Source organism: Alexandromys fortis, unplaced genomic scaffold (genome assembly GCF_014885135.2).
Source record: "Alexandromys fortis isolate MF-2015 unplaced genomic scaffold, M_Fortis_MF-2015_v1.1 scaffold_97, whole genome shotgun sequence".
Classification (NCBI taxonomy): domain Eukaryota; kingdom Metazoa; phylum Chordata; class Mammalia; order Rodentia; family Cricetidae; genus Alexandromys; species Alexandromys fortis.
In genome coordinates, this window is record NW_026067981.1 from 5,468,654 (window position 1) to 5,539,749 (window position 71,096).

The 71,096-nt window shown below is 44.8% G+C and overlaps 2 protein-coding genes and 1 pseudogene across 2 annotated transcripts; 2 read left to right on the forward strand and 1 right to left on the reverse strand.

The window, feature by feature from the left end:
- The first annotated feature begins 10,648 nt into the window (after positions 1-10,648).
- Aldh9a1 (aldehyde dehydrogenase 9 family member A1) lies at positions 10,649-26,625 on the forward strand. Its single transcript, XM_050158322.1, has 11 exons — positions 10,649-10,871; positions 11,799-11,944; positions 13,040-13,169; positions 13,864-13,998; positions 14,988-15,184; positions 15,809-15,949; positions 19,002-19,190; positions 19,409-19,496; positions 21,855-21,996; positions 24,079-24,191; positions 25,814-26,625. The coding sequence occupies exons 1-11, from the start codon at positions 10,691-10,693 to the stop codon at positions 25,906-25,908; spliced, it is 1,557 nt and encodes a 518-aa protein (XP_050014279.1). The 5' UTR covers positions 10,649-10,690; the 3' UTR covers positions 25,909-26,625.
- A 4,588-nt stretch (positions 26,626-31,213) lies between these two features.
- Positions 31,214-52,319, reverse strand: Mgst3 (microsomal glutathione S-transferase 3). The gene is made up of 6 exons (XM_050158336.1): positions 52,193-52,319; positions 37,114-37,237; positions 35,945-36,018; positions 34,503-34,560; positions 32,503-32,575; positions 31,214-31,473 (listed from the first exon to the last, which is right to left on the reverse strand). The coding sequence occupies exons 2-6, from the start codon at positions 37,228-37,230 to the stop codon at positions 31,337-31,339; spliced, it is 459 nt and encodes a 152-aa protein (XP_050014293.1). The 5' UTR covers positions 37,231-37,237; positions 52,193-52,319; the 3' UTR covers positions 31,214-31,336.
- Positions 52,320-58,219: 5,900 nt separating this feature from the next.
- LOC126511298 (shugoshin 1-like) lies at positions 58,220-60,585 on the forward strand (annotated as a pseudogene).
- Positions 60,586-71,096: the final 10,511 nt, after the last annotated feature.

Below are 71,096 nucleotides of genomic sequence, written 5' to 3' on the forward strand. Positions count from 1 at the left end.
TTCTGCCTGCATGTATGCCTGTGGGCCAGAAGAGGGCACCAGATCTCATTACAGATGGTTGTAAACTACCGTGTGGTTGGTTGCTGGTTGCTGGGAATTGAACTCAGGACCTTTGGAAGAGTAGCCAGTGTTCTTAACTACTGAGTCATCTCTCCAGCCCCCAGACCTTTGATTTTATGAGTTAAAATGTTCTTTTCTTAGAAGACACTCCATCTTTACTACTCTTTGGCTGTTTACTAGGAAAGGTTAAACATTTTAACACACACACACACACGTGTATACACACACACACACACACACACACACACACACACACTCCAAGCGCTAACCATCAGAGGTGATGGACATTCATTAGCTTGGCTGTGATGATCCCAGCGCTATGTGTATCAGAACATCCCACACTAAGCCTTAGGAAAAAAACCAATTTAAACAAAAATATTTATGTTTATCTGGGTTCCACATGTGTGTATTGCCCTAGAAGGTAGAAGAGGCTGTCAGACCCCCTGTAACTGGAGTTATAGACAGCTGTGAGCCACCATGCAGGTGATGGGAATTGAACCTGGAGTAGCCAGTGAGTGGTTTTTAACAGCTGGGTCAACTCTCCAGCTCCCCAGAACAATTTAGAGCTACAGGTATAAAAGGGAGAAAGTCTACAACTCTCCAAACTCTCTCCATAAAGCTCCCTTCTTTCTGATACGACTCACAGTCTAGCCACCTTTACCTTTCTGACCTCTTCCTTTTGCTGAACCTTTCTCTCTCTCTTTTTTTTTTTCAGACTGCTCACTCTATTCCCTCCCTACATTGAGTTATCTGCAAATAGTTTTTTCCCCTGTATTTTTTCTGGTTCCTCAAAGCAGAAAAATAAACTAGCCCCAGGTTTCTCCAGTAGTTGGAACCCAAAGTCCGCTGAGGACATGTAGCATCGTGGATCCTAAAGCACCACCCAGTGGCTCTGGTGGGAACTACATGGCGTGGGTTCTCTCAGATCTTCAGACTCCCTCAGCAGCCCCTCGGATGTGCTGAAGACCTAATCACCTGGAGTATTAGGTCTTTGCTAACCCTTTTCTGCCGTAATTTCTGGTCTCTATAATATCCACACACTTGGTCACTCCAATATAAATACCAGCCACTTATCAAGGCCACAATGTAGATACTTTATAAGTCTACTATAGCACACGGCTCCTTACAAATGGTTATCATCTCCTCTTAATACGTGAATGAAGACAGAGGGAAGGGATTACGCATCAAATTAAAATTAATTTGTTAAGGGACAGAATCTAGCTTTTCCTCTTTTTATTACATCATCTAAGTAGTCCTTATCCAATCAATGTTCCCTCCAGTTCACTCCAATAATGAGTTTGCATGAGCTTATCTAACCACCGTCTAAAACTTTGCATTACTGAATACAGAATCTCTGCGAACTGCGCCCCCCCCCCCCCGCCCCACTACAAACCCGCTGTTCTTCCACTGGGAGTCTCTGCAACTTTAATCCTCCTCTATCTTCTCTTTTTCCATTTTCTGCCAACCATAGTAAAGTTAATAATTCTGTAACACATTGAAAAAGGTCTTCTCAGCTGTTGTGAGTGTGCTTCAGGTGTGTTTATATTAAAATCACTTTGCACGCTTATTACTAGTGTAAGAAACCATAAAGGAGGATGTTACTCAGCGGTGGACTGCTTGCCCAGCTTTGACAGGGTTCAGGATTGAATCCCTACTACTGCAGATACAGGAAAAGGGTTTTGTAAATTCTGATTCAAAAAAGACTTCTCAATTACATCATTATAACAAGAATATAGGGGCTGGAGGGATGGTTCAGTGATTACAGGCACTGGCGGCTCTCTCAGAGGACTTAGGTTCAAGTTCCATGTAACAATTGTCTCTAATTTCAATTTCAGGGATCCAGCGCTCTCTTCTGGCCTCTATAGGCACTGCAGCCATGTGGTACACAGACATGCATGCCAGCAAACACCAACACACATTGCGTTAGTCACTGTTCTGTTGCTGTGAAAAGACATTATCACCCAGGCAACTCTTAGAAAGAAAAGTATTTGATTGGGGGCTGACTTACAGTCTCAGAGGCTTAGTCTGTTATCATGGCAGGGAGCACGCGAGAAGTAGGCAGGTGTGCTGGAGAAGTAACTAAAAGTTACACCCTAAACAAAGGGGGAGGAGGGGAGTGGAGAAAGCTGGGCTTGGTATGGGCTTTTTGAAACCTCAAAGCCCCATCACCAGTGGCGGACTTCCTCCAACAAGGCCATTCCTCCTAATCCTTCTCAAATAATGACATCCCATGATGACTAAGCATTCAAATATATGCTTCTATGGGGGCCATTCTTACTCAAATCACCACACACATAAAATAAATGTTGCAGCTAAAGTTTGTAGTCTTTATCGTATGAGTTTTCTGTTGTATTTGCTTCTTCTTCTTTTTTTTTTTTTTTGGTTTTTCGAGACAGGGTTTCTCTGTGGTTTTGGAGCCTGTCCTGGAACTAGCTCTTGTAGACCAGGCTGGTCTCGAACTCACAGAGATCTGCCTGCCTCTGCCTCCCAAGTGCTGGGATTAAAGGCGTGCACCACCACTGCCCGGCTTGTATTTGCTTCTTTTACTCCTATTTCTTTGCAAAAGTTTCCTATTAAGAGTAAGAAAAATTCATATACCAGAAATATTTCCAGGAACAAATATTTTTGTTATCAACAAAGAGTAAAGTTACTCGATCAGATATTAAAATAAAGGAAAAATGTATAAACCAGAATATATAAAGGACTCACCATTCAAAATTTAAGTTTAGCTAGACCCATTGTCTTAGCTAGGATTACTATTGCTCTAATGAAACACCGTAACCAAAGCTAATTGGGGAGGAAAGGGTTTATTTGGCTTATATGTCCACATCACTCTTCATTATCAAAGAAAGTCAGGACAGGAACTCAAATAGGATAGGAACCTGGAGGCAGGAGCTCATGTAGAGGCTAGGGAGGGGTGCTGCTTGCTGTTTTGCTCATCATGGCTTGCCCAGCTTTCTTTCTTGTAGAATCCAGGACCACCAACCCAGGGATGGCCTTATCCACACTGGGCTGAGCCCTCCCCCATCAATCACTAATCAAGAAAAGGCCCCACAGGCTTGCCTGCAGCCTGATCTTATGGAGGCATTTTCTTAATTGAAGTTCCCTCCTCTCTGATAACTATGGCTTGTGTCAAGTTGACATAAAACTATCCAGGACACCTATATTCCTGTAGCCCCAACAAAACTCAATGGTTAGCCAGGTTGGACTTTAGTGGTATCTGTACTTTGGTCTATTGTGGGTTCTCTATCTGGGGTGCAGAGATGTTTGTGCTTTGTCTCCCCTGGAAAAGTTTTGTCGCACAACAGCAGCTACCAGATGACGTCACTACTGAAGTAAGGGAATATAGAAGAAAGAGAAAGACTTCCAAAGACTGAGACTGGAGGCTGAGATAAAGGAAGGACAGTCTTTGGGCAGCAGCTCAGAAAGCAGCTTGAGAGGGTCCAGTAGACATGGAGGTTAAAAGACTCCAAACAAAAACCAACACACCAATTATCTAGTGGCTTTGCGCATGTTGAAATCCTGTTGCTTCACAGAGTGACTCTTACAGGTGTGCATCAGAGCTAGAGGTTTCTAGGCTCTTGTGTCCCAGAGTGAAGACTTGAGTTCCATCCTTGGGACCTACATGATGGAAGAAAGAACTGAAGCCCATAGCTGCTCTCTGACCTCCACACTTGTAACACGGCACATTCACCATGGGATGCCCCTCATTCCAATCCCACACACAGATGTAATAAACAATTTTAAAGGTATTCTGAAAAGTAGAAGAGACCTAGTTTGCTGGGAAAAGAGATACTCAAAGACCCTATATCACGTGATTTCTGATCTTTAAAGTCACCTACGCAGCATCAGCATCTTCCCGATCTCCTGGGCTCTTCTTGTTTTGTTATACGGAGCCCTGGTAGGGACAGATTTCCAGTTTTTCTACTGTCTTCTTTTAACTGTTACTCTTTTTATAAAGATTGTGTATGTGCACATTTGTGTGCAGGTGTGCACACCTATGAACACATGAAGAGGCCAGAAGAAGATACTGGGTGCCTGGTCTATAGAGCAACTTCCAGGACAGCCAGGGCTACATAGAGAAACACTGTCTCAGAAAACAAAAATAAGGAACTCACCAAGGCCAGCTGGCCTGGGTCTGAAAAAGCCTGGGTTAAAACAGGTCTCACTGAACATAGCAGACAATGAGGACTACTGAGACCTCAAGAACAATGGCAATGGGTTTTTGATCCTACTGCACGTATTGGCTTTGTGGGAGCCTAGGCAGTTTGGATGCTCACCTTAAAAGACCTGGATGGAGGAGGGTGGTCCTTGGACTTCCCACAGGGCAGAGAACCCTGATTGCTCTTTGGGCTGACGAGGGAGGGGGACTTGACTGGGGGAGGGGGAGGGAAAGGGGAGGCGGAGGTGGGGGAAGAGACAGAAATCTTTAATAAATTAAAAAAAGAAAAGAAAACAAAAATAATTATAAACTCCAGGAGAAAAAAAATGTGTGCAAGAAAAGGACATGTAATTAAAATAGCCTGGTTGATGGGTGAAGGTCAAGAGGCCAGAGCTATTTAAGAAGGTCAGCTCAGAATTCCCTTGGACTCAACTTTAAAAGGACATGGATGTCTCATGTGCTACATGGATTCGTAGCTCCTGCTTTTTCTTTTGCTCTTTTTGTTTGTTTTTGAGACAGGGTTTTTTTTTTTCTTTTTGTGTAGCCTTGCCTGTCCTGGAACTTGCTTTGTAGACCAGGCTGGCCTCGAACTCAGATATCCACCTGCCTCTGCCTCTGCCTCTTGAGTGCTGGGATTAAAGGCATGGGCCACCACCACCTGGCTATTCTCCTGCTTTTAAGCAACAGCATGAAAGTCAGAGTGATATTTTTATACCTGTCATTTTCAACGCTTGCTATCAGTCAGTGTGCCTCTGTGGCATTCTCAGCTCCTCCTAGAGCTGCACTTTCCTCATCTATAAAACAGCAATAACACTTTCTACCTCCCTTTCTTAGCTTCATGCACCTTTGGCAAATTTAAGACTGGGTAATCTATAAAAAAAAATAAGGTAGTGTACATATATGTTCCCAGCAAAGGAAGCGAAGGTGGTAAGATCTTGAGTATGAGGCTAGCCTGGGTAAGACCCTGTCTTAAACAATAGTAAAATCCAAACCCCAGAAATGTTCTTTCCCACAGTTTCAAAAGCTGGGAAGCCCAGAACTAGTATTCTACTGAATCCTATCTCCAGAAATCAGAGAAAAGAAATGAAAGAACTCCCCCTGCCAAACTCTTTTAGGAAGGTCATCAGCTCATGAGGACAGAGCCCTCCCAACCTAATTTACTCCCCAAAGGCCCCAATTCCCAAGAGAGTCACATTTAGAATTATGTGTCCAGCACGTGATTTTTGAAAAAGCCCTATTAAAAGCATAGCCCTCTTGGTATCACTTTGAGGCATGAGATAGTAAATGCAAAACATAATATAGTTAGTGCAATGTGCTGGTATTAAGGGGGGGGGCTATTAGGAGGTATCTTTATCAAGAGTATGGCTAATTCATGGTTGGGGCTTGTGATTTCATAAGGGAGTAAAGTAAAGCACTATTTACAATAGCCAGATTATAGAACCAGCCTAGAGGCCCACTAACAGATGAACAGACAAAAAGCACATGGGGTGGATACACCATTGTGGCGCCTGCACCCTCTGGAACCGTGATCGGGCAAGGGTCTGGGGAATAAAAAAAGAGAGACATGGATCACTCTTGAAACAACAATGCCAGTTTTGCTGCAGCCAGCGCAGCCTGGATGCCAAGACTGGGGGTGGGGTGGGGAGTGGGGGGTGGGGGGTGCCGGGATTGAGACACTGGAGGCTTCTTTTCAGGTGGAAGAACAGCAATCTACTCCTTCTGTGAAGACCCACTGGCCAGAAAGAACACAAACATCCTTGTCAATTACAGACCACAAGGAAGTTCCGCTGTCCAGGGCGAGTGAGGGCAGCTGGATCACAACAAGTTTTATTGTGTTCCAGGGCAGCTTATATAGGGCTCTACTTGACTAATGGCCACACCCTAGCTCTCGAGATTTTTCAATTGCAAACCTGCCAGAAATCACTCCCCTGGCATCAGGAACTCATGAAGGTCTCATGCCCAGAGCAGCTGCAAGCACAGGAAAACAAGCTGTTTATTCCAGCAGACAAGGGGGTCATAGAAAATTCAGGGTCTGAGGCTCGGCAGTCCCCAACAGCTCCCCGTTTTTTATATAATCAACCTGTCCGGCTAGGGTATCAACAGTGCTAGCCACAGCTACCATCTGGCTGATGGCAATTCCAGCTGCTGCGGTGAGGGTCGCAGCGATGACAACAGCGGCCACTATAGCCGCGGTGATCTGAAGTCTCGGCGGGATGGCTTGGCACCAGCTGATCCACTGGGATAGGTACCAAGCCTGGAACCCGGACAACAGCGGCAGTCATCTCATTAGCCCAAGAGTTGCTTAAATGACATGAAATTTGAGAGCAGTTAAGGGCAGAATCATTCAAGGTATGATTAGTTACAGGCAGCAGCATGAGAAGTCTTATTTTGGCTCTGGTTTAACTGCCAGGTATCCATTCCATTTTGCTGTGCCATTAAACAAGGAAGAATCGTGCACAGCCACGGGTCTGAAAACACAAACTGCCAGACAAGTTCCACACACCAGTAACATTATTGAGTCCCCAATTAATGGGAATGGCTGGCTGTCCAGTAGCCCAATCAATGGAAAGAAAGTACGTCATATGGGACTATTCAGGCCCACGGCATCAGCACCGGTGGATTCCTGACCAGGGCCCATTGTACCTGTTGGCCGGGGCTGATGGTACAAGCCCAACGGCCTCCCCAAGCTGCTCCCTGACCCCACAACCTTCAGTAAACAATCATTTAGGGAATTTGGGCGTAGTTATCTCCAAACTGCTGATTTTTATTGAGCAAAGTAATTTTTGGGGGTGCTCAAGGCAACCTTTTGGAGGGCTTGGTCCATAACATTCCTAGACTACTCAAACCTTAATGTCATGATACATTTATTCTGGTTTTTCGTAGCAGCCCATACAATAAAATGTCTCTTCTGTGTACATTTCATTTTTACGTGGCTTACTTTTCTTTATTCCTATTACTTTTTTCTGTAAACTTACTGTCTCTTTAAAGTCTTTGTTCAATTCTGGTACCCTGTTTTTTTCAGTAGTACCTGCAATTCCTTCATGAGAGAGGACTTGGAAGAATCCGTTCCCATCCTTACAATTCACCCTCACCTTCTCTTTGTTACTTACCTGCTGACCAGTCTTCCGGAGAGTGTCCCTCAGTGTCCCTAGTTCCCCATCCCAGCAGAGTCTCCACCTGTGGCACCTGCACCACCTGAGACTGCAGTCGGGCAAGGGTCTGGGGAGTAAAAAAACCACAGAGACATGGGTCACTCTTGAAGGAAGAATGCCAATTTTATTGTGTTCCAGGGCAGCTTATGTAGGGCTCTACTTGACTAATGGCCAAACCCAGGATTTTTCAGTTGCAAGCCCGCCAGAAACCACTCCCCTGCCATCAGGAACTCATGAAGGTCTCATGCCCAGAGCAGCTGCAAGCACAGGAAAACAAGCTGTTTACTCCGAAAGACAAGGGGTCATAGAAAATTCAGGGTCTGAGTGTCTGCAGTCTGCAACACACCATGGAGTAATAAAGAACAAAATTATTGTCATTTGCAAAGACAAGTGAATGACACTAGAGATCAGCATTTTAAGCGAATAAACCAGACTAAGACAACTGTCACATGTCTTTTTTTTTTTTTTTTTTTCAAGACAGGGGTTCTCTGTGGTTTTGGAGCCTGTCCTGAAACTAGCTCTGCAGACCAGGCTGGTCTCGAACTCACAGAGATCTGCCTGCCTCTGCCTCCCGTGCTGGGATTAAAGGCGTGCGCCACCACTGCCCAGCTGTCACATGTCTTTGATTGTATATCCAATCTAGATTATATATATATGCATATATATATCACATATAAATCATGAAACTACAAGTGGGACTACGGAGGACTGGGGTGGAAGAGGACAGGAACATCAATCATAGGGAAGAATTTGAGCAAAGTATATACTATATATCAATAACAATACCATAACAAAGCCTATCACTTTGTAGAATGCCTATACACATTTTTTTCTGCAAAAAATAGATGCACAAGCCAGGTGGTGGTGATGCATGACTTTAATTCCAGCACTTGGGAGGCAGGTGGATCTCAGTGAGTTCGAGGCCAGCCTCGACTACAAAGCAAGTTCCAGGACAGCCAGGACTGTTACACAGAGAAACCCTGTCTCAAAAAACCAAAAGGAAAAGGAAAAATTAATGAGAACCCCCCCCAGCTCCTTTATGCAATAAAAGAACTTGGCAAGAAGGCAGCAACTTTGGAATAGAGCAGGTACACAGCAAACACTGAATCTGTGGCTGACCTGGGTCTAGAACTGTAAGGAATCGATTTCTGTTTTTTATTACTTAGGAAGCTGAAGGCATTTCCTTATAACACCTAGATAGACGATAAGACAACATGGCTAGGGAGCTTTAGCTATTAAAATTATTTATGGTCATAAAATTATTTATGAAAGTAGTTTAATTTTTTCTTTAAAAAAAACCCCATACTTTTACATTAAGGCATAAACCTGTAATCTGGGAGGTTGCGGCAGGAAAATCATTGAGTTGGATGCCAGCTTGAGCTACAGAGGGAGCATGAGACCTGGATAGTGAAATCCCGTTTCAAAAAACTAAAAATGTATGAGTTAATTACAGCAAAACAAAAAGAAAATAAACAAAAATCCATATATGTGGTTAAGGGCTGGGCCTCTAACTCTGGCACAGCATTTGTCTAATGTGAAGAAGGCCGTGTGGGTGGTTGTACATGTGAGTTATCAACACCAAGAAATAATCACACTTTAATTGTTTTACTACAGTGACCATGAAATTTATTTTTTAAGCAACTGATTTTGAGATACTATAGACATAGAAGTTACACTAAGTATTTGCTTAACTTCTGAAATTTTGTTTTTAGCCAACTATATAATAACACCTATAGATTTAGAATACTAAAGTTCTTCCTGGTTCTAGAATAAACACTGAGATGACCAATTATGGATATATCTAACACAGATAAAGGGAATGAAATAATTCCTGCTTGCTCAGCTAACACATGTTGTAAATGTTTCTGGGAGCTGCCTGCACTATCTAGGTTATTATCAGCTCTAAGATCAAATTCCAAAGTGCATTTTCTTTGAAAAAAAAAAAAAAACCAAAAACCAGGACAGCCTGATCAACCATGGAGGTTGATTAAGGTCTTTACTTAAATTGTTTTGGTTTATTTACGTATTTTTTGAGACAGGGTCTTACTTTGAAGATGCGGCTACCCTGGAACTCAGTATTAGACCAGGCTGGCTTCCAAATCCCAGAGATTCACCTGCCTCTGCCTCCCAAGTGTGTGTGTGTTGCTCGTATAATAACAGTTACAGTGTTTCCAGCTTCTGTACCAATACCATACATCCCATCCAACGCCATGTGAGCATTAGGCATTTAACCTATCATTCAAAACTACTGAAAATAAAAAGACCATCCTCTCAAGTTAGAAAGCTCTAACCGATCTGAGGGGACAGGTCACTAGAGTGGTGGGTTCAGGGTCTGTAACAGCTCTGGTTTCAGTTACTGTTTGTTTGCCCATTCAACACATATTCATGAAGGACCTGATCCAAGTGATAGGCTGTGTGGGAACCTACTAGGTCCTGAATAAGAAAGTTATATTTTATATGTGAAGAAAGCGAGGGCACTCACACTTAACACGGAGTTCAGTATGTAAACTGCTTTAAGAAAAAGGCCTATGGAAATGCTCTGGAAGAGGATTTGTGAGAATCTTTTTCTTCTTGCTGTATTTCTTTGTGAAGAGCTTTCGGGTTTATGGAAGGAGTAACAAGAGTGGTAGTCATTAACCTTTAGGGAATAAAAGCATGCGTGGCCAGGTGCTGGTGGCGCACCACTTTAATCTCAGCACTCGGGAGGCAGAGGCAGGTGGATCGCCTCTGTGAGTTCGAGGGCCAACCTGGTTTACAAAGTGAGTTCCAGGACAGCCAGGACTGTTTGTTACACAGAGAAAGCCTGTCTTGAAAAACAAAAACAAAACAAAACAACCCCCCCCCCCAAAAAGTGTATGTGTGTAAGAGTGTAACTAATTGAGCCCTAATGTAACTCAGTTGAGCCCTAGCAATACAGAGCCTGACACCAGGATGCTTGGGGATTAGGGTTAAGAATGGCCTTAGATGACAAGGTGGATTCTCAAAGACTTTCTCCTTGGAAGGCCTGGAGATGGGAAGGTGATCAAGTTATATTCTTCTTTATCTCTTCCTTTAACTATGCTGGCTGGGCCCAAGATACTCCCCTAGCCACGGCCCCTCGTGCTCTTCCGGGCATTCCTTGCTCACCCAATGCCCGCCCACTCATGGCCCCCCCGAGGCCCCGCCCCCTCGCGGTCCAAACTCGCCCAGTGTCGCCTCCTTCCAAAGGTCCCGCCCCTTCGCAACCCCGCCTCTCGCCGGCCCCGCCCCTCCGCTCCGCCCTCCCCGCGCGTGGTCTAATGGGGCTTTTCTCCCAGCTGCGCTGCGCACTCGACGGATGTTTCTCCGTGCGGTAGGCTCTGGGCTGACGTTGCTCTTCCGCACTCCCGGGCTTGCAGCGGTTGCGGCCATGAGCACTGGCACCTTCGTCCAGTTGGAGCCGCTCAACTACCGCGGCGGGGCCCGTGTGGAGCCCGTGGACAGCAGCGGCACGGAGAAGGCCTTCGAGCCGGCCACCGGTAACCGGGCTGGGCGCGGGTGGAGTGGGCTCTCCTTGGCCCTGTGCACTGGGTCCGCTGCCCCTTGTCTTCCTTCCGAGCACTCCGCAAAGGGTTGCTGGACTTGCACGGCTGCAGTGTGGAGCAGAGTGCTGCAGAGGCTCGTGGGATAGTGGGAGCTGGGGCAAATGACACCTGTGTTAAATGTTTGCAGCAGTTCTTACTGAATGGTTGGTAAAGCCCACTGAGAGCAGTCCAGGGTTCTAGGGTTCTCAGATCTCCTCTGCTGCTGAGTTGTCTCCTCTATTACACACACACACACACACACACACACACATTCTTAAGTTACCCAGTAGTACTTAGGAGAGTTTGTTTTATTTTTTTTTATTTTTTATTTTTTATTTTTTTTTTGGTTTTTCGAGACAGGGTTTCTCTGTGGTTTTGGAGCCTGTCCTGGAACTAGCTCTTGTAGACCAGGCTGGTCTCGAACTCAGAGATCCACCTGCCTCTGTCTCCCGGGTGCTGGGATTAAAGGCGTGCGCCACCACCGCCCGGCTGTTTTGTTTATTTTTAATTTTTTTCTTTTTGTTTTTTTGAGACAGGGTTTCTCAGTAGCTATGGAGCCAGTCCTGGAACTCTGTAGACCAGGCTGGCTTCGAACTCAGAGAGAACTGCCAGCCTCTGCCTCCCGAGTGCTGGGATTAAAGTCGTGTGCCACCATACTTGGCTTGTTTTTATTTTTAAAATGATACGTGTTGAGTGTTTTGCCTGCATGTGTGTTGTTTACTACTTGGAACTTTATTGGACTCAAAAGGGATTCCTGGTCACAAAATTAAGAACGAAATGAGATCATGGTCACAGGGATTCCTCCAAAGAAGGCTGATAGAAGCAATTTCAAATGTGTTTTGTAACCGCTTGAGATAAAACGGACTTTCTGCTTCTCTCTAGGCCGAGTGATAGCTACTTTACAGTGTTCAGGAGAAAGAGAAGTAAATTTGGCTGTTAAAAGCGCAAGGGATGCCTTTGAAATCTGGAGAAGGAAATCTGGCATGGAGCGGGGCCAAGTCCTTTTAGAGGCTGCCCGGATGATAAAGGTGTGTATCAATCCTTTCCTTTTGAGCCAGCTCCACTCGCACTGCTCTGAGGGTGGTCACAGTTAACATCGATGCAGCTTCAGGTTTGGAAAGCTCGTGTGAAATGGAAAAACATTCATTCCCCGTGCTCACCTTGGTATGTGAAGCACACGTCCACTGAGGGCTCCCTGGGACCTTAATTGCTTGGGAAGAGTCCAGATTCAGAGATACAAAACAAACAAACAAACAAACAAAACAAAAAACTTATCAGAAACTTAGAAGATTCAGAGTGATGTACATCAGAACGTGAATTCTGTCTTTGGTGGGAATGTCGGGATTCCTTTTCTTCCCTTCTTTTGTCATAAGTATGCTGTGAGAAACCTTGAAGGGTCTGAGAGTTAACCTGCTTGCAAGAATGTGTGTTTATATGTATAATCAAATATCTGTATGCATACTTCTCAGTGATATCAGTGCACACATATATTCTGATAGAACGTACGGAGCTTTGGAGATCAGAGAAAAAGCCTTCTTACAGCACACTGTAGCGGCTTGTAGGTGTAGGGGGAATTAGGGTATCAGAAGACTTCCTGCGTCTTCTCCTATTCTGGGGAGGTATTGAGATTAATTGCTCATCATACAAGTCTCTGGGACTGAGAGGGAAGAGCCACTGTGGTTATTATTACCCTGGAGATAAACAGATGGCTCTAGGAGCAAGCAATTATAGCTCCAAAGGTCTCTAGGGGGCATGCAGTCTCTTCCAAGGTCTTTGTCCTTCAGTTAGCATGCCTGTGTTCTGTGCTCAGATAGCCTGGGCCATGTAGAAATGTCAGAATATATGCTCACATACATGTTCTCATTCACCCACACGCACATACTCGTTCTTAAAACTTCCACTTTGTAACTTACACTGACGTGGTCTCCATCTTTGCCCTCTGATGACCTGGAAGGAGGACAGCAGGTGTTTGTCTCCAGTTCAGCACCGTTATTCTGCCGAGGTTCCTCACAAGTGCCAGCCTTTTCTAGGCTTGGAACTTGAGTGACACATTTCTTCTTAAGCACTGGCCATGTTGAAACATCATAATGTGAATTAAATCTCCTCTTCTGTTTTACCCAAAGGAACGAAAGGATGAGATTGCCATCATGGAGACAATCAACAATGGGAAGTCCATATTTGAGGCCCGCCTGGATATTGACACTTCGTGGCAGTGCCTGGAATACTATGCAGGCCTGGCTGCATCCATGGCAGGTGAGCCCTGGCGTGGCCTCAGGTGACCATCTGATCAGCGGGCAGAAGAGCAGAGCCTGGTGGTGAAGGGCAAAGTCTTAAGTTGATTGTTATCTACTTGGGTGGCTTATGTTAGTTTATCATTCCTTAGCTAAAGTGGAGATAGTAACAATTTCTTGGATTGTTCTAAGGATTCAATGAGATAATACACGAAAGCATCCAGTATTACAACCTGAACTGTAGACCAAATGGTTTGAAGCACTAGTTTGTAAGAGTCTGCACGATGCTTACCATTGTTATCCAGTTCAGGCCAGGAATGTAGCTCAGTTGGAGTGCTTGCCTAGTGTGCGTGGAGCCCTGGGTCCAGTTCCAAATATTTCATACTCCTGAGTGTGGTGATAGCCACTATCCACTTGTAATCCTAGTACCTAGGAGGGGGACGCAGGAGGATCAGAAGGTTAAGGGCATCCTCAGCTACGTAGTGAGTTTGAGGTAAATGAAACATACCTCAAACAAATGTTTACAGCAGTTCATACTGGATGGGTGGTAGAGCCCACCTGAGCCACACGTGGTAAGTGAGCTAGTGCTCTTCAAGGCTGAGCCATCTCTCCAGTCCCCACAGAAGAGTCTTTGAGAGTTAACTAGGATGATCTCGTGCTCGTGAAATTGTGGGGAGCATAGACTTGCAGCATTTCTTATTCTGTTTTACCCCTAGGAGAGCATGTCCAACTCCCAAATGGGTCCTTCGGCTACACCAGAAGAGAGCCACTTGGGGTGTGTGTGGGCATAGGAGCATGGAACTACCCCTTCCAGATTGCCTGTTGGAAGTCTGCTCCTGCTTTGGCATGTGGTAAGAATGAGTCACTCCTCCACAGTGAGCCTTCCGCCCCGCACTCAGACAGCAAGAGCTGCCTTGGGGCAGTCAGTCTCAGAGGATGTGGGTCTATTCCTGCCTTGCCTTGCACCTGAAGGAATTGAGGTTGCACACACAGGTCATGTCTTGGGGTTTCTATTTTGCATCTGTCCAGTTTGTTTCTGATGTAGGAACTGGCTGTATATTCTAGGCTATCCTTTTTTGGGAGTGGGGGGGGGAGGTGGTTTTTGAGACAGGGTTTCTCTGTGTAGCCTTGGGTGTCCTGGAACTCACTCTGTAGACCAGGCTGGCCTCAAGCTCATAGAGATCTGTGAGCCTCTGTCTTCCGAGTGCTGGGATTAAAGGTGTTTCCACCACCACCTGGCTAGGCTGTCCTTTTGATTCAGCCTTCTAGTGTTGGAATGAAAGGAAAGTTTTTGGTCTTCAGTTAACTTGTATGAGACTGATTATCCCTACTTCACATCGAAGTTGCAAGCTTTAAATAGGATTACCCCTGTCCAAAGACCTTGATAACATGAGAACCCAAGGTGGGGAAACAAGGTATGTCCTTTTTTAAAAAATAATTTTAGGTTTATTGGTTTTTTTATGTATGAGTGTTTGCCTGCATATCTGTATCGATAGATAGATAGATAAGATAGATAGATAGATAGATAGATAGATAGATAGATAGATAGATAGATGGATGGATGGATGGTATATAGTATACCATGTGTACCACTAGTATTTGCAGAGACCAGAAGGTGCTAGATTCCCTGGATCTGGAGTTACAGCTGGTTCTAAGCCATCTTTTGTCTACTGGAAACTGATCTTAGACTCTGCCAGAGCAACAAGTGCTCTTAACCAATGGGTCATTGTTTCAGTCTCAGATGTTTCTAGAATTAATGACATTGTTGGTGAATTTAGAGGACCAGGAACCAGTTGGAATCATCTAGTCTTGTCTGAGAGGAGCATTTGCTTTTCTACAGGTAACGCCATGATCTTTAAGCCTTCTCCCTTCACACCCGTGTCTGCTTTGCTGCTGGCTGAGATCTATACCAAAGCGGGCGCGCCTCCTGGCCTCTTCAATGTGGTGCAAGGTGGGGCTGCCACAGGCCAGTTTCTGTGTCAGCATCGCAATGTGGCCAAAGTCTCCTTCACTGGAAGCGTGCCTACTGGCATGAAGGTACAGACGACACCAGTTTTGTTCGACACAAATGGCTAAGTCTGGCAAAGCTAGTCCTGCCCACTGCGTATTTTGCAGATTTTGAGTTTATGTTGGGAATGGGTCAGGAGATTTTACTCTTTCTGTGCACGTGATGGGGGAAAGAGGGCATGTGTGGGTGGTTTGTGGTAGGCCAGGTTGGGTAGAAATTCTCTCTTGCTTCAGGAGACGATGTGTGTGAGGGATTGGGGCCTGGGCTGCACTGTGCTCTGTTGGTGAGTTAACTGTATTATATAGAAGAAGAATATTTTCAGGTTACTTCAGGTTTGTTACTTTGACCTGGATTTATGTTCCCAGTTTTAAATAACCCTAAACGTAAGAATGCAAAAAGAATTCCTGGCTGCAAGAATCCTATGAATTGTCAGTATGTTTTAAATGAACTCTTGTTTCAGGGTGTTATGTGACATTCTGTAAATTCTTAGAAGGTTTTGCCAAAGAATATTCTAAGTGTACGAAGAGCCCAGTGTACGTGAGAACAGGTTCTGGCCCCTTTCAGACAAAGATAACCTGGTAGGTTCAGTTGAGGTGACCTAGCATGCAGACTAACTTAGGCTAAACTTCCGGGTGTCTTGTTTGGTTCTGTAGATCATGGAGATGTCCTCTAAAGGAATCAAACCTGTAACCTTGGAGCTTGGAGGCAAATCTCCTCTGATCATCTTCTCAGACTGTGACCTGGAGAATGCTGTGAAGGGGGCATTGGTGGCCAACTTCCTCTCACAAGGCCAGGTATGAACTCTTCCTGGGAGGGCTGGGAAGAAATCCCTGCCTCTCCCCCTGGTAGCATGCTGACATTCTAGACACACTGAGAATTACAGGGTAGTTGTGAACAAATAGTACCAAGAGTTCCTGTATATCTCTGAACCAGATCCCTCTAATACTGTGGTCTTTGGCCTTCTTAAGGCTGCAACCCATTAATACAGTTCCTTCTGTTGTGGTGGCCCACAACTGTAAGATTTTCATTGTTACTTTGTAGCTATAATTTTTGCTACTGTTATGAATCACAATGTAAATATTTTTGGAGATAGAGGTGACCCACAGGTTGAGAAGTGCTGCAGAATCTAACCTGTTTGCTTCACCATTCTTCCAGTCTGTGTATATACATCATACAGAACCAATGTCCTCCTGAACTATCTGAGAGAAAGTTATAGACACGAGGTCCCTAACTATCAAATACTGTAGCACAGCCCTCAAAACCACATTCTTTTACATAAGCACAGTGTAATTAGTACTCTATGAGTGTTAATTTATTGGCTTTAATCCTGGTACTCTGGAGGCAGGGACAGGCAAATCTCTTTGAGTTCAGGGCAATGTGGTCTACAGAGCTAGTTTTAGGACAGCTAGGGCTCTTGCATAGAGAAACCCTGTCTTCAAAAAAGAAAAGAAAAACAAAACCAAGTGTCTCACATACACACAGACATACATTCCCTAGCCCTGGTCTGAGAATTATGAGTGACATGGACACAGTAGGAGTCAAGAGCCCGACACTGAGATCTTGGTAGGATTTTTTTTCCTCTTGGCAGTACTGGGGGTTAAACTCGGGATCTCAAACTTGGCAGGTAAGCGTTCTACCACTGAGCTACATCCCCAGCCCTAAAGCTTGGTTTCTAGGTCTCACTTTGCACTTACTAAAACCAGGGCTGCCTAGACAGATGGCCAATTCCAGAGTTCAGGTGGAAAAAGAATGAGATGGGTCTAGAATACCTCAACTGCCAGAAATCAAAGAAGTTACTCAGGTCAGAGAGTTAAAACCAGGCATGTGACCCCAGCACTTGGGAAGCTGGGAAGTCAAGGACAGTGTGGGCTATACAGAGACCTTCTCTCAAAACAGTTCACAATGGAAACAATGCTAATTACTCCAATTATTCCAGATTGTACCCATTGTTTAGTTTGATACATGTACCAAATGATCACACTATACCACATAAACATGTACAGTTTAGAGAAATCATAACAAAGGCTGGAGAGATGGCTCACCTGTGGGTTTTTGTTGTTGTTTTGAGACAGGGTTTCTTATGTATAGCCCTTGCTGTCCTGGAACTCTTTGTAGACCAGGCTTGCCTCTTAAGTCAGAGATTCTCCTGCCTCTGCCTCTCAAGTACTGGACTAAAGTGTGTGCCACCGCTACTTAGCCTTTTTTTGTACAGGCCGAATGCTGTGTTTAGAAGTTACATAGGTCTGGACTATTGCCCCTGCGTCCACATGACGATCCAGTGTTTCAGATGCCTCTGTTGTAGTTTCCTCTGAGTTCTGCATCCAGAACAATCCAAGGCTGCTGGCTGAGACGATCCAGGAGGAAATGCTCTGGGATAATGCTCTTGTACACTGTAAAGAAGTATAGGTGGGGTGACCAGGCTAAGAGAATTCTGGGAAGAGGAAAGACAGAGAGGTAGTCACAAGCCAGACACAGAGGAAGTAAGATGAGAATGCCTTATTGTGAAAAGGTACCAAGTCACATGGCTGAACATAGATAAGAATTATGGGTTATTTTGAATTGTAAGAGGTAGTTTAATAATAAGCCTGAGCCAGTAGAACATACAGTGTATAATTAATGTAAGCCTCTGTGTCTTTATTTGGATCTGAATGGCTGTGGGACTGGGTAAGACAAGAAACTTCTGTTTATATACTATGGTTACAATGTTCATTTAGAATAGCAGGTTCTTTGGTTTCTGTTTGTGTTTCATTTGAGGTGTCTTTTCCTTTGTTTTTTAAGGATTTTTAAAATCTGTTTTGATCAGGCAAGACATGATCATAGTTTCGAATATCAGAATTTTTTTTAAAGAACCCCACTCAGAACTGGAACTTCTCATTCCTTCTACTTATTCACATCCCTTCTTCCTGTTCTCACTCATTTCCCGTTCTGCTCTTTGAACAAAATGACCAGATATTTGTATATTTTTATTTCTTCTACTTACTTTGTATCAAGCTAGAAGCACCATTTTTCCCCACTTACTATATCCTGGAAATCATGCCATTTAACTTCATAGGGATATTCTATTTCTGGGACTTTGTTCTCTGTTCTACTGTATGTGTGTTTGGTATTTGAACAGTATTCATGTTCATTCCTGTAAGAATGAGTAAGTTGTAATTATTTAGTTTTAGAGATAATACTAACTGAAATGTTCAGTTTTGAAAATTAGGCTCAAGACTAATTTTTAAATTAGCTTAAATTTTTTTTTAAATTTTTAAAATTTAAAAAAGCTCTTAACCTGTTTTATTTTTGACCCACCCTCACCTCCCACTCCTCAGAAACAACCAGAGTGAGCAGCCAGTACTGCAGAGGGGTAAGAGAGGGCTCTGATCCTGTGGGCCATCAATGGTCTTGAGACAATTTCAGCAGAGTAAGGATTAACTTTTCTATTAAAGGGCAGATTATGCCTGTGAGACGAGTGTCCACAATCATATAACTGATTTTTCCTAATTACTTTGGGAAGTTTTTAGAAATGAAAATATTCTTTAAAAGATGTGTTACGGGGCTGGAGAGATGACTCAGCAGTGAATAGCATTGACTGCTCTTATAGAGGACCTGGGTTTGATTCCTAGCACCCACATGGTGGCTCAGAATCATCTGTGACTCCAGGTCCAGGAAATCCAGTGCCCTCTTCTGGCCTCCACAGGTACCAGGCACACACGGCACACAGACCGACATGCAGGCAAATCATCAGTATACATAAAATAAAACACTAAAAGAATGGGTCATGACCCATGAAAAGTTTTTACATGTTTTTTTCCTCAATTTTTTTTTCATTTCCCACACAAATTGATGTCTTCTGTCTTTTAGGTTTGCTGTAATGGCACTAGAGTGTTTGTGCAACAGGAAATTATTGACAAATTTACAGAAGAGGTCGTGAAGCAGACTCAAAACATAAGAATTGGGGACCCCCTTCTGGAAGATACGAGGATGGGCCCACTCATCAATGGTCCACATCTGGAGCGGGTCCTTGGGTTTATAAAGTCAGCCAAGGAGGAGGTGAGAAATGAACGGGAGCTGGGACGGGGCAGGTTACGTCATGGCTCCTTGCCCCATGCCCTTTTTTGCATTTACATTGGTGGTTAGTATCCATGAGTGCTCTGCCTTGGGAGGGTAAATGCCGTGTGCCTTTGCTCGGGCTACCTTTGTCCTTGTGGGAACACATATGGGGTTGTGTGTTCAATACAGAAGATGCCTGCCTTTTCTTTTTCACTTAGGGTGCTACTGTGCTATATGGTGGAGAGCTGTATGAACCAACGGATCCTAAATTAAAATATGGATATTACATGACACCTTGCATTTTAAGTATGTCTTCTTATTTGCTTTTAAATGACTTGAATTAAATAGTAGATAGTTAGAAATGAACATTTATGAACTATGTAATGTCATAGAGTAAGAGTTGGCAAATTAAATGATTCCACTATCCAGGTTTAAGAAGTAGAACTACTTTATTACTTTTGAAGCCCCGTAGGTACCTCTAAGCTAGGACAATCGTGTCTATTGGTTTATGTACTGGGTACATACAGCCATATGTACTGGAGACATTTGCTCTTGGAACAAGCTTTAAAAAAATAAACAACCTACCCATACATGTTTGATTTTAAAAAAAAAAAAGTATTGAGGGCTGGAGAGATGGCTCAGTAGTTAAGAGCATTGCCTCGTCTTCCAAAGGTCCTGAGTTCAATTCCTAGCAACCACATGGTGGCTCACAACCATCTGTAATGAGGTCTGAGGTCTGGTGCCCTCTTCTGGCCTGCAGACATACACACAGAATATTGTATACATAGTAAATAAATAAATAAATAAAAAAAAAGTAACTCCTCAGTAATGTAAAGTATGCTTTTCCTTTGAACCGTAACATATCAATATAACAGAATCAATTTTTCAGGTGTAAGTTTAGTAAGTTTTATTACATCTTTTCACTCTTCAAACTCTAGTTTGGACAGTCAAGTATACTTGGGCATCCTATCAAACCTGCTTGCCTCCGTGGTCTCACTGTGTATTGCTGTCTGACCTGGAACACTCTACGGCGGCCATGCTGGCTTTGAACTTAACAGAGATCTGACTCTCACTGCCTCTTGAGTGCTGGGTTAAATAAATGTGAATACTACCACACCCAGCTCAACCCTGCTTTTATTAGTCTCATTTACAGTTTTTTATTATGTATACAACATTCTGCCTCCATGTATGCCCGCACGCCAGAGGAGGGCACCAGATCTCATTACAGATGGTTGTGAGCCACCATGTGGTTGCTGGGAATTGAACTCAGGACCTTTGGAAGAGCAGCCAGTGCTCTTAACTTCCGAGCCATCTCTCCAGCCCCAGTCATTTACAGTTTTTTTGTTAGGATATTCATAAAAATATTGTTTGTTTTATAGGCTTTAAGCAGTACCTATAAATCTTACTTATATTAGCAGTTAAACTGATTCTAAACCCGTGATCCTGTTGGTAGTGGTGTTAACCTTTAGCCTAAAGAAATAGCCACTGGTATTGAAAAGCTATGAGCCTAACTCCATACCATGGATTAGGTTAGTTGTAATTGAATGAATAACAAGTAGGGCAAGCTTATATATTGTTAAGTGAAATGTATGGGTTAGATGATAAAATACGTGATGATATTCTGAATCTGTTGAAGAACCTGAAGCAAAGGAAGGAATGGAGTATACATGGTGAGACCATGTTAATGAGTTCTCCGTTTGCTAAGGTTAAGGCGCCTTTCATTACATTTTGTGTAGTTCTGAATATTACAGACTTTCCACCAAGAATATGTACTTTACAATTAGACTTTATGCAGATCGTGAAGCCAGGCAGGAGTGTGGAGGATTATAATAAAGTAGTCCCACAGTAGCTCAGAATGGAGTATAATAAAGGCCTCTTTATTTAGGGGTAGACTCACAGATCAGCAGTCCTCTGCATGAGCGGGGAACAGGAACTGAATCCAGCAGCCAAGGGGGCTACACCCGTTTCTACATCTGTTTATATAGTACATGTGGCCACGCCCAGAGTGTGCCAGTATCTTAAAGGCTATTGGCTAAAGGAGTTCCCACAGCAAAAGAAGAGGGAGCCAGCCCTTTATTTTTGTGATTCTGGAAGCTAGCTTGTGTTTTAACATATATGTGACTTAGAAAACCTGTTAAAACAGGTTTCTGCTGTCTGACTGTTAGTCTTAGAGCCTGGGGTGGCCTAGAGATGTGCATTGTAACAGACCCACAGTTCACCTTTATGCACCAGGAAGTTTAGAACTAATTTAGAGCCTCGGTCTGACTTAAAAAACATTGCTTTTAGACGCTTTATAAAAGTTCATCATTAAGCTGTGTCTAGTTTGTGTGATTATTTCCTCTTTGAATGTTTAGTTTATGGCTTTCTGCTTTCATCATTGTAAGTAATACTGTGGTTGAAGATCCTTGTAAATAAATTTGTTTAGCTCACTGGGTACTTCCTTAGGAATTCTAAAAGGTGATTTCAGAGTTATACAGGATAACTCTCTAATATGTATTACCAAGTTGCCATGCAAAAGGAAGGTCTAATTAATATTCATGGTGGTTATATCCTCTTGAAAAATTTTTCCCCTAAAGCTACGTGTTTCACTGTTTACTACAGATAATGTATAATACGAGTTTATGTTCCCCTCACTGCCATTGGTTTCATTATGAATGTTGGTAGCTAATTGCAGAGATGACATGACCTGTGTGAGAGAAGAGATCTTTGGACCAGTCATGTCCATTTTATCATTTAAAACTGAAACTGAGGTCCTGGATCGGGCCAATGATACTACGTTTGGACTAGCAGCTGGCGTCTTTACCAGGTATGTGGATCAAGACACGCACAGCATCTTCTTGGGTCTGCGATCATTCTTACTCCTCCTTACTTTGCTGTCATGAGAGCCATCAGCATCTCTGTCTGTTTCATGATGCTGAAGACCAAACTGAGCTACACCCCAGCCCTGTCTGCTTCTTTTTAATTCAGGAAATGCCAAAGCTGCCTTTTATAGTTTTCTATTAATGGCCAAAGGACTCTACATTGCTATGGAGTTTAAATTGAACTTTATTAAAAGTTCTGACTTCATTCTTTCATTGAATATTTAAGATTCTGATCTATGTAAAGCTTTGGGCTAGATATTAAAAACATTCAAATCAAGGAATTTAGAAAACTTTTAACATTATGAATACTGGACATTGTTCTTCAAATACAACATTTTTAGTGCAGTGTAGTTTTAAATATCGTGTTACCATCAATATCTTTGTACGTAAATGTTAACCACTATAATAGAGATAAAAATGATTTTGATGCAAAATTTCTTTCAAAGCAATCCGTGCCTGTAATCGCAGCAATCTGGATAATGGTAGTCATGCATGCCTATAACCTTAGCAGTCTGGTTGTGGTGGTATGTGCCTGTAACCCCAGCAGTCAGAGGCAGGTGGACCCTGAGTTAGAGACCAGCCTAGGCTACATAGTGAGACTACAGAACAAGAAAACAAACAAAAAAGAAAAAGGACTGTAAATCTCCAGGTCGTGTGCAAACTCATTAATCACTGGCCTTGGGAAGGTGGTTTTCTAAGGCTTCACTGAGAGCATTTGTGGTACCAAGGTCAAATGCTGCCTTGTGGTCAGATACCTAGGAAGGAAGGAAGGCCTGAGTGTTCCTTCCATGAAGTGCTTTGAAGCTGGTCCTCATGTGATTGCTTCCCTTTGGGTCCTGACAGAAAGATTGGGACTCTGCTTTTCTGCTTTGGAGACTGAGTGGGCTAGGTGCTCTTTGTGTGTGTGTTGGGGTACCAAGGATTAAACCTAGGACCTTGGCAATACTAAACATCCTCCACTGAGCTGTAAATCTCCAGCATCACCAGCTGATGGAGGTGGGTCTTGTATCTTATCTGTTGATTTCATTGGTTAATAATAAAGAAACTGCCTCGGCCCTCATAGGACAGAAAATTAGGTAGGAGGAGTAGACAGAGGAAAATTCTGGGAGAAAGAAGCTTAGTAAAGGAGTCGCCATGATTCTCCCGCTCCAGACAGATGCAGGTTAAGATCCTCCCTGGTAAGCCAGCTTGTGGGCTACACAGAATACTAAAAATGGGTTAGAACAATATGTAAGAGCTAGCCAATAAGAAGCTGGAATTAGCTGGGCCAGGCAATGTTTGAAAGAATACAGTTTCCGTGTAATTATTTCGGGCATAAGCTAGCCATGCGGGCGGCCGGGTGCCGGGGACGCAGTCCCGCCGCTCCTATCTCAACAGAACTTTAGTTTGAGTTAGCTCTTTGTTAAAGATGACCATGACATTGTTCTGTAGCCTAGGCAGGCCTCGAACTGACTCAAGTTGTCCTCTGGCCTCTACATATGTGCTATGGCACACACATGCCCCCCCCCATATAAAAGGCTCTAATTTCTCCATACCTGCGGCAGCCTTTATTGGCATGTTTCAGTTTCAGCCATTCTCCTGGGTGTGAGGTCATATTCCATTGTGGATTTGGTTCTCATTTTTGTGGATTTTGCTTTTGTCTGTTACTTTGAGTGTTATATTTAAGGAGGCTTTGTCGAATCTGGGACCATGGAGATATATTTCTGTACTTCTGATGGTTTTATAGTTCTCAGACCTGTGTTCTATGCAGGTGCATGCTTGTGTACCGTGTAAGGGTTCCACCTTCATCACTTTGTGTGAGTGGTGTAGTTGTTCCACGCTGCTGAGTAGTGGCACTCTTGTTGCTGCTTACTTTAGTGATTTTTTAAAAATCTGGGTCGTCTTTTGCCTGGGCGATGAAAGGGATTTAAACAGTTTGAAGAAACAAGAGTTTGGCAGGATTTCAGGGCCCTTGCAATTTACGCTCCGAGGTTTCCTGTGAAGTTAGCGTGAACTGTGAATAACCAGCGCTGTCTCTTCCCTCCCAGGGACATCCAGCGGGCTCACAGGGTGGCGGCCGAGCTTCAGGCGGGAACATGCTACATTAATAACTACAACGTCAGCCCAGTGGAGTTGCCCTTTGGTGGCTCTAAGATGTCAGGTGAGGAGGTGAATGCACAAGCCAAGCCAGCCGCTGTAGTCAGTGCTGCCACACCAGTGTTCCTCAGCCTGGGACTAGCATAGCCTGAGGAGACAGACTCAGTCCTCCCCAGCCTCACTGGAATGCAGGCCGGCATCGCCAGGAAGTTCTCCTGTGTAACAAGGCGTGTGAATGGCTGATCTGCATCTCATGGCATGTCTTGTGGGTAGCATTACCTTTTCTTTAGTGTTGGGTTGATTTCTCTGAGCATTAAACACTCCTGCAGGGGTTCCACATCAGGTATGCCCATCAGTAGGGCTTTGGGGCTTCTAAAGTCATTCCAGAAAGCTTACATTAATGGGTTTTCTCTTTGGGGCCCAAATTTATAAAGTCTCTTAATTTGCCATTTGCCACAATTCTAGCCATCATCTCTGTTCTGGATGGCACCAGAGTGTCCCCCAAACTACTGCTCATTTATTTCTGCCCCTAGATGTGTGGTCTGGTGTTTCAGGGGTTTGAGACTCAGGGACACAGCCACCACTTTGAGGTTCATTCTTTGTATTCTGGTATCTGTATTCATTTATTTCCTATACTTTTTTCATTTGAACGAAAAATTGATTTGAACACAGTTTCAGAGTCCAACCCATAGTCTTTGGCCACCTTAATATTATGAGCACTGAAGTGATGGTGGGTGTCGAGTCTTACCTGATACTCGGCGTTATCCTTTCGCTCCTCAGTGACATCCCACCGGTCCTCCTCATGCCAGTGTGGTACACGAAGAAGCTGAACACGTGCATGATGCAAGTAGAAGTCAAGGTGCTATTTCATTAATAGCTAACTTGTAGGATAGGGCTTAGGCCTGAGGGTTTTCCTTCCTTTTGAGTGGCACGACAGTGGACAGTGTGATGAGAGAGACGGCTACATCTGCAGAGTGCCTGTCCTCAGGCTTAGCAACCACGGTTTGGACCAGGATACAGCACGAAGCCCAAGCACGGGTGCTGTCTTTTTTACACATTATTCATTAGGCAGTGCTTGAGGATACTAAGTAATCAAGGAACTGGAAGTCTGCTCTTTGCACATTTCAAAGATTGATAAACCTTGTTAGTCAAGTTTTAAATGAACACTGCTTTCCAGGGCTGTCAGGCTGCTTTAGAGGCTGCTTTTAGCGAGCTGCTTTGCTGTTTTTTTTTTTTTTTTTTTTCAGGGCTGGGGTGGGAAGGGAGAACACAGTCTCCTGTATCTAGAGCTTATGGTTCGTGGAGCAGACTTGAACAGGCCCTTGTCTGTGTACAGTGGGATTACAGACGGGTGATACCCTGCCCAGGATGTGTGCTGCTGGGGACGGAACCCAGGGCTTTGTGCTTGGTAGGCTGTAGCGCCTGACTTTTAACATGTTTCCTTAAAGAGGCTGCACATTTTTCAGATGTTCACCCAGAGCCACAGGCACCTGAAATCAGGACTCGTGCTGTGAAACTAGGCTGTGCTACTTCCCTGTCCTAACACTCGCTGGCCCCAGCTCCACAAAAGTACCTGGTTTGAGAATGGGCTTCCCACCCGGACCAGCGGAGCGTGCATTTGGAGTAGTGTGTGACTTGAAACCACTGTAGTGACCAGCTCACCCTGACCCCGTCTTGTCTTTTCAGGATTTGGCAGAGAGAATGGCCGTGTGACGATTGAGTACTATACACAGCTGAAGACGGTGTATGTGGAGATGGGCGAAGTGGAGTCACCTTTTTGAAAACCTGTGAATCCCGTTCACGTGGCCAGGCTGTGGACCGAGCTGGCTGCCTTGACAGCAGTGTAACTGAATAGTCTCTTACATGCAGACTTTGGGTTCGGGTCAGTATTGTCCTCCATCTTGCAGTTACCCTTCCCAATTGAAAATGTGCGCAAATGCCTTTCGGATACCACCCAGGGGACTTGTTCTTCCCGCGAGTCCCTGCGAGGTCTGGACACCCCAGCAGTACACCACGCAAAAGGCAGGCCCCAGCTCTGCTCACACGTCTGTCCCACCAACAATGGCAACTTTCTAGTCTGCTCTAAAGATGCCTTCCTTCTTGGGTTCCTGGTGAATCAGTAGACATATTTTCTTTGTTCATTGACAGTTAAAATTTTTTTGGGGGTGCTCACAACCATCTATAATGAGTGAGATCTGGTGCCCTCATCTGGCCTGCAGGGATACATGCAGGCAGATGCTGTATACATAATTAATAAATAAATCCTTAAAAGAAAATTCTTAAAGCTTTTATCGGGAGCCAGAAAAGTTGTAATACTTATGGAAAAAGTGATCCATTGGCATTTAAAAAGCTACGTTCCTTTTGGCTAGCAAGACAGCTCAGTGGGTCAGGTCTTAGCACGGAAGCCTGATGATTCTGTACCCAGGTCCCACAGGAAGGCTGTGTGCCCCTCCCCTGTATCATACATGCATAGTAATAAAATCTTTTGCAAAAGCTGAGTTCTTTTGTCATTTCATTGAGAAACCTGATGAGCTGGCTAGTGAGAAAATACGTCAGCAAATACCCATCCCATCGCAGACACTTATCCCGGGTCCTTGCACAGCGGCCTGTCGTCCTACAACTGAAGAGAGTCGTTTGACTACACAAATTACTGTATGCTTCTGGGACCAGTCACAGTGTTAATCTTTTGTCTTAATTTGAATCTCATCACATCTTAAAAGACTGGACTGGACAGAGGAGAAAGTATAGGACCAGAACAGGCAAGGGAAGCTGAGGCATGATAACTTTTGGTGACCCCGTCCTTCCCTGCTGCGGCCTACCCTAAAGAGCTACCCGACCTTGTAGCTGCACTACTACAACTGAGGCCTCGCCCATGCTCCTTTCTGGGGACGAGTTAAGTAATAGTGAAGGTGGCATTTAGAGATAAGGAATGATTGTCATGGCTGGGCCTAGCTCTCTTGCCCTTGCATGGGCGAGTTAGGGCAGTTAGCACTGGAATGATTAAATCAGCCTTTCTTGGTGTTATTTTCCCTGAAATATTTATGAATCCTTGTTCTTATATAAAGACCTACTTGTCTTCCTTTTCAAGGTTGGGGGAGGGAGTTGACAGAAGAAAGCCATTAGACAGCGGCGGTGAATGAGCTCTCCGTGGTCAATAGATGACACCGTGCCCTTGCTTAGGCCGCTGCAGTGCCTTATCCCCACCGTGCACACCGTCTTCCGTCACTTTCCTCCTCTTATTTTTCTGCCAGGCTGTTCCCTCGTCACTTCAGACCATGTTTCTCAGAAATTCACCTTGCAGGCTTCTTGAAGCCACATACTAGCCAGGAAGCGGCAGCCGCTCATGCCTTTAATCCCAGTACTCGGGAGGCAGAGGCAGGCGGATCTCTGAGTTTAAGACCAGCCTGGTCTACAGAGTTAGTTCCAGGACAGCTAGGACTACACAGAAACCCCGTCTCAAAAGCCAAAAGAAGAAGAAGAAGAAAAAAACCTACAAACTAAAAATGTGTTCCGAGGTAAGGGAACCAGCACAGACCTCCTCTTCTGTCCGTGTGAATGACTATTCGTTGTCACTTGAGACTGTTCCCCTGCTAACCGTAGCCTTTCTGAACTAGGATGCGAACCGGAAGCAAGCACTGCCGCCATTGGCCGCGAACTGTGGAGTGTGTGAGCAGCTGCCGCTGAGTGTGGCCCAGGGAGCCGCCGCACCTGCTGCTGGGTAAGAGAATTGTAGATTCTCAGCCCACCCCAGATCTGTCAGGTCTGCTTTTCAGGAAGCTCCGCAGCTGAGTCATAGGCATCATAGCTTGCCAGGCTGCGCTTTGAGAGAACTGGTTCTCGAGCTCGGGCTTCATTAGAGCTGCCGTTGAGCATTTAAAAGACTGAGATGCTAATGTAATTGATCTGGGCACCTGGACTCTGAAAAGCTTCCCAGGTGAGTTCCCAGGCAGATGGAGTTGAGGACGGCTCTGAGCACCAAGCTTGGTACAGTTGCTGCGAGCCCATGTAACCGCTTAAGCTTAATAAAACGGAGCAAAAAGCGTGTGAGTTGCTCTAGCCACACAGCAAGGCCTCAGTGGCCCAACACAGGTGCCAGTTAATTGGAAAGTAGAGTACGTTATGTCAGAAAACACCTAGAAAGTGCTGCTTACGAGGGATGAAGCAGAGACTGCCTATGTATCTGTCCGTGTAAGGGGATGCGTGTGGGCGTGAGTGTGGGGGTCAGGAGGCCACCCAGGGGGAGTGGATTTTCCCCTTCCACTGTGTGGATTAAGGGAGTCGAACTCGGGTGATCGGGGATGGCGGTCAATGCTTCTACCTGCTGAGCCGTTTCGTGTTAAGTCTCCCCTCTTCTGGTCATTTTGATTAAGGTGGAAGAGCCTCTTAGGGATGTAAAGGGGAAGCGGGGCACACTCTGGCAGAACATAGATGATAGCCTGGACTTCTGCTAGGTTACATCAGCAGGTAGCGCCCAAGCTTCCTACCATACCTTGTGGGAACCTGAGCCCACCCAGCCTCTGGTCTTGAGTGCCTTCTACTGTGCGTGCGTCATAGGTGGCTCCTCAGTAATCGTGCATGAACGTTTCTAGTTCCATACAATTAGGGTTTGAATGTAAAGAGTCCCTGCAGACTCATGTGCTTGGAACTTGGGTCCCAGCCAGTGATATTTTAGGAGGCTGTGGAATCTTTGGGACATCCTACCCAGCACAGAGATCAGGCGGGGAGACACTCTGCTGCCTCTCCTGAGCGGCATCACTATTCCCAATAAAAGCTGTCCCCCACTGGTCTGGCCTACTTTGGGTAATGTATGTCTGGTAGCATGGAGAAGGCTGCACAGAGCGGCAGTCAGGCTGCTAAGGGGTATGGCCGCTGGCTGCTCGACAGCGTAACAGCAGCTGCAGTTTGAGGAAGGCCAGCGCAGAAAAGTGGCACCAGCAGAGACAGCAGGAGGCGGGGGACAGAACTGAGACAGAAGGACAATGTAGTCTATGAGGATTCAGAGATGCGAAAAGCAGTCTCTGGTTGCTAGTCTTGGAGAGAACTGCCCTCTTTAAGACTAAGGAAGGGTCTTACACACGCTGGGCCAAGGACTGTAACTGGCTGCTGTCAAGGGCGGAGGAATGCCACAACAGTGGTTCTCAATCTGTGGGTCACTATCCCTTTGTGTGTGTGTGTGTCGGGGAGTCAAACAACCTTTCACAGGGGTCACCTGAGACCATCAGAAAACACAGTTACGTTATAATTCATAACAGCAAAATTATAGTTATCAAGAAGCAATGAAAATAACTTTACGCTTGGGGTCACTACAACATGAGGGACTGTATTAAAGGATCTCAACTATTACAGAGGCTTACTGATGCCATCTTTTCTAGTCCAAACCCAAAACTTCCTACCTCATCGCTGTCATTTCATAAAGAAACATTTAATGCTAAAACAAAGGCAAATCTAAAGCTCTATGGGGAGGAAGAAGCCCATTTCCTTTGTTTTTTCAGTACACTGGTGACAACTTCTCACGACCTGAGCTGGGAGTGGATTCTGATATAATCCCCAAGGGAGTCACAGCCATCTAGGCAAAGCTAAGCCACTCTCTTCAGTGTTCAATTCCCGTAGGTTGAGCAGATCAGAACGGCGGGAAATGCATGGGTTTTAGAGGTATGCCTCTGCCCAAAGCCTAGCTCTAATGCTCAGAAGCGACAGAGGGTGTGAAGTGTGGCTGGCACCAAGGAAGAGGAAGATCTCCCAGGTGGGTTTTATTTTATCCATCTGAAAGCCACGCATGCCCTGTGGACAGCAAAGGTTTAGATATTATTCTTGTTCATACTTCATAGACAACTTTAGTTTTTAGAGCAATGATCTTATTTTGCCAATCTACATCATCCTCTCCATTGTAAAGCTGGTGTGGGAGAATTGTCTGTATTCTGTCAATCATGTTTTAAATAAATGCTGATTGGCCAGGCAGGAAGTATAGGTGGGACAACCAGACAGGAAGTAAAGGTGGGGCAATGAGAGCAGGAGACTGCTGGGAAGGAGGAAGCCCATTCCTCCCGAGTCCTGCCCAGACCACCGAAGAAGCAGGGTGTGATCTGCCTCGCTGGAAAAGGTACCAAGTCATGTGGCTAATATAGATAAGAATAATGGGTTAATATAAGTTTAAGAGCTAATGCTAATAAGAAGCCTGTGCAAATGGGCCAATCAATTTATAATCTTATGGAAACCTCTGTGTGATTTTCTTTGCGACTTGCTGGCCGTGGGAACTGGACAGGACAGAAACCTCAACAAAGCAGGCCCTCATGTTACATAAAGCCTTTTTAATTTGTCCTTAAAAAGACATTGGCACAGACATTTTTTCCTCTTTTCAACTATTTTTTTTTAAATTTATTTTTATTTTATGTGCATTGGTGTTTTGACATGGGTCAGGTCCCATGAAACTGGATTTACAGTTGTGGGCTTCCAGGTGGGTGCTGGGAACTGAACCCAGGTCTTCTGGAAGAGCAGTCAGTGTTCTTGACTGCTGAGCCACCTCTCCAGCTCAGGCACAGACATTTCTAAGCCTGCTTTCTCACCTACGAAATAGGCTGTTAGTAGTTCTAGCTTTACATTCATCCCTAGTTCTATCATCTGAGTTTCTTGCTTAACTTAAAAAAAGCTTTAGGCAAGTGTGTATGTGTGTGTGTACGTACATGTGTAATAGTGTACATGCAGAGGTCAGAGGACAACTTGTAGGAGTCAGTTCTAACATGTGGGCTGAACTCAGGCCATCAGACTTCATGGCGAGTGTCTTTACCTGCTAAGTCATCTGACTGAACCCCTGTTACATAACCTTTAAGCAATGTAAGCAATCTTCAATAGATTTTTATAAAGTCCATACTGTTAATTATTAGCATCAAGCAGTGCTACATTTGAACTGGAGCTAAGACTTAATGTTTCAGCACTGTGGCATCATGAATACATTACTGTAATCAGACTTTGTCTCAGCTTCACAGACGAGGTGAGGAGGGATACTCATGGCTTTACTTCTATTTAGTAGAAATGGCACAATTATTTAGGAAAGAGACCCAAAAAGAAATGCAGAGTAGAGTCAGGAGGTTTAGGTATGAGGCTGATGCCAGATAAGTTTTTTTATTATATTTAAAAAAAAAAAAAAACAGTGGAACTGGAAATAAAGGTAAGTCGTTCAAAGTGAACGAGAGTTGAAAGGTCTACCATTCCTCAGTGGCAGGCCTTGGACCCTCTGCCCAAGCCAGGTTGAACCCAGCCGAGATGCTGGAAAGCAGAGCACACGGTTGTGCCCATTAAGGCAAGAAGGGCAAGAGACCCCACAGCTCCTCTAGACCGCTTGCTGGGGTCTGAAAAACAAGAGAGCAAAAGTTACCAGAACATCCACAAGCCATTCTGTTCTAGCATCTGAGGTCATATGTTCAACCACCTGTTCTTGGGAGGTTGACCAAGTCTACCGTTGAGCTATCAGTACGCAGGAAGCTATATGCAAAGTAATTCAACAACAGCATTGCCTAGACTTTGGAGAACTCTGTAGCAGCATTGTCTTAGGACCTTTAGGAGTGTTTGTTTCCTTCCAGAACAAAGTACAGCCTTTTTCTCTCTCTTTGCTATCCATTTATCCACTTAAACAGTGGCCAGGTTTCGCCATTATAACCCCTGGGTTTGATTCCTGGGGGTTATGGTTAGCTGCTCAATATTTATATGCCTGTTTCCTCATCTATAAAACGGGCTGTTAACTGTACCCAGAACTGCTACAAGGTTGCATAGCCTACATAAAGCTCATAGACGAGCAACTGGCACACAGAAATGCTCAAAATTTGTTACTTTTCTAAAGGCAGTAAGAATAAATAGAGCTTTCATCTCAATTATTAAGCTACTTCCTCATTTCACATTTTATCATATTTTATATATATGGGTATTTTGTCTGCATGTCTGTCTGTGTACCACTTGCATGGATCCCCTGGAACTGGCGTTGCAGGCTGTTGTTGGCCGCCATGTAAGGCGCTGGGAATCAAACCTGGGTCCTGCAGAGGAGCAGTCCGTCCTCTTAACAGCTGAGTCATCATCTCTCCCGTCTTAACCTCCCCCTCCACTTTAAAGCTCAGCTAAGAGTCAAAATACAGGAACTTAAACTTTAAAATTTGTTTGGGGGCTGGACAGATAAAATGGTTAGGTGCACTTGCTGCTCCTGCCCGAGGATCAGCGTTTAGCCGTCAGCACCCATGTCAGGTGGGTCACAACCACCTATAACTTCAGCTCCAGGTGATCTAGCATGCGCTCTGCCCTCTATGGGCACACCCACACAGATGCATAATGCACATTTAAAAAGATACATCTAAAACGTGTTTCCTTGGCTGATGTCAACATGTACTTACCTCCTGTGTAGTAGCCATATGCATAAAGAACTCGCCCAACAATCCAGGCTAGGCCCAGGCCAGAAGCTATGCGCTAAGATAAAAGTACAATTCAGTGTTTGAGTTGAGGAAACAGACCTTGGTAAACACCTAGAACTGACTACACTTGCTTTGGCCAAAAGTGAGGTATTTCCCATATTTCCCACTAAGGAAAGAATGTCATCATTTGTTTGGTCAGGAAAAGTCAAGACCCGTTGTTGTCTATAATTGCATGCTCAACTGGGAGGTGCAAATTAGCTTTCCCCATGGGGATGGGCACAGTTTCTTGCTCTGGGCAACTGAGGGAACTGGTGCTGGAGCTCAGGTCAAGGGCAGTCCGACCTCAAGGTTCCAGGGTGAGTCAGAAAAGGTAACCCTGATGTCTGAAATGGGACCCTGGACCCAACACTGACTCAGCAACTGCTGGGCTGCACTGTTCCCATGATGACATCTGCTGGAAATGGCTGGAAATAATATGGGTGGAGATGGATAAGAAAAAGGTGAGGATGTATAGTGAACCCCAAATATGTGTACTCTGAGAGGAAAAAGCCTCCCCATTCCCAACACCCTTGACAGGAGAGAGTAAAACCTATGTAGGATGAGAAATATTTTCCCCTGTTTCATCTCGAGTAACTCTTCTATTTGGCCAGAAAGAGTAAGAGGGAAAAAGGTTGGGGTAGGGTGAGCAGGTGACCCTCCACTGGTATGGAAAGTCCTTCTGACTATGTATTGCTTTTATTGGTTAATGAATAAAAAATCTGTATTGGCCTACGCAGGGCAGAACAGAGGTAGGCAGGGCAAACTAAACTGAATGCTGGGAGAAAGAAGGCCAAGTCAAGAGACACCATGTAGCCGCCAGAGGGGAAAGATGGGAGCTGCTAGCTGGAACCTTGCTGGTAGGCCACAAGCCTTGTGGTAAAATATAAAATAATAGAAATGGATTAATTTAATATGTAAGAGCTTGTTAGGAGTGTGCTGTAGTGATCAGTGATTTAATTAATACAGTTTCTGTGTGGTTATTTTGGGGTTGAACAGCCGGGAAAACGAACAAGGGCCCTCCTACAATACTCCACGAGTCCTTTTCCAATCTGGTAGTGCTGTCAGTGGTGCTGGTTGCTATGGCAGCGTTTTGATTGAGTTGTCTCTGGGTAAGAAGTCTTGGCAGGAAGATGAAGAACTATAGACAAAGCCCCAGCTACTCTCTGCCTAAGCTTGGTCTCTGCCAGGCTGTTCTTTACTACAGCGCTGAGTAATTCCTAGCAATTTCGAAACAATGGTTTGGTGTTCGGCTGTACAGATGCCTGCCGGTCCTGGTCACTGCCATGACCTTGGTTTGAGTAAATGTCTGCTAGAACTGTCACGATGCCATAGTCTTCTCGGCGCTGGATGCTCCAGACAGCAGCTCTTGCTTCCTCACGTCTTGAGTTTAGCTTACCTGTCACCTTCTCAGTAAGAGGCTGACCACACCATATTCAAAAATCTGAGCTCCATGCCCCTTTTCCACTTCCTTGTTTGCTACTGGGCCCTCAGCAGCTTCTAACATCCCCGATAATTTACTTATGACGTTCTTTATGACCCCAATTAAAGGGAGGCTCTGTGAATCCTGGTGGCTGCCTGTCTTGTTCCCTGCTCTAGGGCGTGGGTAGATTTTGTTTTTCATAGATGAATGAACGAGGAAAGTAAAAACACTCCCTGTGGATATGGACCTTTCCGAATTATATAGACCTGTTTCAAATTCCATTCTTCTGTGGCTTAGCTGACCTTGTGAAAGTTAAACGGTGTCTAAGAGGCTCTCCCTGTCTGTAAAAATAGGTGAAATGCTGACTACTTTAAAACACTTTGTAACAAATCACTAAATAAACAGATGGCGCCTTGACACCGAGGCTCCTCCCCCAATGTTCATTTCCTTCTCCCTGCAAGCAGGGCGTAGCTCAGTGAACTACATCTAAACGGATGGATGACCAGCCCGAGGAGAAACTTACCGGGTGGTACACACCTCCCACGGTTAGGAAAAATAGGAAGGGAGGATACACTTCCAACCTGAAATAGACAGAAAGTCTTGTTTCAAAAAGTGTCCTCACGATGGCTGTTTATACAGAACTAAGGGACTTTGCACACATGCTGGCAGGCTGGGAGCTCAGGAGCACACACACACACTGGCTGGAGGGGGAAGGCTGGCTGCCAGGACCCACCTGCTTCTGCTCCAGATAGGAGTGGGTGAACTTTATTTACATTCTGCAAACTCACGAGGAAGGCCTTGGCTTGGAGTAGGCCTCCTAACGGAAGCACAGCCTGAAACGCCCTACAAGCTTGTGTGTCAACACCTGGTCTCTACTCGGTGGCACCGCTTTGGAGGGAGGATTGTGGGACAGTTTTGGACAGGGGCCTGATTGGTAGGTGTAGGCCACTGAGGGTGGGCTTTGAGGGTTATAGCCCAGCAGAAAGAGGACTCTTGTTTTTTGTCTGCCTTTGTGATCAGCGTCAAGTCTCTGTTATCTCTGCCATTATATCTTACATCATGGACTATGTCTTTTTTAAATTATGAGCCAAGAGAAAGCCTTTGTCCATTCAGTTCTCTGCGCGCGCGCGCGCACACACACACACACACACACACACACACACACTAATTTACAATGAAAAGTAATGAATATTAATCATTTAGATGGGACCTGCAAACATTGCAGAGGGTCACATTAAAGGCATTGCTATGACTACTGTTAATTGTCAACAGAATCTAGAATCACCTGGGAGATGGGCATGCCCACGCAAGATTATCTTGACTGTGTTAACTGAGGTGGAAAAAGTTGTCCACTGTGGGCAGTACCATCCCCTGGCTAGGACCTGAACTGTGTAAGCAGAGAAGGGAGCTGAACAACAGCAGGCCTTCATAACACTCTCTGCTTATTTTTATTTTAATTTTCTTCCAAGACAGTGTTTCTCTACCCAGGATGTCCTTGAACCCATCCTGCAGACCAGGCAGGCTTACCTTGAACTCAGAGATTCGCCTGACTCTGCCTCCCCAGGGCTGGTTATTAAAGGCATGCATCACCACTGACCAGCTCAGCAGTTTTTCCGTTCTAAAAAGTCTTATTTTTGCTCATTATTCAATCTGTTCACCCAGTAATTTAATATGCTTTTTTATATGAGTGTGTGTGTGTGTGTGTGTGTGTGTATCAATACTATGACTCACATGTGTAAGTTAGGCTTGGTTCTCTCCTTCTACCATGTGAGTCCTGGTGATCCAATTTAGATTATCAGGTTTGGCCAAAAGTGCCTTCATTTTGAGCCCCTGCCTGCCCCCCACTAATGTTTTAATCATACTTTTAATGAGGGAACCATGATTGCTATGTTATCACTCAGCAAATTCAGAGACTCGGGGGCTGAGACGATGGGCATCTTTGCTGCCTGGCAGCATGACACTCACGTGTTCTGGTGGGCTCGCTGGATGCAGTTGAAGATATGCCCGTTCTCAGGATCTGTGCTGTACATGGCCGGGTACTGTGAAGCCAAGCAGAGGATGAGTGTTGAGAATTAACCAGCCCTGAAACTGAGACATTCCAAAGCACCTTCTACGGGACTCCTGATGGACGAGCACTGACTTCTGCTTCAGTCTCTGTAGTGGACAAGGCTTTCAGTTCTCAGAAGCTAGCAAGAACCTGTGACTTCTGTTCTAGTTGCAAAAGAGATGGGAGTGGCCCCTGCCTAGTCAGTGCTTCTCACTGATGCCATAAAGCAATGGTCTGCAGATGCAAATTCGGAGAGACCGGAGAGAAATGGCTGGTTCCCAGGAATCATCCCACACCACATCCCTTTAAAATTCCCCTTACTAGGGAACGGATAATTGAGTGTGTGAGACTGCTATTGCAAGTGCCCACTAGAATAAAAAGAAGCAGCCCGATAGGAGCACTTGAAGGAACCTCCAGAGGGAGTCTAATTACAAGATGCTAGATGCAAACAGACATCTAATTGCTCCCCGGGGATAGCTTTAGAAGTTCCCCTTCTAGTTCGGCCAGAGCTAAAGGAAGTATTTAACAGACTTCCTTTTTACAACAACCGGCTAAACCCAGGTTAAGCCCAGCCTCTCTTCTCTACTTAGGAAACAGGGAAATCAATTGAAGCTATCACTTGTAAAGTGGCAAACTAGGAAACAAGGCTGCTAATCCATCCTTCTTTAGGATGTCCCTAGCAAATAGCTCTAGGTAAAAAGTTTTTTTTTTTTTTTTGTTTTGTTTTGTTTTTTCGAGACAGGGTTTCTCTGTGGTTTTGGAGCCTGTCCTGGAAGTAGCTCTTGTAGACCAGGCTGGTCTCGAACTCATAGAGATCCGCCTGCCTCTGCCTCCCGAGTGCTGGGATTAAAGGCGTAGGCCTGGTCTTTCTACAGAGGGGCCAGAGTCCAACAAGGTGCAAACCGCATTCCAGCAATCCCAGTATTTCCTGCCACTCAGGAACAGAATTCGAATAGGCACTACTATCCAGAGACGGCTACTACCTGCCACTAACAACTCAGATCTCCTTCCATGATTGAAAGCTCACCTTTGGATTAGCTGTGGCCTCAGGAAGCCCACGCGAGCACCCGCCTGTGACCCCACTTACCTCCACCTTGTACTTCTTGCGGGCTTTGCCCACATTGATGGCTAGGTGGAGCACCATCACGAAGCTGGCAGCGCCAGTGAGGAGGACGAATCCATATTCCTTAGAGAGGACAGTCATCTTGGCTCTGTGGAAGAAAGCACGCCACAGTGGGAAACTAACCCAACACCGTGGACACTGTGTGGTGCGAGGACTTAGAGAGCACGGTGCCACATCACCGGCAGATGTATACAGATCAAAAAGCCAGCTCAGTGCTGGGGAGGTGGCTCAGTAGGTCAACTGTTTGCTGTGTAAACATGAGGACCTGAGTCTGGATCCTTGGAGCTCACTGGCAGGTTAGCTGCAGGTTTAGCGACAGAATAAAACCCCAAGTCAATCGCTGGTCCCTACTTGAGCATGGGCAGGTGAGAGCCCCTGCACAGACAAGCGCGTGCACACATACATAGATCACACATACATCACAAGTGCACACACCATGCATACGTATGACACACACACCCTGCCCAATTAAAAACAGAATTAAAAATTACTCCACTATGCAGTATAGTCTCAGAAAAGTGAATACAGGTCCTTCCTTTCTTCCTTCTTTTTCCCCCCTCACCTTTTTTCCTTCCTCTCTATCTTCCTTTCAGTTTTAAAGTCAGATTTTATTCCATTCTTATTTATTTTTGTGTGTATACACACACCCATGTGCACATGCGACAGTGTGCACACGGGGATTAGAGGACCTGCTTGCAGAAGTCTGTTCCCGCCTATCACCATGTGGGCCCCTGGGGGCAAACTCCAGTACCAGTTTTGGCAGCTGGCACCTTCACCCACTGAGCTATCCCATGGACTCCTTAATTTCAGTTTTTGAGGCTGTGTAGCCCACGTTGGCCTGGTACTCAAGATAAAACCCAGAGTGGTCTCAACCTCACAGCAATCATCCTGGTCACACGCTGGCATGGTTTTAGAAGTCAAAATTGTGAAACCCTGCTTGGTGTTCTGATATCCAAACGTGGCTCCCCAGCCGATGGTGTGAACAAGACGCATAGCCTGGCGGACTCCTGAGAACCCAGCTGCCTGTCAAATCGTCACTTCAGAACAAGCCCCACAAGAGTCCCCATGTGGAAAACTTATTTTGAAATCCATAAAAAGTTGGCAATACAAGCTAAAGCTAAACAAGGTTAACTACAGATGCGGTGGTGGCTATGTGGTTTAAAGATACAATTCTCTGAATTTTTCTGACCACAAAGGAACGGTTGTCATAAACAACAGTTTTGAGGAAAAGCTAATCCTGGTTCAGCTTGCAATATTCAGCATTAAAACTCTTGTCCCAAAGGAAAGACATCAGATAAAACAAAACTTAGTAGGTGGAAGAAGTCCTAAGCATCTCATAGCCCACTGGGCTGCCCACTAACTTTTGTGAAATTTGAACACTAGATGGAAGGGTTCAGAGCATGCGTGCAGACAGAAAGGGCAGCTGCAACACGTGAGAGTGTGCTAAGGTGACTCACCACCTCATGCAAGGCTGCCCGAGCCAGGAGCTCCTGTGTGATCTCTTCAGTTTAAAAATGCCCTTCTCACTGGGTTGTGGTGGCTCTTCCTATAATACTAGCATTCGGAAGGCAAAGGCAGGTGGATCTCTGCGAGTTCAGGGCTAGCCTAATCTACAGAGCGAGTTTTAAGACAGCCAGTGTTTTTACACAGAGAAACCCTGTCTTGAGACAGAAAAAAAAAAAGCACCCATTTCTTGTTGCTTGTGAAAGCACACAGCAGGCAAATGCTTAAATGGATGAGGCAGGAGGATCATAAATTTGAGGCCAATCTGTTATACCTTTAAGGGCTGGGGAAGGGGTTTAGCTGATAAGATGCGTGCTGAGTGTTAAGACAAAATAATAAAAGGACAGCTCTGCTGGCGCAAGAAATCCAATTAGGTCAAATCAAACCAAATCAAAATGCCCATCATTTTATTAAGCATGATGCTCTCGGGTGGCCGAGCCATGATGGGGAGACAGGGAGCCCATGCAGAACTGAAAACGAAGGGATTCTCCTCTGGGAGTACACTTAAATGCCCTGTGGGAGTGGTCCTGGCCCCCCCTCCCTGCCCCCAGGGGTCAGGACTTGTCATGCTGGGATTTAGAGTCCAGACTAATGCAACTCCCAGGTCAGGGAGGCTGGGATGGATGCCAGGGGCTGGGGACTATGCTCCCAACTTAACACTGAGCAACCATGGGAACCTGAGTTCAGTTCTTTGCACCCATGTAAAAAGTCAGGAAAGATAGCACAGTCATGTATGTAATCCTACCACTGCAGAAACATGGAGATTCCAGGAGCTTGTTGGACAGCCAGTGTAACCTGATTGGTGAGGTCTGGGTGTCAGGGAGAGACCCTGTCTCAAAAAAAAAACAAGATGTCTTCCTCCCGAAGAACTATAACCACCCAAGTTGTCTTATGGTTTCCGCACGCATGTGTATGCAAACACACCCACCCCACCCGTCTACACATGGGCACACTCACCAAGATGGAAAAAGTCTGTCCCTGATGAGCAGTGAGCTTCCACTCCAGCAGCCAGTTCAGGCTGTTGCCCAGCTGCAGAATGTTTCTAGTCCCCCTACCATGAGAGGAACGCCCAAGATTAACACTGCACCCAGAGTCTAGAGCAGGAAGTGTTATGGGTAGGATTCAGTTCAGATTCATCCGACTCCAGTGGCCTCTTTCAGTCCTGCTTGCAGACTGAGAGCTGAACAAACCGTGGGGTCACAGTGCCTTTTTCAATATGAAATCTAGAAGTGAGCAAGTTGTTTGGGTCTTTAGAAAGTAAGTTTCTCAGGACTGCAGAGACGGCTCAGCAGTTGACAGCATTGGATGCTATTCCTGGTTTGATTCCCAGCACCTACATGGTGGCTCACAACCATCTATAACTCCAGGCCCAGGGGATCCAATGGCCACTTCTTTGTAGCATCTAAGGGCACTGCATTCATGTGGCTTAGATATACATGTAGGCAAAACACGCATGTACATCAAAATAAATGGAAAAATAAGGTTCTCCTAGCTTAAAAAGATAACATTTGAGTTCTAAGAACCCCAGATCGGTCACCTCCCCCATCACAGCACACAGCAATTTTCAACAGCTTTCCCCTTTGTGGTCTTTACCCTGCCCCGCCCACTTGCCCTTCATAGGGACCAGACTGTCTCTATGACTCAGCACAAGGTGCCTCCGGCACCTGCTCAGCTTCAGAGAACAAGGGGGCCTGGATGCTCTCCAAGTTTCTTCTTCCTTCTCTTTTCAAGTTTATGAAGCCAACACAAATTAGACGCTACGGCAGTAATTCTATACAAAACACAGTGTGAATGCTGAGCACCTCCTTGAAAATGAAAAGCGATCAAGCCTACTTGCCATCCTTGGAAGGAAACCACTGCGGTCAAACAGGCATTGAGAACGAAGCTGCCTCCAAGGCTGTCGGCCTTTGTAAGGACAACGAAATGAAACACTGCCACTCTGGCTCGGTTTGCAAGTCCAGCGGCTCCAGCGTGCCAGGGGAGAGCTAGGACCGGATCGGGTTTTAGAATTCATGAAAACACTCCAACCAGGCAAAGCAGAACGAATGGGCTTAGTTGCTGACCCCTGTTTTCCTGATGTCAAGAGCAGCCAGGTAGGTGGCAAGTGCTTTGGGGGTGAAAGTCTACTGCAGGTAAGAACCATTCCCAACGCAACTGTTCTGTAATCTATAAGTAGAAACTGACATGACCTCCAGGTTCCTCTTTCAGGGCAGCAACACAGCCTGCTGGGTGTTCACACCTGGTGAGAGGCATCTCCTCACTTCATGGAGGGGACGAAACTGAGTATGAACCTGGGTATGAACCAAGTCTGAAACAAGTCAGAGCCAAGGTCAAGAGGTGCTGGCGACACTTAGGACACAGAACCTGGATGATTCAAGGCTTGCTCTAACTTCAAAGCCTCTTTCCAGCACTAGAGCTTTTATGGTCCCAGAAAATACTATTTAAGCGCCCAAGGGCAGGAAGCAATTAAACGGTCCCACCCTACCTATGAACCACAATAATCAGAGCAGTGAGATTTGCATAAAGGTGCAGTCAGTGTCACTCACAGTTGGGTGGCAATCAACAGCTGACTAATTGGGCTGAAGGTCCATTCAGCAGGAGGAAACAATGCCTGGTATATAGCCCAGTGCTATTGAGATCACCTTGGAAAATAATCCACTCCTGCCACTTTGCTAGGCCAACAAAGTTCCTTACTGTGGTTCCCATGGGTAGGTGCAGTCACCGCCCCTCATCACAGCAGCCTCTCTTTACAGAGAATGGAGACCACCACAGAAAACCACAGCAGGACAGGATGCAGAGATTGTGGGGAGTCTAGTCCCAAGTGATATTCATATCACAGCTCCTGCATCTACAGCTCTGGGAACATCACGACAAAAGGGGCGGAAAGACTGTGAGAGCCAGAAGACCAGAAAGTCAGCGACGGAACAGTCTCTCCTAGAAATGGCTGCAATGTCAATGTCAATGGCTATGTTTTCATGGAAGGGAGACAATTTCATAGGGTCCCACCTCTAGGCAAAGAACTTCAGGCCACTCATGGCTGCTGGGAGATGGAGAATGAGCCTGTCCCTGGGATGGGCTCTCCTACTGGTTGTTGACTGCCAAGTGGTCAGCTCTGAAACCATATACACACAATAAAAATGGACTCAGCAGATTCTATTTAAATATATGTATTTAAGTATATATACATATATTAAATATATATATTTAAATACATGTATTAAATATATGTACTTGTATGTATACATTCTATATATATAACAATAATAAAGTCAAAGAGGCAACCAACTTGAGGGAAGGACACAGGAAGAGTTTGAGGGAGAGCAGCTAGGAGGGGGCTGGAGGGAGGAAAGGGCAGGACATGATGTAATTCTATTTCAATTAAAAACATTAGAAGGGACAAAACGAGAGAGATGCTGGTGAAGTGGGCTCAGTGGAAAAGGCAGAGAATTAACCCGAAGGTGGGGGCAGAGTGGGGGGGTTTGCAGAGACCACGTGATCTACAGTGGCACACCCTCTTAGGGAGGGGCTCTTCTGCAGAAGCTTTGGACACTTGTGCACAGGTGCAGGAATGCTGGATACTGCCTTCCAGGATGGCAGACGAGCTTTTCCGACACCCCCACACACCGACAAGCGAGGAGCCCTACTCTGGATGCCTGATCTGCACTCAGAGAAGACAATGAGAACAGGCCTAAGGTCTGTGGGAGGGACCATGTGGCTTGGCATTCCTACTGCTCCTGGTGTTTGCAGGTGCTTGCCAAGGGCAGGACAGCGACTTGAGGTGGCTCTCAGGAAAGCTCCCCCCAGCCCCTCCCACACAAAGAAACATTGCTCATCATGTTATACAGGACCTGGCAACAGTGTTCATCTGAACTGTTTGCTTTTGCTTTTCTTCCCTCCAAAGTATCTATTGAAACCGTGACAGAAACTGGATTACGAATTACATAGAAAGAAGAATCTAGAACAGAGGTCTGCACCATAGTTCCTAAAGACTTGAGTGCAAGGAGCAAATATGGTTAGGCCTTCAGAATAGAATAGGGCCAGCTTAATTCAGTCAAGGTTTGCAATCACTTAATCGTCAGCTAAATCTTGTTTTCTGACACTAGGGAGAAGGGATGGGTGTTCTCAGTCCTTAGAGGGTGGCCTGTAGGCCAGGGTGCACCAAGAACGGGAAGGCAGTTTAGATCCACACCCAGGCAGCCTCTGCCACACCCTGGGTTGTTAGGAATTCAAAGCCAGCAGATAGCTTACAGTGCCAGGCCGGAGGAGCTGATAACTGGTAGACAAACCCTCTGGTGTGAGCACTCCCTCTGGTGTGAGCACCCCCTCTGGCGTGGGCACTCTCTCTGGTGTGAGCACCCCCTCTGGTGTGAGCACCCCTTCTGGTGTGAGGACTCAAGTGGCCTGCACACATCTAGCTGACCACACACCTGCAGCTCTTTTATTGACCCACCAAGATAAGGCTCTGACCTTTGAGAACTTTGTCCTGGACCTGGTCTTCATGGTCAGGACACAACAGCTCTGCAATAAATGCTCATTCCTGTGTTTCCCACAGACTAACTGGCCACCGTAACACGCACCTACACACAGAAACTACAGGACATGAGCCTCCTATTTGTGGTTTTTCATAGTCACTTGCACAAATACAGAAACTCAGCTGAGTGCTGCGGCAGTTCCCAGTCTTCTAGAGGTTGTGTTAAGACACGTCCCCTCCCAGTTTCTGAGTCATCAGGGCTCCAGTGGGGCCTCTGAATACAACCATCAAAAGTTCCCAAGGATGCTGATCCCTGCCCAGAGATCACATTTTTAAAATTGTTATTTAAGCGGGGGTGGGCGTCAGGGGTGGGGTGGAGAGACAGTTTGGCAATTGAGGCCACTGGCTGCTTTTCTAAAGCACCTGGGGTCAATTTCCAGCACCCACATGGCATTTTACGACTGTCTCTTATTCCAGTTCCAGGGGATTCAATGCCGCCTTCTGGCTTCCACAGGCACAAAGCACCTACATGGTGCACAGGCACAATGCAGGCAAAATACCTCTACACATAAAAATAAACAAATGAGATTTTAAAAGACCATGTTAGGGAAAAAGGAAGTTGTAGGACAAGATGATTGGATCTGAGCCGCTCTCTGGAGCATGCCCCTGTCTTGATGTTCTGTACAAAGCTTTCTACTGGTGCTCCTAGAGCCCTCTTTTCCCTGCGGCATCTCCAGAACACAATGATGGGGCTGCAGGGTGAGCTGAGGCTAAATGTTTCACTCGCACACACCACAGGACCAGTGTGTCTTCTCGGGTTTAACATTTGGCTCAACATTAACTAAATAAGTGAGCAAGAGAGGTTTTTTTTGTTTGTTTTGTTTTTGTTTTTCCTTTGAGATTTTACCTAGTGAGCCTGGCCTGTAACAGCCTCTGATTTCCTGGATCTCTCTCCACAGTCACAATCACCAGACGTCAAAGGAGCTGGAGTTTAAGGCTTTTCACGCTGCAAGTGTGATGGTCACTGGTACAAAAGGGCTTTGGGGAGACCGTTGCTGCTTACACCATGAATTGCTGTACCTCAAATTCTAAATGAGCAGCACCATAAGCTAAGCGAAAGACATATTTAAGGGCGTGGTTGGATCTTCAATAAACTTAATAGGGAACTTTTTTTCTGGCAGAAATAGCAAAATAGGAAATTATTTCACCCATACATGTTGAATACTTAACTACAGGACTGAGGACATGCAGGGTAGAGACTCTACATAAACTAACCCTCTCCATCCTAAAAATCCTCTGTGGCAGGGGCAATCACTGCCATCCTCACTCACAGGAGAAAACTGAGGCAAAGAGGAATTTCGCCATTTGCCTACGCCTTCGTCACTGGTGAACACTGGGGTCTGGCAGACTCATACCAGTGTCTAAGCTGTTTGCTACTAAGTCGCCCAGCAGAGCTTGCACTTTCCAAGTTAGAGGCAGCAATAAGGAGCAGTCCTTGGCAGAGCTTTTGTCCTGGCCGTACAGTCGCACCCTGCTTCTGTTCCTGAGCAAAGCAGCCTGCCGGAGGCTGGAGTTAAGCAGAGGCTCGTCTGGTTTCACAGCACCGGGGATCTAACCCTTCACATGCTTGGGACTGACCATATACAAAGTCCCAGCCTCCTGGGTCTTTTGAATATTTTACACCCAGGGTTGGCTCTGCCACCGAGAAAGAGAATTACTACTTCCTTTCCACGAAGGATGGCCTTTTATAGCTGCTGTTATTTTCTTCTCCATTAACAGCCCTAGTTAGAACCAATACAGTGCTGAACAGAAAAGGCAAAAGTGGACACAGTTGTCCTGCTCCCCATACAGGGAGGAAGCAGTCAGTTTCTCACCATTACATATGATGTTATAGGAGGTTTCCATCAATGCCTCTATGGAGAATATGTTATAAATCTAATTATTTTGCTATGTTCAAAACATAGCAACATTTCTATCTAAAGCTTTAAATTTTTAATAAAGTATCTCCTCCTTCGCAAAGTGCCCCAGGCCATGGTGGGTTTCCAGGAAAGTGAGGGTACTCTGGAAACCAGTCCTTGATGTCTACAGGGACAGAAGCGGAACAACACTCAAAGTGACAGCCATGTAGTGTAGCTAGTTAGCAGACACTAGGGGTCTGTAGGTGTGCCACAGACACCATCCAGACCCTCAGTTTAAGAGCCATGAAATCTAGGCTTAAAATGTGGGATTGCTGTGCCACTTCCGGCTGTGAGGCAGCCTCATGGGGGCGGTTCATGGGCTCTTTGGCTCGGGTGCTCTCTTTCAGGAATCCTGCTGAGAGATTCTCCTGGGAATAGCACTACTCTGCTATTTCAGTTTTGATCAACCCTGTCTTTAATTCCTGCTTCTGCCACGGCTGGCCTTATCTCACTGGGGCAGAGTTTCTTCAGATACAGAAAGGGCTCTGGGCAAGCCTACACTCAATTAAACATTTCTGGCGCAACAACTCTCTTTCACTGTGTACCCAAGTCCTCTTGGCTGCCCAGTGAAATTCCCCAGGGCACAATCAGCATTGCATAAGTAGAGCAAAAGACAGGATTTATGAATAGAGGCACTTGCCCCAAATAATTTACCAATCCTGAGTCACCAAGCTACACAGTACCTTAGGCTTTCTCAAATGACAGATTCTTTGCAGACCTAAGTATCTGCCTTCTCTTTGACTTTAAGGAAATAAAATTCAGATTAGACAATGACAACTTTTGCTTTGGTGTGTGATATTGTTCTCTTGCACATTTTTAGCTGCTGTCTTGCATGAATACAACCAGAAAGTTGACCAGGACAAAGTATTCTTAGCTCAGCTTGAAGTCACCATTCCCCCTAAGTCTCACAGCAACCCTTACTCAGTTGTGCCACCACTACAGTTTAATGGGAAACGGCAAAACCCTACAGTTTAATGGAAGTGACACAGGGATGATCAATTAAATGTTTGGCTTGGTCACAATGAATGCCTCTCAAAGTTCCACATACCAGACAGTTCAGCAAACTCCCAGGTGGGACTAAGGGCTCACTTCACCCACTAAAGCTGCTCCTGAGCCTGCTTCACTCCTGCCTCTGGATGTTTCCACAAAGAAACAGGCCTTCAAATGATCCCCTGATGGGAGTTTGCCCCAGGGAGATAAAGCCAGCAGTGGCAGAAGCAGGAACCAGAGACAGGGTTGATCAAAACTGGAGTACTAGAACAGTGATGTTTCCAGGAGAGTCTGTCAGCAGAATTCCAGAGGCGAGCGTCTCTAGCTGGTTCTCTGAAGCCCAGGAGAAGCTTGGTGGAGAAATGCAGGAAGTGAGAGGGGAGCAACACTGGGGGAAATTCCGTCCCCAGGAGGAAGAGACAGGTGAGAGACATGAGACTTCCCTGTGTTCATCCTTCGTTTTCAGCATGGCAGTTCTAGTCTACTTCCACAATCAACACATCAAACTCGTTTGTCAAACCTTCAAATAAGCACTGGTCAAATCCTCCTGCCTCTCCCTCCCGAGTGCTGGGACTACAGGTTTAGGGTGCCATACCCAGTACCCCTAATTTCCAGGCATTTAAGAAAAGGAATAAGGGGCTGGAGAGATGGCTCAGAGGTTAAGAGCACTGGCTGTTTTTCCAGAGGTGTCCTGAGTTCAACTCCCAGCAACCACGTGGTGGCTCACAACCATCTATAATGAGATCTGGTGCCCTGTTATGGCCTGCTGCATACATGCAGGCAGAACACTGCATACATAATAAATAAGTTTTTTAAAAAAGGAATAAGAATCTAAGTGCCGAAACTACATATTGCACCGAATGGCGATGCAGGTTCAGTAGTTATTTTTAAAGTGCTACAAACAGAAAGCTAGCCGAGCAAATGCAGCCTGATCTATTGAGCACCAGCTTGCTAATTCAAGTGAGGCCAGCTGCAGCAGGCAGGACATAGTGGGTCTATCCAGGACCTCATAGTCTTCAGTTCCTCATCAATGTACGGCTAGTATATCTGGAAGCCAGTCATATTGGGAAGATGGAGGACCCGCCTCTTTAATTCAAACACATTCAGCGCTTAGCCATGTTCAGGCTTCAGATGACATTTTAGTTCCAACACTGTGGTGAATTGTCTGTACTGAAAACAATTGTTAAATATGTTCCTGGGCTGGCAGGAGGTGGAGGAAGGAAGGGTCAGGAAGGCTTCTTGGCTCTTGGTGATGAGGGACAAGCTTGCATGGTTGTGCCAGTTAAGGCCAAATCTGAAAATGACAGGAAACTAAACAGAAATGCTCGGATGACGATCAATCTTCTTTCCGAAGAAATGGCAGTTCTGTTCCCCAAGAATTCAAGGACGTTAGATTTGTTAGTCAGGTTTCCCTTGTGTATGATGACAGGTTTCTTAACATGACAGGTGTACGCTGTAAAGATTTGTTACTCGCATTAGATTACTAAAACACTGATTGGCCAGTAGTCAGGCAGAAAGTATAGGCAGGGTGACCAGATGAGGAGAATTCTGGGAAGAGGAAAGGCAGAGAGTCAGTCACCAGCCAGATGCAGAGGAATCAAGATGAGAATGCCTTACTGAGAAAAGGTACCAAGTCATGTGACTAAACATAGACAAGAAGTATGGATTAATTTAAGTTGTTAAGAGTTAGTTAATAATAAGCCTGAGCTAACAGGCCAAATAATTTAGAATTAATATAAGCTTCTGTGTAACTGCTGTAGGACCAGACGGGACAGAAACTTCCATTAACAGGTTTCTCTTATGTATGATGGCAGAGACTCTCCATGCATAATGTTCCATGAACCAGGGTACCCTGACACCTGACTTGGAATTTTGGGTCATGGCAGATAGCCTAGAACTGAGCCTCCCATGACACAGGGCTCCAGACACATTTCACATCATGCTTCTAACGGTTTGAAGGCAACAACCTTAGACAAGAAGAGAGAGATAATATGGAATACAAGCAAAAAAAAAAAAAAAAAAGAGATGCCAAAAAAATTATCAGGTGAAGCCAATTTGACAAATTCCGTTAGGCCAAAGCATTTTACATAGAGGACTGCTTGCCTCCAATTCCACGCCTGCCACTCCCTCAGAGCGAGTCCTTCTCTTCTCCACTTTATTATACATGCCATACAGCACTCCAGGGGCAGGGCTGCAGCGAACTGAGGAGGAAGCTCTGAACCTCTAGAAAGCAGTCAGGGTGTGAGAGCAGAGTGCACACACAGAGGAGGGGAAACACCGGGACGGAAGCCACGAAGGCTATCGCGATGTTGTGTGAGAGAGAACACAGATACGGAGACAGCAAGGGTAGAGGTCCACAGACCCATCCATGTTTACACGGTAGAGAAAGGAGGCCAGAGGGACTGAAGGGAGAGTAGGAGGAGAATATTATTTACCATACTTATTTAGTATGGACTAAGCCCTGTTCTAAGCAGTTCAATATCAACTCATTTAACTTCCCACAGCGTGTATTACTACCTCTGCTTTGCAGGTGAGGGGATTAAGCATCAGAGAGATTAAATAATGCCCTTGAAAACACACAGCTACCACAGAGCAAAGCCTGAATTCCCACACACCCAGGCAGTGTGTCTCCAGATCCAACAGTTTTGGCCTTGGCCACGCTGTCTCTGAACCAAGCTGAAGAGCAAGTTTGACAACAATCGACCCTCTCTTGAGTATAAAATATATTAACAAGAAGGTAAAGCTAATAATTAGCTCCAAGCCCATGCTTGATTACAGACTGTGGTGTTTCTAATTAGAAAGGGGAAAGAATATTTTGGGAAAGAGCCAGAAAAGAACATTTTAGTGTACAACAGTATGAGAAAAGGGGTCAAGTGAAGAACAATCGCTCCAGTCTCCTGGCATATAGCTTGGCAGGGCAGTGCCGAAGCTGGCTGGCACTTCATCTCACCATCATGAACCCCACAAACCTGTCCATTAACATTGCACAGGAGCGTACGGTCACAGGGCAACAAAGCTATAACTTCCAGAAGAGGAAAAAGTCTTGAATGAGTCACACTGATACTAGTTGGATTTTCCATTACCAGAAATAAAGACAGCTTAGAGCTATTTTAATTCTTAACAGATGCTATATCCCTGGGAAGATACCAGCCATGAAGTGAAGGAACCAACTACCTAGGTGGTTGGATTTCATCTGGCTTGACACTCCCATGTCTCTTGGAAGGTAAAGCAGACTTTGGCATAATCATTTGCATTTTTCTAGCTTTAAAAAAATCTGCCACTCTTTAGTTTATTTTTATTATTTAATGTGTGTGTGTTTGTGTCTGAAAAGGCTAGAAATGTATGAGTGTATGCCACAGGTATGTGTATTTGTAAGGCCAGAAGGTGTCAGATCTCCTAAAGCTAGGGTTACAGGTGGTTGCAAGCCTCTGACGTGGGTACTGGGACAGAACTGAGGGCTCCTGGAAGAGCAGCAAGTGCTCATAACTGCTAAGCCATAGCCCGAGCTCCCATGTGCATTTCTTAAGCTGAAGAAGTATAAAGTATCATTTACTTAAAAAGAGAAAAACTCATCTGTTATGGGACACAGTTATACTCTCTGAATGTGGGGCACTGAGGCAGGTGGATTGAGAATCCGAGGCAAGCCTGGGCCTGTGGAAGATCGTCTCAAAACAAAGAGGTGGGCAATGGTACGCGAGTATTAGAGTTCACATTCCAGTTGGTGAGCAGATCCTGTCTAGAAAGAACTCAAAGGGTAACAAGGGGACCTATGAAATTCTCAATGCATTTGGGAAACAATGTGTCTTTCCTGGTCTAGCGGCTGCATTTCCCTCTGCAGACAGGCAAGTGGACCCTGAGAGAGAACTAATTTTACACAGTGACATCTGACGAGAAGAGCTAGTCTTTCTCTTTCCAGGGGACAGTAGACTCACAAGCAAGATCAACAAATTCAGTTGCAAGGGCTGAGGAGGTGGCTCAGACAGCTCAAGTGCTTGCCATAAAAGCGTGAGTAATGGCATTCAGAACCCCACACCCATGTAAAAAGCCGCTGGGGCAATCCCTGTGCTCAGACAGGAGGGGCCCTGGTGCTTCCTGGCCAGCCAGGCTAGCTCAATTAGTGAGATTCAGTGAGAGAACCTGCCTCAAAAATTAGGTGGAACGTGATTAAGGAAGACACAAGGTTGACCTCAGGTCTTCATACACACATGCACTTGTAGCATGTATATAAGCAAGTTTGAAAATATACACACACACACACATTTTAGTTGCAGACGTAACAACAGCATATTCTAAAGAGACATTGCTTTATAATTCTAAATGGTACTTAATCAACTCTGGCCAGCAATGGTGCTCTGCATACAAATTCAGAATATTTAAGTATAAACATAGGGAATGATAGGTTTAAAATCAGTAAAATCGGTAGGTGTTAAACTACTTTTGATAGGTTCATCTGACATCTACTCATCTTATTTTTCATCTACTCTTTCTTATTTTTCTTCTCTGTGATGTCCTCCTATGAGGGAATTAACTTTTAGATCATTTCCTGCAGAACTCTATGCCAGCAGGAGGGATGCTAAGTAAGGAGAAGGCTGCCCTTGTCCTTTAACAAGGTCTCAGTGGCCCAGGCTGGCCTTGAATTACCATTCTCCTGCCTCAGTCTCTCTGGTGCTAGGATTCCAGTTGCAGGCTTCTGCATCCAGTAGAATTTTGTTCCTCAGTCTAAGGAAGCTCCAGGAGTGCAGTTTCTAAGGCTGGCCACAGTATCACTGTCATTTTATATATAGTAACACTGGTTAAAGAAAAAAAGAGTCACTTGACAAAGTTTTCTATTTCTGTAACATTGTGTCAGGAAGAAGCTTAGCAGAACGTACTTCCCAGGGTGAAAGCACTTGTTTGGATTTCAGATGTAAGTTTTATTTAACTCCTTAGATAAATTTAGCTCCTGTGAGAATAAACATTCTGGATCCCCTGACTCAGACAATATACTCTCGTTACCGATACACTGAAATAAAACGCGACTGTAACCCCGACCAATAATAACCTTGGGTGCTTCCCGGAAACTACAGGCTGCAGGTGCCCTCAGATATTCCCCAGGGACGCCCTGGCTCCAACTCCTACAGCAAAATCTGCAGAAGACTCCGCAAGACCACACCTAAGCCGGCAGCATAGTCCATAGAGCGCTGACTTCTCTCTGGGGCACCTCCTTTCCCAACTCAAGTCCCAACCCGCAGCGTTCCTTTCCTACCCTTGCCACCATCTGTCTCTGTTTTTCCTCTACTTCCCTTGCCATACTCAAATGTACCCTAGGCTATTTGTATGTTGGTGCCTCCCAAGCAGAAAATTAGCAGAAGCCAAGACCTAGAGTGACTCACAGAGCTTCTACTCCCTGCCACCATCCTGCAGTTGCCCCACCCGTGGTTCTGGGTCTCCCGGCAGGGGCACAAGATAAAAAGGGAAAGTTGCAGACACGCAAGGAAAAGATCAGTGAAGATCCCCCTCCTCCCCCAGCCCTTCTCAGGAGAGAAGTGTCTTTCTTATAGGATGGAGGTAGGAAAATGACCCACATTCAGGTTTCAATGCAAATATTTCTCCGAGGCGAGAGGAAAACAAACAATTCCCCCTGAGACCCTCCAGAAGGATCCTAGCAACAACACATGCACAGCAGAAGCGGCGCTTGTACGACACTTATGAAACCTGTGCTAGATCCGCATGGCCACTTCCCACTGCAGAGCTCGGGTCTCCGGTCTCGGTACTACAGCTGCAGTGGGTAAGGTCAGGTGGGCCCCGGAAGGCCGAAAGAGGGAGCCTCAGATCTTTACACAGCTGGAGTAGAGGAAGAAAGGAAAATAAAGAATTGAGGATGAGCTGACCTTGAGAATCTCCCTGAGTTATAGACAGCGAGGCGAGAGTCTCACCTAGTAGCTCAAAAGCCTCCACTCCACCAAGGAGAGGATGCAGGGCGGGAGGAGGGTAGAGAAACGTAGAAATCGACCGACAAGAGAGAGGCTGGAGGGAGACCCTATTCCATCCCCAGTGGCTGAGATACAAGCGGTGCGCACGTAGACGTTCAGGTGCCTCAGCTCAGCTAAAGCTCCTGCAGCTCGCAGGTGCCAGCGCTTACCTGCTTCACCTTCACGCGCCTGGTGCAAACTGGAGCTGCGCAGCACTGCCTGGGTGCGGTTCCAGCGGTCCCGCAGGACCCGCCCCACTCCACCCCAGGCGGCGCGTGGCCACGCCCCTGAGCGGAGCTGAAGCTCAAGGACCGCCTCTGGCCTGGGAAGTTCTGGTTGTCTCTGAAGAGAGATTCCATTTTCTCCCTGTTCCTGACGGTCCACACGTGCTTACTTTTCTGGTTCTCTAGTCTACACACTTGCTCTCCTTCCCAGGTATCTTTTCGTGACCACAGTCCTAAACTGATCCTGGTGTTTCGTTCTTCCTGGTTGGAACTGGAGGAGCAGAAGCGCGTTAGTAATTATTCCCAGCAGAGCCACCGTAGCTCATCTCGCCGCGCGTGTGTAGTAGAAGGGTTTTTGGTGAGGAGGTGTGTGTTTGAACTCCTGGTGAGAGGAGTTTAGAGCCTGGGAGTTCCCTTAGCTAACACCGTTAGCAAGTACCTCGGCCCTGCCCACATGGCGGGCCGCTCCCTTTCTCGCAGGCGGGCGCCTGTGGTTTGCTCGCCCAGGTGTTTCTGCACTCCGCGGGATTTTTAACAAAGATCATAGGCGCACCCTCTTGTGCCACCTCGCGGCGGCCTCCAGGAGAGTTTTGGATAGAACCTACTGCGCTGAAGTAGACAATGGCTGTTACTTTCTGTAAGTTCTGCTTTAAACCGACCACAGAAGGCACCAAAGTTAGCATTATTATTATTTTTAAGTGCTCCACGTTTCCTTTGGAAATAAGGCTTCCCACTACCTGAGCACTTGGTCAGACAGTGCTTACCTCTTAAGTCTCTTCCCTCACTCCGTCCTCATAAACACAAGGAAATAAGTTTGTTCTGTAACTAAATATGAGTGACCACGTCCTGGGGGACACAGATCCAGGTTGTCAAAATGCCACGTTTCAACTGGTATTTCATGAACTTACAATAAAAGAATGAAAGAAAATTATAAATCAACTTCCCTTTCAAATACGTTGGGGGAACATCAGGCATGCAGGTTATAGCAGGGCCTAGGAAAGGCCTCTGATACTATCTGATGACATTCTTAGCCTTGAGTTCGTAGAAGCCAGTGGCTGGTTTGTACTGTCTGAAAGGAGTTGACTCATAGGTACAAGGATAGCTGTTCAAATACATTAAGGTATTGAACTTAGACTATTAAGGGTGTTAAAGATATCTCACCATGATTTGCTCAGAACCTGAAGGTTCCCATCCCTCTATAATCACTGAAATTCTAGTCAATCAGCATTGTGGAATCTTTAACACAGAAGGGGCAGCCACTCAACCTCTGCTCACATTTCCTTACTTTCTTCCTCCTGTCTTTCTTTCTGACAGCCCAGGCTGTCTCAACTATATTGCCAGGTAGCCCAGTCTGGTCTTGAACTCCTAATCCTGACTCCATCTCCCAAGTGTTGGCATTACAGGTGTGTGCCAGTGTGCCCACCCTCCTCTAGTATCTCTTCTTTGGGGGGATTTTTACTCTTCTAACAAAGAGGGTTTGGGATTGTAACAGTTCCAAGTTGGGAAAGACTAGAATCTAAAAGAGGCCGAGGCTGGATTTTTGTTTATTTTGTTTATTTTTATTTTTTTTTTTTTGAGACAGGGTTTCAACTTTGGTGCCTGTCCTGGAACTAGTTCTTGTAGACCAGGCTGTCATTGAACTCACAGAAATCTGCCTCCCTCTGCCTCCCGAGTGCTGGGATAAAAGGTGTGAGCCACCACTGCCCAGCAGGATTTTTGTTTGTTTTTACTGGCTTGTTATGGCCACACATCTAGATGTACTTTGAAGGCCCATAAAATCTTTACTATTGTCGGTTCAACACTTTTCAATTGTTTTCGTGTTATCTCCTTAAGTACGAGAAAGGTTCTTACTTCAGGGTTCCTGGTATGCTGGTTTTAAAGGACTTGTTTTACCTGAACATTGAAAAAGCAAACAAGAAAAAAAATCTGCATTATTGAGGGGATTTGTTCTCCTCTCGCTTTATAAATATATGTTTATATTTTATATATATAGGGAGAGGCAGTCTAGGTGATAGAAGAGATGGGCAGAAAGTCAGGATAAGTCTGGCTGCTCCCTTCTCAGCTACTCCTGTTTGACCCTAACCAAGAATTGATTATGTAGGAGGACCTTCTTTTAAAAACCTTATAAGGCCAGGCCAGGCAGTAGTGGCACGCCTCTAATCCCAGCACTTGGGAGGCAGAGGCAGGCAAATCTCTGTGAGTTTGAGGCCAGCCTGGTCTACAAGAGCTAGTTCCAGAGCAGGCTCCAAAGCTACAGAGAAACCCTGTCTCGGAAAACGAAAAACCAAACCAAACCAACAACAACAACAAAAAAACCTTACAAGGCCGGGTTAGTGATGAATGCTTTTTATCTCAGCTCTTGGGAGACAGAGGCAAGTGGATCTCGGAGTTTAAGGCCAGCCTGGTCATCATAGGGTATTTCAGAACAGCCGGGGCTACGTAATGAGCAGCTATGTCAAACACCCTCCCCCCCAAACCATCCAAACAAACAAAAATCAAAAACCAACCAAACAACAGTAAAACCACCAAGCAAATCATCTAAAACTTCACAAAAGCAATATTTTCTTTTGTAGAAGCTTTGGGAAACACATGAGAAAAACCGAAAAATTACACACGTGCACACTGAACGCAGTAGTAGTGGGGATAGTGTTTTATTCCTTTGGCCCGCATAATAAATCATAATCTACTTCCCCTTCGTTGACTTCAGTTCCTCCTTCAACGATTTTTTGGTGGTGATCGTGTGCCGCCTTGTGCCACAGTCTTCTGTTGGAGTTAGCTTGTTTTGATTTTCCTGTCACAATGTAGTACTTTGTCAGTGTCTTAGTTTTTTTTTTTTTTTTTATTGCTGTTAAGAGACACCATGGATAGTTTCAGAGGTCCAGTCCATTATCATCACAGCAGGGAGCATGGCAGTGTGCAGACAGACGTGGTGCTGGCTACATCTTGACCAGAAGGCAGCAGGAAGTCGACTGCCTGTCACAGTAAGCGAAGCTTGAGAAGAGACCTCAAAGCCCCCACAGTGACTCGTTTTCTCCAAAAAGACTATACCTATTCTGACAAGGCCAAGCCTCCTAATAGTGCTGCTCCCATTGGGGGCCACTTTTGAATTACCACAGTCCGAAATATGTGTGTGTGTGCTTATGATGATTTGACTAAATTCCTTTAAAGAGATGTTTCTGGGCTGGGCAGATCTCCCTTGGGAGGGAGAGATAGGCAGATCTTTGTAAATTCGAGGCCAGCCTGGTCTACAGAGGGAGTACCAGGACAGCCAGAACTACACAAAGAAACACTGTTTTGATAAAACAAAACCACAAAAACAATACAAAAAAGAGAAATTTCTGGGTCAGAGAATCTATATTTCTTTAAACCTTATGGTATCTGTAAACACGAGACATTCCTGGAAAACAGTGAGCATTTTCTCCAGTCCGGGGTATTGGGTATACTTCCCTCTATTTCTGAATTGGAATACTTTTATCCTGGGGCTCTTGTGAAGATCAAGGGAGTGCTGCCCGAGAGCCCTGTGTGCTGCCCCCAGGTGAATGTATTTTAGGCCCCTTGAAACAACAGGGATTGGATGTGTAGCCCTTGGCTCAGAAGTTCCTGTGTCCCTGCTCCACTCTCCACTAATGCCTTCTCCACTTACAGTCCGGCTTCTGCTGCCCAGCCTCCGTTCAGACGGCTCTCTCAAAGGTCACCGTTGGCCTTGTATGCTCTCCATGGCATCGCAAGTGTAGCTTTCTCCTGTGTCTTTGCTGGGTGTGCTTCATCTCTCTTGATACTTAGAATGTGGTCCAGATTCTCCAGAGCGCTGTCCTCTCTCTTTGCTTTGCATTCCTCTCTTCCCCCAGACCCTTCACTGACTCTCCCTCGAGACTCAGCTGCCCGTTGGCTGTTCTGGTTGTGGAGTCCACATTTCCTTTTGTTCTGTTCAGTGGAGGTAGAACTTAGTGAAGTTACAGGGCTGTTCTCTCCCTGAGCTTCATGAGAGTGTGAGCATTTGCCTTTGGCTCTGACAGTCAGGCACTCGCTCCCAGGACTCTGACCCTTAAGAAAATGAAGTGACCTCATTAGTTTTTATTATTAATTTGACACAATCTGGAGTTACCTGGGAAGAGGGAACTTGTGCGAACAACTGCCCTGATCAAATTGGCCCGAGCCATATCTGTGAGAGACTGTTTTGATTGATGATTGATATGGAAGGCTCAGTCCATCTGAGGCAACACAATCCCTAGGCAGGAGGGCCATGAACATGCACCAGCGAGCTTCTCATGGTTTCTGCTTCACTCCCTGCCCCTGGTTCTTCAATGATGGACTCTTATGTAAAAGTGTAAGCCCTGGTCATGGTGCTTAGCACAGCAAGAGAAAACCAAACCGGCACAAACAACAATATGAAGACATTCGGAGGGCTAACTCAACTGTGGTGGCAGCTGCAGAGGAACCACACGCTTTTACTCTTTCGTGACCTCTCTTTATTCCTTTCTTTTTTATTTCTACGTTAAAAATATTTTTTTTTACAAATTAAAATTTGCAAAATTTTGTGAACTTTGCAGAGGGTGTCATTGTAGCCCAAGTTGACCTTGAACTTGCTATGTAGCTCAGGCTGACTTTGACTTCCTCATCTTCCTTTTTCTGCCTTTTAAGCATTGGGTTGGGATGCCATCATGCCTGGTGCTACCACACGTATGGACATATATGTTTAAAGACACATATGCAGCACCATGAGCACATTTGTCACATGTAGCAATCAATAGTATGGGTCAAAAGACATCAAAACCTCTGTGAAATACTTTATACTTTTCATAGAACAAAAACTAAGAGAACCCATTACACATTAGTCAGCAATACAGTTCTTTTGATTTTTGCTCACAAACACGAGTATTGTGTAGAACATGTCTTCTTTGTTGCAGCCAGGCCCTGCCCCCTACTGTGCGTGGCTGAGTTCACAAGTCTTTTGTCACCTGTAGCTTCCTCCCAGAGCATGAAACTGACATTTCCTCCATGACTAAAACTGTCATTGTCACCAAAATCATCTTCATAAATCTCCATCAGAGTTTCCAGAGCCACTTTGGTCTCTTTGTCTATATGAAGTTGCTTCTACAAACTACTTATTAGTACCAAATATTTAAATATTGCCATGCCTGCGGAGAACTTTACCTGTGGGATTAGATCAGAATTGGAGTTACCAGAGAATACACCTAGGAGAACCCAGGTCTCTATTTTTCCTGTAACCATTCCCACTTAAAAGACTCAGAACTCCTTGAGAAAATACTATTACCCAGGGTAACCATGGAAAATCTATTAAAAGTAAAGACAGGCCTGGAGGTATACCTCAATTGATATAGTGTTTGCCTAGCCTGCTTGAAGTCCTGGGTGTGAGCCCAAGCAGCACATAAAGCCAGGAGTGGTGGCCATCTATACACTTGGGAGGTGGAAGAAGGAAGGTCAGAAGTTCAAGGTCATCTTTGGCTGTGAATATTGGGCCAGTCTGGATTACTTGAAATTCTGTCTTCAAAAAATAGCAAAGGTACATAAAGCTACGCATGGTGGTGCATGCCTGTAATTTTGGTACTTGAGCAGCTGAGGTAGAAGAATTAAGGCCATCTTGAGCTGCATTGTGTGATTCTTTCTCAAAAAAAATAAGATGTACTATGAATTTGATGCTCAGTAAAAATAGTAAGACTGGGGATGTAGCTCAGTCTGTGCTTAGCATGTGTAAGGCCATTAGCTCAATTCTTCAACATACACAAGACTGATAGAGTATCGAGTAAAGTAAGAGTCTGTGAACCCATACTGATAACCGATACAGATATACATAAGTGCATACATGCATGCACACATATATGCATAGAGGATATATATATATATATAGTTCTTTATAGTATTTTTATAACTTTTTCATATATTTAAAATGATTTCAAGTGGCGGAGCAGAAGGCCAGACAAGCTTGCTGGGCTGTGAGCAGCCGAGACAAAGATGGTTAAGGAAAGGTGTCAGATAAGTCCTTTCAAGATAGTCTTGAAGAAATTAAGAAGCGGATGAAAGACAAAAGGAATGAAAACTTGGCAGAGATTGGCAAACGCAAATCCTTTAACGTTGCTCCATGCTAAGTACCCACTAACACTTCTCCACTGCCGAAAAATTACCAAGATAACAACAGGTTGTTAGTTTTGGCAAATGAAAGATCCAAAGTGGGAGAAGCCCAAGATGTCATATCTTACAGCTGAGAAGAGGATGGTACTTCCTTGCATGTCAGCTGTCTACAGTGAAAGAGAAGCTAACTCCCCAACAAAGTGAAGCCCTTGATCAGAACCGGAAAGGATCTGTCTCAGAAGTGGCCTCCAGTAGTGACAACACCCTTGGAGACTTGTCTGTGAAGACCTTACGGCAAATTGCTCTTGAAGGAAATGACTGGCCATCCCAAACCAAAGAACCAAGTCCTTCTGTTCCTCCAGAAACACTGGGGAGTAATTTTGATTCGGATAAAGTCGAGCCTACTGATGATGTCTTACCTAGGACTGTGTCTTTCTGTTGCCACTTAAAGAAAGATTTTAGTAATGTAAGTTGCTCCACTAATTGGGGGGGGACTGTGAAGCCAGTTCTTGTGCGGAACAGTCTTTGGAAGTTAGAAGAAGTGGGTGTGAAGACCCAACTGTAACTCTGCACAAACTTGAAAATGTAGAACAAAATGTTTGTCTGTGGACCAAATTAACTTATCCCCTAGACTGGCTTTCGCAGGAAAGAACGCTAAAACAAAAGTCATTTTACCATCTGAACCTGAACAAACGGAAAGTAACCAACGTGCACAGAAAAGAGCAGAGCAGAGAAGAGCCAACCAGAAATGCAAATCAAAATCCTCACTGAGGTATGAGAGCAACAAAAGCAAAGATAAGCATAGTTTACCACCCACAAAACTGGATGGGTCTATTGGTTCCAGTGACGCTTATGATGCTAATCTGGGAGAGCGTGTTCACCTCACCCCTTTCCGACAAAAAATGAGTGGAGAAATCAACAGCTGTGCCTGGGAAGGGCGTGCTTTCGAACTGAGCGCCTCAGAGGGTGAGTCTGAAGACATCTGCCTGCCTCCTCGCAAGCACCTGATAGACCATGCCAGAGAATCAAGACAGACCAGTCACCAGGCCTCGGCCTAAAAGAGAAGAGAACTCAAGTACACGGATGAAAAAGATAGGGAGAAGGCTCCGCCAACCAGAACCCCCTACCGGTTTCCCACCCATGAATCAAGAGTCATCTGGTTGTAGCCTACAGGATGTCACCAATATCCTGCTGACTCCTGTAGTGAAAATCAGGGAACTTTCTCTGTCTCCGAAAAGGCATGAAGCATCCAGCTGTGCTTTGCCTAAGCGCAGGTGCACCACCATCACAAGCTGTAAGGAGCCCACACTCGCTTAGAAACTGAGAGGAGGGGACCTCTTTACAGACTTGTGCTTCTTGGATTCTCCTATTTTCAAGCAGAAAAAGGGTATGAGACACTCTCAAAGACATACAAAGCGCGCACAGTACTCTTTTTGTTGGATGCTATCGAAGAGGATCCTTCTCTGTTGCCTGATAGAGTCTGTGAGGCAGTGTGTAGTGGGCGGAACCATCCCTTATTGGCTCTGGGTCAGGATCTATACTTTCTAATTGTGTGGATTGCTACCAACATCTAAAATTTCTCCAGCAGGGGAATTTCAGAGTTGAAAATTTATAAAGATAGGTTGTGGGTCTTTCATAAACCCTTGACATCACAGTAAGACATGGCATAAATTCCTGAGAGTCCCTTATTTTACTATCATTGATTCTTTGGGAATCATGATTAAGAGAATTGATAGTTTGGGTTCTGGGACAAGATAACTGTTATGAACTCTGAGTATGTGTGTGGCATCATTCTTCATCAGAGTCGACATGTCATGGACCTCAGGCTAGCCCTTCATGTTGTCAGAAGTCCACAAGTATAAAAATGTGAAACGCAAGGGTTTCTGGTTTTGATCTATGTATAAAATGAAATAGTCCAGTTCAGAGAGTTGATCTTCTGCGGGTGTATATATATTTCTTTAAACTGAAATCACTCTAAGTGGTCCATTTTTAAAGAACAATGAAAGCTGGCCATTGTGGTAGCCACAATATAATATAAAGTCTGGCCATACATAATGGTGGCCATTGTGTTTCTCTTCAGCTCTTAACTGTCAGGTAACCTCGATTATCTTCCCTTCTGGCCTTAACCACGCCCATCTTGTCGTCCCTGTCAACTTTCCCTTTCTCTTCCCATTAGATTTGTCTTTATTAAGTTACCTGCAGCCTTCAGGCCCCAAACCAAGACATTTCGGTTTGGGGCTCCTCAGTGAACATTTGTATCAAATGGGCAAGGCCCAGGAGTAAATCCCACTGCAGACAACAGAAGGGCCTAGTGTTCATCTCAGACTGTCCACCATGACTTCCTGCAGTCCGTTCAGTCACACCGAGAGCTCCTCTCTGTAGCTCGTGAGCATCCCACTCTCCCGTTACAGGCTTACTCTCCAGCCACTCTTCCTTTTCAATGTTGAAGCCAAGTCCTGTGTGTGGCAGGAGCACCGTCACAGCAGGCTACAGCCACACTGTTTATCTTTTGTAATGTCACAGTTCCTCCAGAGCGACCATTTTACCTCAGAATAAATACAAGTCCACTTTCATCTCAGGGGCCTCCTGTGCCTGTGATTACCACAGTGTGGCCTACCCAGAGGTAGTCTGTATCCTGGTCCATACTGAGCAAGCTGGTTTGCGGGCCGTGTTCCATACAAGGTACATTTAGTTTTTATGTATTTAAAAAGTTGAAAACAAATACTTGGATTAAATTTGCCACTTAGCCTGCAGAACTTCAGATATTTATTTCCTGGCCCATTTAAAAAAAAATTTTTTTTCCCCACAGCCTGGTGTGATGGTGTATACCTATAATCTCAGCACTGTAGAGGCTGAGGCAGGAGGATCCTGTTTTACACCAGCTGTTCTGTAGATACTTGAATGTTTATCGCAAAGATCTTTGTGTTTTGTGTCAGCCTCGACCCTCACTCCATGCAGTCACTATTACCTTTCCAATTTTGGTGTGAGCACAGTCACTGTTACCTTAAAACTGCTGTTAGACTTTAGTCTTTCTCATGCTTCTGTATTCTTGATGTAGTATTTGTTTATAGGCTGTTAAGGGTTTTGTGTCAACATTTTTATCTGATATGCACAGATATATAAATTGATATGTATATTTATTAATTTATAATTGGCTTAAGAGGTTGAGACTTACCATGTTGGTAGATATAGATTATTTTTGTTATATAATATCTTAGAAATAAACCAGACTTAATGTCTCTTTTGAGAAAAAATAAATTATTTCAAAATAAAATATAAACTTCTATCCTTACCCTGTTTCTTATTAACTCCAGTGCTTCTAAATTTAACTGTACTATGCATTTATATATCCATATGTTCCTTCTTGTGCGTACCGCCCCCACTTTGAAGGGCACACATTCCGCAGTTGGTCACCAGTCAGAACAGGGTCTGGCACCTATTGCGTACTTAGTTATGCTCGTTATTGCATGGCGGCCTGTGCTACAGATGCGTTTGTTTTTTAGATTTCAGAATTATGTGCATGACATCATGACTTTGAATAGGAGAGAGCAGTGGGTCCAGGGAAGATACAATCTGCTTTTCAGTAGAAGAACAGAGAGTTCAAAATCAGGGGCATAGCTAGATGATGTTTCAAACTGAAAGAAAAACTTCCTCTACTCAGAGACCTCCCATCAAGAATTTTTAGTAAAAAATGAAACCAGCTTTTTTGTTTTGTTTTTGTTTTTCAAGACAGGGTTTCTCTGTAGCTTTGGAGCCTGTCCTGGAACTAGCTCTTGTAGACCAGGCTGGCCTCGAACTCACAGAGATCCGCCTGCCTCTGCCTCCCGAGTGCTGGGATTAAAGGTGTGTGCCACCACTGCCTGGCAAAAGAAACCAGCTTTAAGGCAAAAATAAGAATAAAGTATACCTTCCTTCTCTGCCTGTCATTAACAGTATCTTCGAAGTGATGTCTCTAAGTCGGAAAATATCTATAGATCTTAATTAGGGAGCTGGGGAGATGGTTCAATGGTGAGGGCATTTGTGACTCTTGGAAGAGTTCTGTTCCTAGCACCCACATCATGGCTTACAACCACCTGTAACTCCAGGTGCACACACTGCAAACAAGGCACACACACATAGATACAGACTGACCAAATGGGTAGATGAATGAATAAATAATAACAAATAAATATTTAATATTAATATTAGAATATTAATTATAATACATATAATAAATATAAAATAAATAATTATAGATACATGTCTGTGGTCAAACTAAGTAAACTTTTCTATATACAAACAACTTCTGTGGGGCTAGAGAAATGGCTCAGTGGTTCAGAGTACTGACTGATCATCTAGAGGTCCTGGGTTCAGATTCCAGCACCCACATGGCAGCTCACAATCATATGTAATTCTACCTCTAAGTGATCTGACCCCCCTCTTCTAGTCTCTGTGGGCAATAAATCTCAAAAAAGAAACAAAAAATGTTGTTGTATTACAGATCTCTAGTTCCCTCTTCACATATAGATATCTCTGAGACATTTCATGTCAACATTCAGGGCCGTACCATTCTCTGTGAGGGCACATTCTAATTCAGTGTGTAGATGGACTTAAATTTTGTTTAAACAGTCTGTGGTGAGCAATTTTTTTGGGTTCCCGTTTCCCCTCTTATTATAAAAAAGGTTGGGTGAACATCCTTGAAACTCGGACATATCCTGGTATATTTTGCTAGTTTATACTCAGGACAAAATCCTAGCAGCAGGGTTGCAGTATTGGAAGCAATTACCAGTTGTTTTTCTCCAAAAAGAGTCCGTAATTGCACTTTACAATATTATCCGATGTCTTAGAATTATGACTGTTGCCAGATGGGCCTCACAGATTTGGGGATGCTGAGCTGTACAGTTCCAGAGAAGCTGTGTTCCGTCACAAGCTTGGTGACTGCTGGCTTCTTCCCTGCCTACCACTCTCACAGAAGAAACACATCTTCCATCATTTCAATGCCCATTTCTTAGTGCCATGTGGAATTTGGTTTCTTTGATGCCGTGTTTCTCTGTGTTATAGCCCTAGCTGTCTTGGAACTTGTGTCCAAGCTGGCCTCAAACTCACAGAGATCCACCTATCTCTGCCTCCCAAGTGCTGGAATTAAAGGCTTCTGATACCATACCTGGTAGAGTATTATTACTAATGCACTTTTTTTTTTTACTTTTAACTGCTTGTATATTCTTTGCTTTTTATATTTTGTTGTTGTTTTCTTCCTATATAAAACTGTAAATTGAAAATCTTAGCTGTTTGCTTTTCTGTGTTGCCAATATCTTTCCTCAGTCTGGCAGAGTTTTAGGTTTTATTTACTTGTTTTTGTTCAAAGAGAAACATGTATTTAATGTAGTTAAATTTATTACACTTCTGCCAAACTATTGGCTTGGTATCCCCCGGAAATGCCCATTCTATCCCAGGATCATGTGCACATGGCTTACTCCCTAATAGCCTGCCTGCGGGCCTGTGTTTTCCTTCCTTGTTTGGAAATACCATGTTTTCCATAAATTACGATGCCACGTGCATTTGATTTCTTTCTTGATTCTCCACATTCTTTCACTGAAGTCTGTTTTCAAAGGCAGTTTTATATTTCACACCCTTTAGAGAGCAAACTGTTATGCATGGGTGACGTCACTCTTCAGAGGACACAAGACTCACCAGTGAACGTTTGGATTGGACAACAGCAAGCAGAGAGCCCAGGCACCAGCACTCAGGTCCAGGTAAGTAGCATCAGTACAATGCCATAACGAAAAAGGAGGAGCTCCGCCTTTTTATTTATTTATTTTGTGACATTCTCTAGGAATCACTTGTTGGCCTTTTGGCTAAGATCTACTGTAATAAATAGAGATGGACTCTGTGTAGGATGACCAGAATTCTGGCAGCCTCTGAGGTAGTAAGACACAAGTTTGGGAGTGAAGTACATTTAATATAATGTTGTATGCTGGTTAGTTTTATGTTAACTTGACAGACACTGTGGTCATCAGAGAGAAGGTAATCTCAATGGAAAAACCTCCAGAAGACATTGATGAGGGTGATGCCACCCCCAGACTAGTGGTCCTGAGTTCTATAAGAAAGTGGGATGAAAAAGCCATGGAGAGCAAGCCAGTAAGCAGGACTCCTCCGTGGTCTCTGCATCAGCTCCTGCCTCCAGGTCCCTGCCCTGTTCAAGTTCCTATAAACAGAGTCGTGGAAGCATAAAGCCAATGACAATGAACCCTTTCCTCCCTGAGTTGTTTTGGCTGTGGTGCTCTATCCCAGCAGTGAGGACCCTCACTAAGACAGATGGGAGCTGTGGGAAGTTACTTTGGACAAATGGGACATAGACACGGTGAAAACAGGATCCACTCAGGCATACATCAGAAGGGAAGTGGGTGGGGTACAGTGATTTGAAAGGGGCAAACATACCGCACGTGTAGGACCTTCAGGAAAACCAAAGAACTCATCGATGTTTCTTACAGAATAAGAACAAATTTAGAAGTAAGTACAATTTCATGTTTTATGTCCACTTAATGAAAACCAACCAACCAACCAACCCTGAAACAAACACAAACTGATTATCTTCTCTCCTATCCTGAAGCTTCCTGAAGAAAGTACCTGGGCTGTTGAGGGAGGCCTTGTGTCCGTATTTATTCATCCCTGGGTCTGGAGTAGTTTCGGGCCTATGAGTTGAGGCGGCCGTAGACTGACCACAGTACATTAACCTTGTCTCTTAGCAGCAGGCCCGGTTTAAGTCGGCCAGGACTTTCCCCTCTGTGCTCACCATCCTGCTAGTGGGCTGGGAATCACGGTCGTTCTGCCCACTGCGCTCTCTGCTCTTAGGCAGTTTTCACTTTCTGCAGTCCCGCCACCCCTGGCTGCAGTTTTCCTCTTTCAAGCATTGCAAATGCATCTTTCTCCACCCATTTGCTGTCTTTCACCCTCTCTCTTTCTTGCCAGAACTCCAGTTTCCGTGCCACTGTCTACTAGAGTGAGACTGGAGGGATACTGATCATCCCTCTCTGTTTTTTTCTTTCCTTGAGAGTGTTCCCTTCCCCTGAAGTCTCATTTTCTTTTTCTTCTCAGAATCTTACTTCTTTGATCTTGCACAATGACCAATTCTCATATGAGGCCTCGCCCTCCACACACACCAGACAGGTTTCTCTGTAGCTTTGGAGCCTGTCCTGGAACTAGCTCTTGTAGACCAGGCTGGCCTAGAACTCACAGAGATCCACCTGCCTCTGCCTCCTGAGTGCTGGGATTAAAGGTGTGCACCACCACTGCCCGGCATGAGTTGGTTTTTAATACGTTTGATGAGCAAACCCTGTAGCTGCCGTGTCCCAGAGAGCAGGTTGTCAGGTTTCACTAGGGAGCTCCGCTTTGCCACATCATAGCAGCCGCTCAGTGGACTTTTCCTACATCCCACGCAGCAGCCAGCTGACTCTCACTTCCCTGGGTTCCTCGGAAGGGGCCCAAGGGAAGACTTCGTTCACAGCTGTGACTTCTCAGGGATAATATCCAGAGTCACTTGCTACTGTTGCTGCACACACAGGCGAGAACACCTGACCACCGAGGTTCAGGTTTCGTGTGGTAGCACTGGATTTGTGTACCTCGGAGAGCAGTTGTGGCAACAGCATGGCTTCCTGGCGTGGACGACCTGAACTTTGATCCCTTGGTCTGGTCTTTGGTTGGAAAACTAATTTCAATTCTACAAGAGCACTCCAGCTGGAAACTCTGGTGGTTGCCTGCCTGGCAGTTTGTTGAGCCCAACCAGGGACACAAACCCCAGCTCCTTCGGATCTACAAAGAGAGATGGAATGCCCCCAATGGCTTAATCACTGTCAGCAAGTGACTTTTACTCCCTATCCCTTCCTTTGTATCTTTATTCTCCGTTTTTAAAGTAAAATTGCACTTGGTTTGTACACGGGCATGCGCAATATTTATTTAAAATAAGTCAATATTTATATAAAGTGAGTAATCTGAAAATCTTTTTCCTTATCCTCTACCCTTGGTCTTTTCCATGGAAACATCTTCCTTGCTTTCTAAAATGCCTGTTAGACATTAGAGTTTGTTATTTGTGTGCAATAGTACATTTCCCCCCTCAGGTAGAGATTCCATCCTAAATGCCTACTGTGTTCTGACATGTGCGGAATGCGGAGGCATAAACTGACTTGTTCCTTCCCAGTGGGAGTGGGGTTGTCCACCCTGATGGGCACTTCACTGTTTTGTTCCTTATCGCCTTGGTTTAAAGGTACCAGGCAAGGTGAGGGTGCTGAGGAGCAGAGAGAAAGAAGGGAAGATGGTACCAGGCATGTGTGGATACCCCAGTGTAGCCACGGTTTCCTTTCCTGAGTTTCTAATTTACATGTATGTATTTTAGCTAATACTGGAAAAGCATCTGGAATGAACTTTGGGAAATAAGTATGTCAAGAAGGTGGCCAATGCCATTTTGGAACTTAGAAATGAAATAAAAATGACTGTTAAAAAATGTTCTGTTTTCTGGTGTAGCTTTGAAGATGGGTTCAAGGATCCACCCACAGGCATCTGACTGTGTGGCAGTTCACTCGGAGTCAGATGTGTAGTTTCCCACGGCGACTTGTTGGAAAGCAGTCTTTATTTGGATGTGTAAGCTGGGTGGAGGGTTCTCTCTGAGACAGATCTCTCTTTGTTGCCCAGGCTGGCCTCAAGAGTGCATTACTACTTCTGGTCCTTTCCTTTCCTATGGTCCTCATGCTTGTGCAAAAAGCATCCCTTTGACTGAGGTGTTTCTTTAGCCCCACGGAAGGTTCCCTCCCACCCCCAAGACAGAGTTTCTATATGTACCTCTGGCTGTCCTAAAACTCACTCTGAAGACCAGGCTGGCCTCGAACTCACAGAGATCCTCCTGCCTCTGCCTCCTGAATGCTGGGATTAAAGACGAGAGACACCGCTACTTGGCCATTTGTTTTGTTTTAAATCTTTATTTTTGGAGACTGAAGAGATGGCCTAGCAGTTAAGATGGCTGCTCTTCCAGAAGATGTGAGTTCGATCCCCAGGATCCACATGGTGGTTCACAAGTGCCTGTAACTCCAGTTCCAGGGATCAGTCACACTCTTCTGGCTTCCCTGGGCACCAGGCATGTGGTTGGTGTATATGCATGAATGTGAACAAAATATGCATGCACATGAAAATCTTTGGTACTTACATAATTAAATATATAGATTGAGTAATATAGAATTATCAGAATGTGTGAGTTTTATTTTTTGTTAAGACAACCAAATATTGGTATTCATATAACTTAACCTAATATGTGAATAGGGAAAATCGCACTAAAATATTTTAAAGTTAGTTTCTTTTTAGTATTAACGATTGCCTTCTAATATACTGATTTTATGAGTTGCGATTTTATATATTGGTTTGCTTACAGCAGGGCCCATTTAAACTTTACCAGACTTTCTGTTTTGCACATGTGTGGTATGATGTCCTGACTGGAAATTCAGGAATTTAAGGGCAACTAGAAATCTTTCAGCACACGTTTCTCACAGCATTAACCGCAATCCTCCCTGACAACTTGGAGGTTACTGGCTCTGAAACGTGGCCAGTTGCTGAGAATCCAGCGTGGATTCTTTCCATGACCCTTGGAAACTGGCCTGGTTCCCATTAATGGATTTTTTTGTTTTGTTTGAGGCATGTTATGGTCTAGTTTTCCTGGTTAACTCCCAGATCTTCTGCCGTTCTTCTTGTACGACTCATTTTCTTTGTGGTGGGTCTTACCAGAAGATACCAGTGCAGAAAAAGAGCTTCTGGAAATTATCATGTTTCAGCAGCAGAACTGTTTAAACATCTGACAGTCATTTGCAACCAAACATCTCTGCTCTCATCCATGGAAAATATCACACATAGCTAAGAAAATTGAAAAGAGCTGGCAGAAGATAACTGTTGCATTTGCACTGTGCAGTGTTCAAATGAGTTCCTAGGGGACCTCAGACGATGGTTACTCTTTCACTTTGGTTTAATGAGTTGGGAGTGCTCCTTTCTGCATAGAGGGAGGAATCAGAGACCAGTTTTGAAGGTGAACTGGAGAAATCAGTCTTCCTGTTCTAAAAGTCAGTGTCATGATGGATGGAAATCTGGGGATGTGGCTTAAAATTTTTATTTGGAGTACTTTGAAATATAAAACATGTAAGTGTGGAACATAAGTATTGTTAGTAGACCGTAAGGGGCGCGAGGAAGACCGTCAGAATTCTCAGTTATACAGGTCCATTCTTGCTGGCCCTGGATTATCAGTCACCGTTGTTCCAAGAGTCCCTCAAAAAAGTGTTTGCATATAGTTTGAACTAATGGGCTAATAAGTTTATCAGCCCCGGGACTTTCAAGCTATGCTTGCCCTTTTAACCCCTAGTTAGGAATGAATTTGCATTCTATTTAGAAATCCAAGAATTTTCCAAGGTTGTTTATGATGAGCCAAGAAACTAGTTAGTTTGGAAAAGAGCCTTTGGCCTGAATTGGTTTAATCCTAGGGTGTGATCAGTCTTTAATTCACAATGGTGTTCTATCTCATCTAAAGGCATCTAACTAGGCAAAAGTAAGAACATCCTATAGTCTTCTCTGGAACACACTTCTGAGTGGAATGAATGGTGACAACTCCACTAAGAAAATTTCCATTTCTGTCTCTGTGTGTGTGTGTGTGTGTGTGTGTAGAGGCCCGAGGTTGATGTTGGGAGTCATCCTCCATTAATCTTTCACCTTATTCATTGAGGAAGGGATTTTTCTTTTTATTGATTTTTGTTGAGCTCTACATTTTTCTCTGCTCCCCTCCCACCTCCCCTCTCCCCTTAAACCCTCTCCCAAGGTCCCCATGCTCCCAATTGACTCAGGGGATTTTGTCTTTTTCTATTACCCATGTAGATTAGATCTATGTATGTCTCAGGGTCCTCATTGTTGTCTAGGTTCTCTGGGATTGTGATTTTGTGGGCTGGTTTTCTTTGCTTTATGTTTAAAAGCCACTTATGAGTGAGTACATGTGATAATTATCTTTCTGGGTCTGGGTTACCTCACTCAAAATGATGTTTTCTAGCTCCATCCATTTGCCTGCAAAATTCAAGATGTTGTTATTTTTTTCTGCTATGTAGTACTCCATTGTGTAAATGTAGCACATTTTCTTAATCCATTCTTCTGTCAAAGGGCTTTTAGGTTGTTTTCAGTTTCTGGCTATGACAAACAATGCTGCTATAAACATAGTTGAGCACATGTCCTTGTTGCATGATTGAGCATCTTTTGGATATATACCCAAAAGTGGTATTACTGGGTTTTGAGGAAGGTTATTTCTAAATTTTCTGAGAAATCGTCATACTGATATCCAAAGTTTTGTGCATGGTGATAGATATCGGTCTATTTTCATTCTTCTATATTGATATCCAGCTATGTCAGCACCATTTGTTAAATATGCTTTCCTTTTTCCATTTGATATTTTTTGCTTCTTTGTCAAAAATCAGGTGTTTGAAGGTGTGTGGTCTTTGATTCGGTTCCATTGGTCCGAGGAAGGGACTTTCAGTCAAATCCGGAATTTGCAGATATGACAACCCTTGCTGAATGCTGGACTTACACAGTTGGACCACCAGTTCCCCTTGGCACTTGTGTGGGCTCTGGGAACTGAACTCTGGTCCTCATTCTTATACTGTAAACTCTTTAACTACTGAGCCATCTCTTCAGCCTTTCATTTTCCTTAGTGTAAGAAATACAGTGTTCTTTCTTGAGTCTGAGCTAGCACATACATTACACTATTGTTAATGGAATCTGGAGGATGGGAATGGTGGGATAATTATCAAACCAGCCAGCTACCCACAAGAGACACAACTAGAGAAAGTCAGGTTTCATTAGTTTCCAACATGACATGAGAATCCTGGCTAATAATTATAGTTTTCTTAATTGAACCTTAGGTGGCAACTTTTTGTCCATCAACTGAATAGGAAATAGATTTCTGTTTCCACGCCTGGGATCTTGTACTGGAAAATGTTCTTATTACAAAGTAAAAAAGTGGCAGTGGAGTAAATTTTAACAATATTTTAACCTGATACATCCCAAATTAGTGTGATGTTAATGTACTGCCAATATAAAAGTTATTAGAGAGACAGTTTATGTTTTGGTTTCTGCATAAAGTCTTAGAATCAGTGTGCGTTTTATGGGCATGGTGTGTATCAGTTTGGACTCACGTTTCAAGTACCAGTAACTACTGGGAAGTGGTGGCTGTCAGACGTGATGGCACATCTTTCAGCTCTTCCTGAATCTACTGCCAGGCAGAGGGTTTTAGATGGGAGGAGAAATGGGTCCAAGAACCCAAAAGAATTAAGGTAACCCAGGGCACCAAATTTTCCAGGATAGCTGTCCTCCACCACTTAAAATTTAAACCCAAAGCATCACTGTAAAGCTTTACTGAAGACTCCAGCAGGGAACTGCGATCAGAGCAAGTTCAGATACTCGAGAGTCCTCGGAAGCGAGACCAGCACAGGTCTCTAGTTGATTGAGAAGAGACAGGGAACAGGGCAGGTAGACCTGAGTTCAAGGAAGCTGGCCTGTGCCTCTGGAGTGAGCTCTGTTATCACATGGTTCCTGCCACACACATGCGCAGTGTAGGGGAGGCTCCCGGCCTGCTGGGGCTGTCGTCTTTTCTCGCTGATCCCTCACACCCCCAGGGCAGTTTACCCATTTTTTCTCTCCCTATATCCTGTTTTGGGGGCTGGCACTGATTTCTTATTCTTCGTTCCCAGAACCTCATTTCTTCAGCATCCCAAAC

Excerpts from the sequence above, each read along its gene's own strand:
- Aldh9a1 (XM_050158322.1), top strand. The coding sequence starts at position 10,691 with ATGTTTCTCCGTGCGGTAGGCTCTGGGCTGACGTTGCTCTTCCGCACT. Across the intron at positions 13,999-14,987 it reads TGCTCCTGCTTTGGCATGTG|GTAACGCCATGATCTTTAAG; the intron begins GTAAGAATGAGT and ends GCTTTTCTACAG. Across the intron at positions 19,497-21,854 it reads CATGACACCTTGCATTTTAA|CTAATTGCAGAGATGACATG; the intron begins GTATGTCTTCTT and ends GAATGTTGGTAG.
- Mgst3 (XM_050158336.1), bottom strand. The coding sequence starts at position 37,230 with ATGACTGTCCTCTCTAAGGAATATGGATTCGTCCTCCTCACTGGCGCT. Across the intron at positions 34,561-35,944 it reads CAGCGAGCCCACCAGAACAC|GTTGGAAGTGTATCCTCCCT; the intron begins GTGAGTGTCATG and ends TGTCTATTTCAG. Across the intron at positions 31,474-32,502 it reads ATATGGCTACTACACAGGAG|ACCCCAGCAAGCGGTCTAGA; the intron begins GTAAGTACATGT and ends CTTGTTTTTCAG.